This window comes from Gastrolobium bilobum, unplaced genomic scaffold (assembly GCF_033153095.1).
Source record: "Gastrolobium bilobum isolate Gb01-03AN ecotype WA unplaced genomic scaffold, APGP_CSIRO_Gbil_v1 utg5808, whole genome shotgun sequence".
Taxonomy (NCBI): domain Eukaryota; kingdom Viridiplantae; phylum Streptophyta; class Magnoliopsida; order Fabales; family Fabaceae; genus Gastrolobium; species Gastrolobium bilobum.
In genome coordinates this window covers 771-72859 of record NW_026899180.1, presented here as the reverse complement: position 1 = coordinate 72859, position 72089 = coordinate 771, and the positions used below count along the sequence as shown (strand labels likewise).

General features: G+C 34.6%; 5 protein-coding genes, 1 long non-coding RNA gene and 1 other non-coding gene across 11 annotated transcripts; 2 read left to right on the top strand and 5 right to left on the bottom strand.

Moving 5' to 3' along the window:
- Nucleotides 1–2711: 2711 nt before the first annotated feature.
- On the bottom strand, nucleotides 2712–4169 carry LOC133288000 (uncharacterized). The gene has a single exon (XM_061485696.1). It carries the CDS (start codon nucleotides 4167–4169, stop codon nucleotides 2712–2714), a length of 1458 nt encoding a protein of 485 aa, XP_061341680.1.
- An 11122-nt stretch (nucleotides 4170–15291) lies between these two features.
- On the bottom strand, nucleotides 15292–18157 carry LOC133287997 (probable WRKY transcription factor 25). Its single transcript, XM_061485692.1, has 5 exons — nucleotides 17954–18157; nucleotides 17493–17681; nucleotides 16789–17396; nucleotides 16444–16605; nucleotides 15292–15793 (listed from the first exon to the last, which is right to left on the bottom strand). The coding sequence occupies exons 1-5, from the start codon at nucleotides 18155–18157 to the stop codon at nucleotides 15379–15381; spliced, it is 1578 nt and encodes a 525-aa protein (XP_061341676.1). The 3' UTR covers nucleotides 15292–15378.
- A 6485-nt stretch (nucleotides 18158–24642) lies between these two features.
- Nucleotides 24643–28003, top strand: LOC133287999 (uncharacterized). The gene is made up of 10 exons (XM_061485695.1): nucleotides 24643–24679; nucleotides 24819–24940; nucleotides 25101–25137; nucleotides 25267–25572; nucleotides 25670–25911; nucleotides 25990–26157; nucleotides 26276–26368; nucleotides 26464–26550; nucleotides 26653–26937; nucleotides 27884–28003. The coding sequence occupies exons 1-10, from the start codon at nucleotides 24643–24645 to the stop codon at nucleotides 28001–28003; spliced, it is 1497 nt and encodes a 498-aa protein (XP_061341679.1).
- Nucleotides 28004–29085: 1082 nt separating this feature from the next.
- On the top strand, nucleotides 29086–35697 carry LOC133288002 (uncharacterized). 4 transcript variants are annotated; one of them, XR_009748317.1, is made up of 8 exons: nucleotides 29086–29273; nucleotides 29353–29398; nucleotides 29992–30078; nucleotides 30817–31018; nucleotides 31571–31655; nucleotides 32087–33882; nucleotides 34817–34868; nucleotides 35450–35697. It is a non-coding gene; the product is annotated as an uncharacterized LOC133288002 (long non-coding RNA). The 4 variants fall into 4 exon arrangements; XR_009748316.1 differs by having other exon boundaries at nucleotides 32075–33882; XR_009748318.1 differs by having other exon boundaries at nucleotides 29992–30012; nucleotides 31571–33882.
- A 10080-nt stretch (nucleotides 35698–45777) lies between these two features.
- On the bottom strand, nucleotides 45778–50036 carry LOC133288001 (uncharacterized). 2 transcript variants are annotated; one of them, XM_061485697.1, is made up of 2 exons: nucleotides 49900–50036; nucleotides 45778–46921 (listed from the first exon to the last, which is right to left on the bottom strand). In XM_061485697.1, exon 2 carries the CDS (start codon nucleotides 46911–46913, stop codon nucleotides 45795–45797), a length of 1119 nt encoding a protein of 372 aa, XP_061341681.1. In that variant the 5' UTR covers nucleotides 46914–46921; nucleotides 49900–50036; the 3' UTR covers nucleotides 45778–45794. The 2 variants fall into 2 exon arrangements, with proteins under 2 accessions (XP_061341681.1, XP_061341682.1); XM_061485698.1 differs by having other exon boundaries at nucleotides 45778–46917; nucleotides 49900–49929.
- Nucleotides 50037–57837: 7801 nt separating this feature from the next.
- LOC133287998 (cation/H(+) antiporter 14-like) lies at nucleotides 57838–60976 on the bottom strand. Its single transcript, XM_061485693.1, has 3 exons — nucleotides 60929–60976; nucleotides 59416–60414; nucleotides 57838–58962 (listed from the first exon to the last, which is right to left on the bottom strand). Exons 1-3 carry the CDS (start codon nucleotides 60974–60976, stop codon nucleotides 57838–57840), a joined length of 2172 nt encoding a protein of 723 aa, XP_061341677.1.
- A 2998-nt stretch (nucleotides 60977–63974) lies between these two features.
- LOC133288004 (small nucleolar RNA R71) lies at nucleotides 63975–64080 on the bottom strand. Its single transcript, XR_009748319.1, has one exon. It is a non-coding gene; the product is annotated as a small nucleolar RNA R71 (small nucleolar RNA).
- Nucleotides 64081–72089: the final 8009 nt, after the last annotated feature.

The following is a 72089-nucleotide window of genomic DNA, read 5'->3' as shown; positions in this document are numbered from 1 at the left end:
GATTTAGTATCAACTAAGTGGTACACAGGACATTGGTCATTTCACATTTAGTAAGCTCTTTCCTATGACTTTATATTATTAAATCATATAGAATTTGCCAATGGACATAGACTTTGCTCTTTATGTCACAAAATTCTCTTTTCAAATCTTTATTCATCATAGTAGCCAATAGAAGATTAACCAATAATAATCCAATACCAAATGGTATTTTAACATTAAAAAAAATCAAAAACAAGAAAGCATGCAAGCTTACAAGAATCTGAGAAACAAAAGAGGGTTGCCCCAAGGGCTTGAGAATAAAGTGAATTAAGCGGGTGAAGATGAACATGAGGAAAAGCTGGAGCAAGAAGAGAGGGACAGAAAAGTCCAATGGGTCATCTCCAAACCAGAAACCCTTGGAGTTGATGTGATTAATTGCATGGCATATGAAAGACCCTCCAAACTGTATTGCTTCGGTTCCAGCATGCCCAGCATTGTGAAGGAGCTTATCCTCCATGGATGGAGCAGCTGCATGAGAGTGGTTGAGAGACTTTGTTGGAAGCAAAAGAGTGAAAAGCAAAGGAATGAAGGGAATGTGAGAGAACCCATTTGGGAGAGAATTGTGATCATGGATGGACAAGAGAGAGAGAGAGAGAATCAAAGCAACAATTGAGGGAGCGCTAATGGTTCCTTCTTATACGTTTCTATGCTTTGACCATAGACAGTTATAAATTTAATTAATAAATATTTTTAAGGAATACAATAATGTAACAATCAATTAATATTATTACCAATGTTATTATCAATCAATTTTACCGTTAGATCGATTATGTTGATCCAACGGTTATATTTATTTTCATCTTTGTATGACTATAATTCTCTATATTTAATACTTTATATTTATTTCTACCTTTGTATGGTTATGATTCTTCTTTGTATGGTTATGATTCCACATATTTAATGTGAAAGCATTAAATATGGAGAATCATAACCATACAAAGATGAAAATAAATATAACCGTTGGATCAACAAAATCGATTTAATGGTGAAATTAATTGGTAATAACATGAATAATTGGTAGTAATACTAATGAGTTGTTACAATATTCTTCCCCTATTTTTACGGTCACATTCATGTTAAAAAAAAAAAAAAAAACAGAAAGTTATTTTTGATAGTTATAGCATTAGCATTATTTTTAATAGAAATAAAATTAATTTTCAAATAATAACACGTCATTGTGTGTTTTTTTTTTTTTAATACCAGAAAGAAACCATGTCATTATTTTTTTAGTCATTCACTTTTTTAGTTTATCTCTAGTTTTTTTGGAAAAGTTTGTCTCTTTCAATTATATCAAATTGGATATGCTAAATCAAAGCGATGCACAACAATAACGAGACTAGAAACTGATTCAAAAGATAATAAATAACAGCACGTTAGGATAGCACATCGGGAGCTATGGTATAAATTAGCTGATATGCTATAAGCGAATGATTTTACATCAAGGTTAATGTATATTTAAGAAATTTCATATTAATGCACTTATTTGGTGCGACCATCCACTTAATATTAAAGGAGTGTTTCTCCTTATACGATTACAGTTCTAACATCAAATTTTAACTAATGAAATAAGTGATATTTGTCAGGAACAAAGAAACTCATCATACAGAAAATGCTGATGTATTAACATTCTGTATATACACATTCAGATGTACATGAGTGGAATCTCACTAGCAACGATGATGTTGGCCCAGAATTTAAACTGGAGCATTAACTTCTTTAATCTATGAAAATACATGAGGCTGCAGCATGTGTGAGGTTGTATAATGCTTGCTGCAATTACTATATTTCCCTTCAGTATGCTTAGCTGCTTGGTTAATGTCATCAGAAAAGACACTTCTACATATTATGTAAAATAAGTGTATAATTAACACTGCTGTAAAAATATTAGAGTTTAAGTGTTATTTAATGACTTGAAGAAAAGAATATGTAACTATCCCACAAATAAAAAAACAATATTTGATTATATAGCCGGTTCTTTGCTTACTCGATTATCCTTTACTTATGGTAATATTCAAATGAAATGATAGTCATGACACACCTTAACAATTTTGCCTAGTTAAAAAAAATGTCTGCATCTGAATATGGAAATTGCTGTCAATTTGTACCTGCCCAGCAATATCTGAATGCAAGGTAGCTTTCCTAATGCAGATTCACTTGTCTATGACCACAATGGCATAGAGGTGTAGTTTAGTAACTATGCAGACACATAGGCACTGCCTACGTGTACAGAGGATAAACATATGGTATTTTTATGTTAAAATACAATAATCCAGCTCCAGAAGCTATGCTTTTCTTCAAACACCCGAGTTTCAATAACCATTACACACTCGAATGTAATATCTTTTAGCCTGTCACTTAAGCTGGCAACTCAGCAAAAACATTCATTCATAAGAAGCTTCATAGAGACAGAAATCACCAGCAACAAATGCTATAATTGAAGTAACAAAGTGAAATCAAGAAATGCAACAATTGAAGTAGTCAAGTGAAGATATTATGAATCTTTCATTCATTCAACTCTTTCATTTGCTGGTATGACCATTGACAAAAACAAAAAAAAAAATCTGGTAAAGAATCAATTTAATTGTATAAAATCCTAACGTATAATATCTATACCAAAAAAATGTAAGAAAGGCAGAGAAAAAAAGAATTACAGACAACTTTCTAATGGGTTGTCACCACCATTGATGTACAAGAACTCCATTACTTCTGAGTGAAGTAAACAAATCCAGGCATTCAGAATAGGTCTTCTGATACTTTGCACTTCTCTGACCCGGGCAACATCTCTGCCACCTATTGTAATGGCACTCAAGGAAAAGTTCATCAATCAAACACATAGCCCCAGTCTCAATCAATCTTGGGATCAGATGAAACTCAGTCCCTTCCACATCCATCTTCACAACCACAAAATCTCTAATTGAAACAGCACTCTTCAGCCACTCTGCAAAATCAAAACCTTGAATCTTATCCATGTCACCCATATGGCTAGAAGATGTCTGCACAGGGTTGATCCTCCCCATCCCTCTACCTTTAATCATGACTTTCTTACTTGGGTCTCTGGTAATCTCAAAGAACAAGGTCTCATTCCTCACCCATGCTGCATAGGGCAACAAAGTGACCCCTTTCTTTGTCCTATACTCTTCATGAAATGCTTTATCAGCCTCAATTGCATAAACCTCAAAGGTTCTGTTCTGTTTTGGATACTGTTTCCTGAACCAGCTTCCTATGCTGGAACCATAGCTCCTAGCTCCAACATCAACATACACATACCTATTCTTAAAGCTTATGTCAACCAAAGACGCTAAGTACTTTATGTTCTTAACATTCCTCTTCAACGTAATCCAAGGTTTCAATGGCTCTTCCAATATCAATGCCTCTGCATTTTTAACTATTTCACGTTTATGCCCCGGAACATTGCACTTATTTACGGAATTGCCATTTGCGGTTGAATCTAGGGCTTGAAATTCAGGCCTTTTCTTCCTCATCAAAATCTCAAGAACTGAAGATGACTCAACACCGTTGATCTCTCGTGTCCTGATCAATTCACAGCAATTGAACAATTCAAGGAAAGAATTGAAGCTGTAGGTGTCTCTCGCCGCCGTGTGAACCGCCACGAACCCGCCCGGTCTTAGCGTCCGGCCAATCTCGGCGGCAAACACTGCCAGCCTCGGGGACTGTTCCAGGCCGCCGTTTCCGGAGAACTCGAAGTCGAATGAGTCGACGGGAAAAGGTTGCCGGCGGCCTTCTCCTCCGACGATCAACGGCGGCGACGGTTTCTTGGAGATTCCGATGGAATCGACGACGCCAACTTCTTTCAAAGCCAAGACGTCCTCGCCGGAAGGCGTGTCGATGCAGAGGGCTCTGGAATTGGGGGAGAGGAACCCTTCGGCGATCAGATCCTGGAAAACGGCGGCGTAATACTCGACGGAGCGGCGCCAGTTCTTGCCGGAAGAGTGGGAGGGAGTGGTAAGGTTGAGGTTTTCGGAGAAGAAACAGAAATCGGCGGAGTCGCAGGATCCACCGTGGACGGTGACGATGATGGCGAATCGCACGGCGAAGACGAGGACGGCGAAGGAGAACAGACGCACCAGAACATTCCTCAAGAACCCGTGTTTTACTGCTAGTGGCTCCATGGATTGGTGCCAAGAAACCAGAGAGAAGAAAGAGTGTTCTCTGGGTGTGAGGGTAGGGTTTGAAAATTGAGTATGGCTTGGAGGGCAAAGCAGGAAACTCAAAGTTTCACTAAGCGGTGGTTCTAAGCAAACGACGCCGGAATGAGCGTGGAGCCGAAAAGCCGAGTGTTGTTCTGCCTAAGTGCCATTGAATTAATGTGGAATACCGAAACTGCCATTACAATACCGTTGGGCCTTTTTAGTGACGGGGGATACTGTGGGCCCATTATTGGTTATCCCAAATTAAGGAACAAACTTTCTTCTAATAGAAAGTGTGGAGGTGGATATTTTTATTAATTAGAAAAATTAACAGTTAAAATATAATTGTAAGAGAATATAAATAAAAATAAATTGTAAGAATAATTTTTTGTAAGAGAATATAAATAAAAATAGATTGTAAGAATAATATTTTTCTTTATTATTTCTGTCAATCAAATTAATTAATTAATTGTTAATTCATAATAAATGATAATTATTGATTAGATGAAATCAATAGTTATGATGTGGTTGTAAGAGGTTATAAACAAAAGTAGATTGTAATTAAAAAAATTGTAAGAATATCTTTCTCCTTAAAATAATAATTGCTTTACGTTAAACTTAATTTAAATCGTCAATTCTATTTTTATTGTAAAAATATTTTTTCTTTTTTATTATTAAAAAAAATTGTATATTTTTTTTTTGTATAACCTGGAGGGTATCCCCATTCAACCTCCTCTGATCACCTTGTCTTTAGAGTACGGCCCGAAGACTACATCTCATTGAAACAATTAGTGCATTAAATTTGTTTCCTCTATTTTGTTTATAATGGACTTTACTCATTTTATATGAGTGTAATAAAAAAAATATTTCTTGCAATAAAAGTAAAAATACTAAACCAAAATAAAAAATAATTAAAAATATAAAATAGTATTAACATTAATTATTTTGTGAGTAATGATAATTGTACAATTGAATTATATTATTTTTATACTTTGTTTATATATATATATATATATATATATATATATATATATATAAAGCGTATTATGTTATTTTCTTATTCATTGAAAAGTTTCTTTATCATTTGAGACTACTTTATAACATTAATGTCAATCCAATTTTTTTTTAATGAACATGAAATTAGAGGACATAAAGCTTAACATAGGGCATAGCATAATGTGGTTACTGTTTTTTTTTTACAATTGAATGATAATAAGTCAGAATTAATAAGTGTAAGGTGAAAAATTCACTTTAGATTATAATGATAATTTTTAGTACGACTCATGTAACAACCTGTGTGCACCACATGTATATTATCTCATTATGGTATTAAGCACAACACAATTAGTTAATAATATACAATGAATAATGACATTGTCTTACTTTGTTACTTATACTTGTAATTTAGTCAATTATTCACTTTATGAAATATGAGTAATCTTTTTTTTTATGATTAAAGACCTCAGAGTTAGCCTTACGCAGGTTCAAACCTCACTCATTTGGAGCTCTTTAACTCAAACAATTAGTCCAACTATTATCAATGTTATACGACAAACAATATAAGTAAAACTATGACAACCCGCCCACCAAAAAAACAACTATGACAGCCCATAGACTAATCTCAACTGCAAATTTGTCTTAGCTCTTTTGGTATTGGTATTTTAAAGCATAAATCTAGACATCTAGAATGACACCTTATTTGTTGTATTTGAGTAAGAATAGAAAGAGTTATGGTTCTTTCAGAATGTTGTTAGATTCTTGACAACCAACGAAACATGGTTTCTAGCAGCTTCGATTCTTCACCAAAATGGAAATAATGCTTCGTTGCCCAGAAAATTCTGAAATTTAGAGACAAGAAACTAGACTTCTAGGACTTTAATATTATATATATAATATGCCCTAATTGGATAAGGAACGAGAGAGATATGGCCTTTACTAAAATGGCCAAAACTTAGCAACAAGAATTTTGAACTTGAACAGCACTTACTCTCTCGAAAATTGGGAGTGACTCACTAATCAATAAATTCTAGAATTTTAGGAGGTGAACGTAGACATCATAAGCTTTAAGTTGAAAATTGAATAAGTTATGGACTTTCCAAGTCAATTATCATACAAGGCAAAATAATAAAAAAGAGAGAGTAAATTACCTTTTGGATCTTCAACAAATATCACGGGGCCCAATTTAATCCTTTAACAAAAAAGTTGACTCATGATTCCTCTGAATTCAAAATAGACCCATGTTGGTCCTTTTAGGGACTAACGTGAGTCTTCTTTGAATTTCAGAAGGACCACGATTTCAACTAACTTGGTCTATTTTGAATTTCAGACCACAAGTTGATTTTTTCTATGTGATTAAAATAGACCCCGTGATTTTTGTTGAGGACTCAAAATTTACTTTACTCTAAAAAAATTGATAGCACTTGGCTACATTTTGGTGGTTTGTGATGATTCCCAAGCTGAATAACACTTAATTGACCATTTCTCATATCTAATACATAGATTCAGCTATTCACAAGTTTACTACACATTATCCATCTTAATATTCATCAAAATCCAGTTTTGTACATAAATCACAATGTAAAACTCTCGTAAGTCTCATATACATCATATTAAGCACTTAGAATTATATATGTGATTCTTAAAACTCAAAAGGATTACAATATTATAATTACAAGCCTATATTCCAAATTATACAATTTTCTCCAACAACATAAGGCTATACAATATATATGTAAATATGCTAAAAGTCCTCTAGAATGCATCATGGCATAATCATGCTCCTAGGAACTAAGGGTGTTCCTTGCCACTACTAGCATTAGCTCCTCTGCCTCTGCGATCTTGAAATATATTCCCTATACAGGGTGAGATTTCATCTCATTAAACTAAGACTTCTTAGAGAATTCCTTCACGCTTAAGTTCACCTATGGTGCATAAGCATGAAAATAAATATAATACATCATATATCTCATACAAATGCATAATAATCAAATATGAGCCACCCCATTGGGCACTTGCCATCTATGGAATGCTCGTATGGAACTTCCGAGAAAGGTTCCTACAGGCTCCCCTTCTCACGTGTTAACCACAAGGAGTTGCTCCACTCACTGGCTCGAAGGAAAGTCCACACATACATACCTTGAGATAAGTCCTTACGGGCTCATCGTCCACAAAGAACTTTTGAAAAGAGTCCCTATGGGCTCCTCTTTACAAGAATTAATCAAACTCACATTCTCTTGACCAGGGAACCATCTCAAATATTTATCACACAAGACATATTCATATATTATGCATTATATCATATTTCAATGCGATTACACACACTAACCATAGAAACCACTACTCCCATGGAGTATAATGAATAAATAAGGGGACCAATCTCAAGGCCCAAAAGCTTATCTCTTGGAGACTTCCTCTCCTAAGCTTTCTTCATAACCAAGAAATCAAAGCTACCAATTTTCCACACAAGTTCAACCTATTTCAATGATGAGAATTTAATCAACATCAACATCACATTATACATACAAGACATCATGCTAGTAGTTAACTTGAAAAAGGGTATTCTGATATATTATAGAATTGTGTAAATACTTTGTACAATGGTTCTTTATTTATAGAGAATACAAGACCTAGAATACTTGACCTAATAGCCTAAGCCCAATACAACAAATAATAAATAAATAATATTAATATTTACAACACTCCCCCTCAAGCTGAGGAATAGATATTTATCATTCCCAGCTTGCTAGTAAGCTCTTGAAATCTATCTGAAGGAAGTCCCTTTGTCAATACATCAGCTAATTGACGCCCGGTGGGAATGTAGGGTGTGGTAATCAACACGCTATCACGTTTCTCTTTGATGAAATGGCGGTCGACCTCAATATGTCTAGTCCGATCATGTTGAACCGAATTATGAGCTATACAAATAGCTGACTTATTATCACATAGCAGCTTCATTGGTTCCTCACATTTTATTTTGAGATCATCAAGTATAATTTTCAACCATAGTAACTCACAAATGCCTTGAGCCATGGCTCGAAATTCAGCCTCTGCACTTGATCTGGCAACCACATCTTGTTTCTTACTTCTCCATGTCACCAAGTTACCACAAAGAAACATACAATAACCAGTGGTAGAACGACGGTCCATCACAGATCCAGCATAATCAGCATCAGTGTAGACTTCTAAAGAGAGATTGCTATCTCGCCGGAATAACAGTCCTTTACCAGGAGTAGCTTTAAGATACTGAAGAATTCTCTCCACTGCCTGCATGTGTTTCTCCTTTGGATCATGCATAAAGTGACTGACAACACTAAAAGCATAAGCTAAGTCTGGTCTAGTATGGGCCAAATATATCAATTTCCCAACTAGCCGTTGATATTGTCCTTTATCAACTGGAGGACTCTCCTATTCAAAGCATATCTTGTGATTCTGCTCAATAGGAGTATTAGAGGGTTTACACCCGAGCTTTCCTGCTTCTTTGAGAAGATCCAAAACATATTTCCTCTGACTGATAAAAATTCCTTTGCTTGAATGAGCTACTTCTATCCCTAAGAAATATCTCAGTTTCCCAAGGTCTTTGACTTCGAACTCAGAGACAAGCCGTGTCTGCAGAATCTGTCTCTCCACAAAATCATCACCTGTGATAATAATATCATCAACATATACAAGGAGCAGAGTAAGCTTCCCATTTTGGGAGTGCTTGAAGAAAAGAGTGTGATCTCCTTGACTCTGTCTGTATCCTAAGGTCATCATAACCTTAGTAAACCTTCTAAACCTAGCACGAGGTGACTGCTTCAATCCATACAAGGCCTTTTTTAATCTACAAACTTTATTTTCTCCCTTCACAGAATCAAAACCAGGCGGGATTTCCATGTAGACTTCTTCTTCTAACTCACCATTCAGGAAAGCATTTTTCACATCAAATTGATTTATATCCCAATTGTAATGGGCAGCAAGGGATAACAAGACTCTCACCGTATTCATCTTTGCAACTGGAGCAAAGGTTTCTTCATAATCAATGTCATAGGTTTGAGTGTAACCTTTGGCGACTAATCGAGCCTTGTATCTCTCCAGAGTGCCATCAGAATTATATTTCAGGGCATAAACCCATCTGCACCCTACTGCTTTCTTTCTGTTGGGTCTATCAATAACCTCCCATGTTTTATTTTTCTCCAACGCATTCATCTCCTCTTGCATGGCTTGAGCCCAATTCCCATCTTTCAAGGCTTCATGTACTGATTTTGGAATTGCAATAGAATCTAGTGCTGAAACAAAGCTTTTGTGCTTCACAAAAAGATTAGCAGAGGAAACAAAGTGGGAGATAGGGTATTGAGTACAAGAGGGACAGGAGGAACAAGTTTTCTTGTGACAAGATCTCTTTCCTTTTCTAAGAGCAATGAGCAAATCATCATAATCAACATTAATGGGTAACTCATCAGAAGTATTAACATCATGATTAGAAATATGAGATTCAGGAGAAACGGGAGACTCAGAAGAAACAGGAGATTCAGGACTTACCAGTGGTTCAGACGATTGAGGTTGCTGGTGAGACAGTATGGGTTGTTTCCTCCTCTGGTATACCAATTTAAGTGTCAAAATTTTCCGTATCTAAGGTGTATTTGAAGGTTCTGACACACCAGGAGCAGATACACTAGGTAGAGAGAAGACTGATCCAGGCTCAAAGAAGGAAGGGGACGAGTCTTCCGAAGAACTGTTCTCCCCCTGACGATGAGGACCTAGGAAATAAGATTCAGATTCTTGAAAGGTGACATCCATAGAAACAAAAAATCTTCGACTTGGTGGATGATAACATTTGTACCCTTTTTTATAAGGGGTATAACCAAGGAAGACACACTTAAGAGCCCTAGGATCCAACTTACTCCGATGTTGTTTATGAACATGGACAAAGGCAACACATCCAAACACTCTTGGTGGAAGGCTCTGCAATATGGGAACAGAAGGAAAGAATGAAGTCATGGAATGAATAGGACGGATATTGTTAAGGACCCGTGAAGGTAAACGGTTGATCAAAAAATATGCAGCTAACACTGCTTCTCCCCAATAAGAACTAGGAACAGATGTCTGGAAAAGTAGTGCTCTAGCAACTTCAAGAAGGTGACGATTTTTCCTTTCAGCAACCCCGTTTTGTTGAGGGGTATCAACATATGTGAGCTCATGAATCATACCTCTGTCTGAAATGAATTGTGACAGGCGTTGATTGACGTACTCAGTACTATTACCAGATCTGAGTCTTTTAATACCTTTACCAAACTGAGTCTCAACCATGTGATGAAACCGAATAAATATCTCTGGTACTTCAGACTTGTCTTTCATCAAGTATATCCATGTTACCCGAGTACAATCGTCAATAAAAGAAACAAACCACCTTGCACCTGAAACACTGTGCACTTTAGAAGGGCCCCAAACATCAGAATGGATAAGAGAAAAAAGTTCTTGCTTTTAATAGTGCTAGAAGGAAATGACATTCGATGGTGTTTTGCGAATTCACAAACATCATAATGAAAGGTCTCAACCGACTTATTGAGAAACAGAGAGGGGAACATAGACTTCAAAAGACTAAATGGTGGATGCCCCAGACGCTTGTGATGGAGCCAAATCATAGACTCTGCAGTAGAAGGATGACGTGTCATTAATAACTGATTTTTGCTAGCATGGTCTGGAAGGAGATGATACAACCCATCCTGTTCATTAGCAACTCCAATTGCCTTCTTCGTGGTAAGATCCTGAATAACACAATGAGAAGGAAAAAATGTGATAGAACAATTCAAATCAGTTGTAAGTTTTTGAGTGGAGATAAGATTAGTAGAAAGCTGAGGAACATAAAGAACATTTTTAAGAAACAAGGAAGGTTCAATTTGAATGTTACCAGAACCAATAACTGATTTATGGGATCCATCAGCTACAGATATAGTATGACTACAACAGTAGGATGATAAGAACAAAACAACTCAGTACGACAAGCTATATGATCAGTTGCACCAGAATCCAAAATCCATGAGGTTTTAAAATCAGTGCAAGAAGCAAGAAGAGATATAGAATGTGTGCTCTTACCAGATAAGATCAAAGAACTATCATGCTCGGCCATTCTTTAGTAAAAAAATTTAACAACCAGCGATAAAATCAACCAAACAGAATATCAAATGACCTCCGATCAGAAAAATAATCACAGATCCAGACAGAAGAGAAGGAGACGAGAAGAATGGTGGTGGTCCAGTCCAAAAACACGGCCGTACGCGCCTCCACGCGCCGGAGAAAGGAGCTGTGCGTGGGCTTAACTTGCCGGGAAAGGGGTGGCGCGTGAGAGCGCGTGGAGGGGCTTCTCCGGCTGAGATTTTTCTGGCGTGGTCGTCTGGTGAGCGCGCACCTGTCTGTGGGTGGTCGCGGTTGAAAAGTCGTCGGAAAGTGGTCAAAACGGTGAAGACAGATCTGATTGGAGGCGGTCGGAGGTGTTTGGGTCGTTTGTGGCGGAGGAACAGTGCGTAGAATGATAGAACGGAGAAAAATAAGGTCAACAATGGTCCCCTTGGTCCAAAAGGTCGGAAAAATTTTTCCGGTGGCGGCAAGAGGTAAAGAAATTAGGGTTTTGTTAAAAAAAAGACAATATGCGCGGAAGCAAAGCCCTCAGATCAAGAGCTCTGGTACCATGCAACTTGAAAAAGGGTATTCTGATATATTATAGAATTGTGTAAATACTTTGTACAAAGGTTCTCTATTTATAGAGAATACAAGACCTAAAATACCTGACCTAATGGGCTAAGCCCAATACAACAAATAATAAATAAATATATAATATTAATATTTACAACAAGTTATATTTTCACCAAGGAATTAAGCTCAATAACCCAATCCTTGAGAGGTTTAAGCGGCTATGTCTTGACTAATATGGTGCTCCAAAGGTTATTGATTCTCCAACAATATAGCACTAGGTTTAATTCTATATCATCAAATACATATAAAACCAGTATCAAAATCCATTTTCAAGCCTTTAATCATTAAAAAAACACCTTATTCATGAACCAAAAATACAAAGTGAGCTAAATGGTGATTTCAACACTTTTTCCTTATCAAAAACAACTCCCTAACATATCTTTCCAAGGAAACCATGTTCATTTCAACACCCATTCACCCAAACCACAAAAACCCTCTTTGAACACAGCCTAAATCATGAAATCTTCTTGAAATCAAAAGGAATTCATAGTCTTTTACCTTAAAGAAGGATTTTTCATCGAGCTATAAAGAAGGATTTTCCAAGCTTCAACACCTTCTTCCTTGACCATCCATGGAGGAGCACAAAAATAGGTCTCTGGTAAATGGATTTTTCTCTCAAATAAAAGCTTCAAAAGTGAGGATGATGAGTGAGCTTTGCTCTCTAGGTGAAGACTAGTGGAATAGATGAAGATTATCCACCCATTTTCCTTATTTGGTCGATGGGTCTTCAAGAGATTGGGGAGGGAAGTTTTTCTGCCAAAGAAAATGGGACAAAGAGAGAGTCATGAGGAAGAGGGAAGAAAATGAGGAGAGAGAGTGTAGTTTGAGATACTTGACTTCAGTCAAAAATATCTAAGTGAGAAAAGGCTCATCTGCCCTTTTTGGTTCACTCACTCACATCTAACCACTTAGGTGGCATTTGGTAGAAGAATTTTTTTAGGATTTTCAAAAACTGAGGGTGGTAATCTTATTTACCCACGTTTGTTACAAGATTTATAAAATTTTTCCGAAAATCTGACTTTCCTGGAATTTTATTTTGTGTAAAATTTTCTGAAAATACCATCCAAGTATACCACCCAGAGGGTGGTATTCTAGGATTTCCATGACAAGGAAAAATTTAACACAACCAAATATAACATTAAGAAAATTAAACCAACATTCCTGGGAATATTTTTGCCTACTAAACAACTTTTTGGTAACATTCTCGGAAAACTCATTTTTCCACCATATTCCTAGAAATCATGATTCTCGGGTAAAAGAAAATTTCTCATCTACCAAACGCCTCCTTAGGGTATTTAACTTGTGATTTTGGGCTTTTAAAATTTTGGGTAATTTCGTTTAATTGAATTTTTACCCCAAAACTTTCATTCTTTGTACTTTTTCTCCGAGAGGTGACTTAATTTAAATAATTCTATTTTTCATCTAATTAACCTCCTTTAGTCATTAAGTAATTTCTAATTATCTAATTTAATTATTCAGGTTATTATAACCCGCTAACACGACATAATAAATTTACATTCAAATCAATTTATTTTTAAATTTGTTGACAACTAAGACTTAAAAATTCGTATTATGTTGCTTGTTATTTCACATTAATCGTATTACAAGTTATCTGTGTCGTGTGAACATGATATTGATGCAAGCAACACTCAATATTCAAGTTATTTGTATTGTGTCGGTCAACTCGAATAATATATGCCATGCTTTGAAGTCAACAAATTATTCGTGTCGTATATTGACGATCCGCAAAATAAGCAGATCTTATTCTTGTTGGAAGTCTAGACATCAATCATTGTTCATGTTGTGTTCGTATTGAGTGTATTTATTGGAAGCTTGCACGGTATTATTATAATTTTTTTTTATTTCAGTACAATATATATTTTTTATTAAAATTAAAAATAAGTGATATATATATATAAGAGTTATATTTACAACTTTTTTGTTTATAAACTCTACTATGTATTTCGAGGAATATACACTTAGGTGTTTGTATTCTCCATAATACATAGTTGAATTTGTAAACCAAAAATTTGTAAACATAACATTTTCCATATATATAATAATTTTAAAAAGTGAATAAAATAAATAAGTATTTTTTTTAATCTTACTAATTGATGTAAGAAGAAATATTTTGTTAGTAGTTGCAAAAACTTAACCTCATAGGAATGAATAAATTTTGGGTGCAGTGGATGTAGGCACATCCTGCCCAAAAAAGGAAAAAATTAGGGACTTAGATGGAAGTATAAATTAAAAGCTGGATTTAAAGGGTAGAAAATTTTCATTTTTAGAAAGAAAAAAAAATATACTCAAGTGGATACATACCTAAGAAATTTTCCATATGAACACCTTTTCACAAGGAATCGAGACAAGGGGAAATCCTATAGGTCCATGTGGATCATATATGATCACTCCACATTAGTATTAAATATTCTTAAAAGGAAAAATAATTTTTCAGTACAAATAAAGATAATTAATTTAGTTCAATTCATATTAAGTACACTTAAAATAAAGAAATAACTAAAATTAAATCAGTCTTAATAATTAAAAAAATTATTAAAAGAACTAAACAATTAATCAAACTTAAAATACATCCCATTCCAAATATGATATCGTGACGCACTTGATTTGCATGTACACTGACCACAGAAAAATGAATATAAAATGAGTGTAATATATATGAGAATAATATAATATAATGCATAGCAAAAATATTTTAAAACAACACATTTTTGTTAGCTATGATAGTAATAGTATCATAAAACTAAAATAGAATTGAGAGACGTAAAAACTGAAAAGAAATTTAGAATGGAAACCCTCAAATGATAAGGAAAATATTAAAGGCAAGAATAGAAAATTTTCTATTAAATAGAAGAAATTATAATCTCTTTTTAAATACAAGAAGAAAGTAATAACATTCTCTCTTGAAATCGAAGAGTATAATTCACTCTTAAAAAACACTCAGACTCTAATATTGCTTCCATTTGAATAGTTCAGCCACCAAAAAATATTATAGCTTCCAAAGGAATTGTGACTTTACAACATAACTTTTGTACATGTGCATTCGTGAAATCCCTACTCGAGCCACATTTCTTGTAAAAAAGTGTCCTATTTTTTCTCTGGATCAATCACATGAGAACAAAGAAAAAGAGAAAAGAAAAAGAGAAAAGAATAAGATGAGGCTCTAGCTCCAAACTGAAGTCACTAAAAGTTCCAAAATAATAATAATAATAATAAATTTATAAACACCGTGTGTAACATACAATAATTATGAAAGATATACATACAATAATTATGAAAGATATAGTATACCAATCACGTGTCTGTAGAAATATACAATAAAACAAATTAAAAAATGCAATAAATGGAATGAACCTTATCTTATTAGTCAAATACAATCCTAAATCACTCCCTTCCAAAAATTCCAACCATCCAAAAAACTATGCAAAAAGGAAAAAGTATTCCTTTAACATAGCAAAGATTCAAAAAAGGAGTCATCTACAGGCTCCTCCTTGGCTCTGGAAGAAAAAACATTGTCATATTGGTGATTCATGATGTAAGACTCCATTGGATTCATCTCGAGGTTGAAGGGTGATTGTCGTTCTAGTGCTGCTGGTCTAATACTCTGAAGAGAATTGTTGATTGAATTGTTAGTGTACTGAGTCACATTCAAGGACCTTATAGCAGGTGCTGCACTGATGATGCTGTTTGTGGTATTTGGCAGTGATTTGTTAAAACAATTTTTACCACTGCCACGTGCTGCAGGGACATCATGATTGTGCTTTCCCTCATAGGTTGTGATCACTGCCCTTAGATCATTTGAGGCTCTCTCTACATGCTTCCTCACTGCACATCCTGGGCTTGTGCACTTGTAGTAACTCCTACCAGTCACAAATTACAGACAAAGTAAGACTAGGTTCTAAAGAATTAATTTAATTCAAAAGTTTAACTTAAATGAAGGTTCATAAATGATTTATATACTTCTCTAATATGCTTTTTTACACGAGAGTTTACTGGGCATAACGATAGATAATGTATAGGCTCATCTACCTATGTTAAGAGCGATGAGAATCGAACGCGTGACATCGAGGCTCTAATACTATGTAAAGAATCAATTCAACTCAAAAATTTAAGCTATCAAGTGAAGACCATCAATGGTTTATATTAGACAATCTAGGAATGTCATTTATTCTTACACATGACATGGCACAGAAGATTTGATTCCCATGAGAGAAACCAGGGTTGCTAAATTTGACCAAGAAAATTAAGACAATGCATAGCATACTGTAGATTTCCAATAAAGAGCCACTATTGCTAAGGTACCAAGAAAGATAGATAGTAGGATACTGTAACAGTAGGCATCATGCATTTATGATGTCTATGCCACATTTGATAAGTCAAGTAAGTGTTATGATTGTATACTATTACTAACATTAGAGAGTGAAAAACTACTATTCTCAATAGAACTTCAAAGCAGAACAACTTCAATAATGTAAATGTAAAAAAGTGAGTATATATATATTATTTTTACCTTGGATTTGTATTTCCCTTGACTACTTTCTGCCCGTATTTCCTCCATCTGTAACCATCATCTAGAATATCGATGTCAGTGGTTGTTTGAACTACAACTCTGGGTTCTCTCACTGTTCTGTTTCCTGCTGCTGATATACCCTCATTTTCACATTCTGTTCTCCTAAAATATTGATGGAAAAATTAATGGTTGATAAGCAACTATTCAACCTAACAGCTTACAGGGACTTTAATTATATCTCTAAAATAATTAACCACGCAAATGATTTGTGATATCCACTTAGTGTACTGGGGAAAAGCTATAATATTTTAAGGAAGTGATCAAATAAAAAATGTAAAAACTCACCATCTTTTGGCATCAGGTTCATCTTCATAAAATTCATCTCCTCCTGATTTACTCTTCTTGGAACTCTGCTCAAAATCATCATCTCCCATTGATATTGAAGAGTTATCCGGGGTCATAACCGAATCCATTGGTCCACTGACATGAGGGGCATCTTGTATTTCAGTGCTGACATGATTTGAATGAGGAATTCCGAGTGATGATGCAAACAATGAGTTCTTCTTGGTAGCCTGAGGCTTGGGATGGTTATGTGTACTTTTGTAAACTATCTCAGTAACTTGGCCATCTAAAGAACTCTCAACCTTTTTCTTTGTTGGGCAATTGGGGTATGTGCATTTGTAGTAGCTTCTTGGATTTTCACTTCCTTTCACTTGTTTTTGCCCATATTTCCTCCAATTGTAACCATCATCTGATCTTCTGCTTAAGGTCTGTACTTGTTGGTGGTAATTGTTATAATCCGATTGAAAACCACTTTTGTGGTTGTTTTGTACACTAGCAATGTTCTCAGGGGTGAAACTCTGCATCGAAGAAGAGTTTTCTGTTTTTGTCATACTCATACTCATTTCTGAAGAAAAACTATCTTGTTTAGAGGTTTCCTGAAAACTCCATCCCTATAAGGTTGAAACAAGTCAGAGAAATACCAACAAGAGAAAAAGCATATGTAGAATTTTCATGAATGAATCTGTGAATTGAAATTGGTCACGCACGGTTTGAACTGAGCAGGTTGAAGATTGAAACTCAGTTGTGGATGGAACAGGAGGCTGTGATTGATTTTGGAAGAAGTAAGTTGAGAAGCTTTTGTCTTCTTCTTTAACATTCTTTTGGTTTTCTTCATAACTACTCTTCCAATTGAAGCCCTGACCAGAAAATGCTCCATTTGTTGGAGATGGAAAAATCTGAATTAACAAAACCCGAAAGGACACATACCCATTAATCCAATAACATGACAAGTTAAGATATTAGATGCAACAAGAATCACAAAACATAAGCCAGATAAAAATACAAAAAAAAGGGTAAACTCCCAAAAACATGAATACAAAAGCACGTTCAAATTAGTAGTAGTGAACATGTTTGACATCTTAACCACCAAACCAATGAAGAATCCTCCAAACTAAACAAGATGAAACTATAAATAAAAAGTTGCAATATTATGTTCCATTCAACTTACGTTAGAAGAGTTAAGGAGAAGAGGGGAGTCAAGAAGCTCGGCAAGGCTCATCCCATGAGGGATAGCAAAGTAAGAAGAAGGAGAAAGAGGGAGAGATGGAGGCTGTGTACACTTCAATTCGGGCACACTACCCGACCCAGTTTCGGAGACTCCGAGGTTGTGGTCGGTTGGAGAAGCAAGGAGGTCAGAGAATGAGGTGGTCATGAATGGAGAAAGAGGGTGAAGTTTAGATATAAAATGTTGCTGTGGTGTTAAACTATTAAAAGAAAAGGCTTATAAGAGTCAGAGAGAAAAAAAGATATGGAAGTGCTTAATAATATATGAGAGAGAGGAGGGAGAGAGGAAGAGGGGTGAGGTGGTGAAGAAGGAGAAGAAGATAGTTAGGAATAGTCGCCAAATCTCACTTTTTGTTAAATTTTTTATACAAATTACACACCAAGAATATTTTTTAGCTTACTATCACCTGTTGCAAGTGAATTTTGTGGTCAATAATTTCGTGACGCGTAATCCTATTACTAACTAAATTCGTTATCATTGGTAGTGAATTATGACACGTTAATTTTTTCTTATAAAAGTGTATCACGTGTCATAAAATCGTTGACAAACTTAATTTGCTACTAGCTGTAGTAAATTACGTCCACGTGACATTATGATAAAAAATATTATTCGAGTGATATTTAGATAAAAAAAATTTGCCAAAAAAATGACATTTTAGTGTTCCTGTAGTTACGTGAGGATCAGAAGAGATTTCTGAGAAGGTAACTGGATAAAGTTTATATTTTTATTATTTTTTGGTATGTTGAATAAAGTGTATTTTTTAGTTGTTTATTATTATATTTTTTGTGTTTTTATTTTAGGTCAAAGCTCGTGGGTTTGACTGTGTGGCGGCTGAAACACATTAATGAGATATCTTTTTCTGTTGTACTTGCAATATCATGATACAGTTTTATATCAAAAAAATTGTGCTTAAAGTCAAACCTTGAAATTATTAATCTTTTACAAACATAGCATAAAATAATTGAATAAGCTAAAAAGATTAAGCACAAAAAGCTAAGCTAATAAGAATGAGAATGATATGTATGAATTTAGTCTCCATGAATCTCGTTCAATTTTATGAAAAATGGTCATTACAAATTACAATTGGTTAGTGCTATGCTATTCTCAATAAGGTTATCGTCTCTCGGCGTTTGCATTTTCAATTTCGAAACATGAATAGCGAAAGATAGTAAAAAGAAAGAAATGAAATTTATGAGATGATAATTGGAAAAGATTTTTTTTAAGTTAACTGTATTGGAATATTAAAATGTGATAGGCTTCACGTTAGCTAATAATAGGTTAAGTGCGGAGTGTATAAATGAAAGTATCCATAAATTCAAAGTTTTATGGGACGTTTGGTACATAATTTTTTTTTTATTCAGAAAATAATTATTATCGAAATGTAATGAAAAATATATTTTACTTGAATCTTACTAAAAAGCTGGTTGATATATTCATATTTTTCTGAAAAAATTAAATTAATTTCACTGAGTTTGTATTTAGTTAGTTATGAAATATTAGTGAAAATGTGAGATTATTTTGCCAAAATAACCGCACCATATCAAGATCAATTTTATCCACATTTTCGTGCTTTAATTTTTGATTTCCTAGTCTGTCAACATTTTCACCTATTTTATGGAACTCTCATTTCTACAAAAGTTATCACACAAAAGTATTTTTAAGGAAACAAATTTGACATGGGAAGTTTTGCGATTTTAGCTACCAAACATTGCACACTTTTTTTCCTACCATGGTTTCAGGAATAAGTTGCATACTAAACGCGCTTTTAAAGTTTTAAATTGAGATGTGGTGTCGGATTTACTTGATGTATTTGATCCACTTAGCTTTCTTCATTAACTCTTTAAACCAAGTTGGTTTCCTCTCGTATCCTCACAAAGGTGACATGTGAGAATCGAATCAAGATTATTTATTTTTCACTTATTCAGCTTTCTTGTTACAAACTGAACTATCACTATTTAATTAAAAATATACAAAATTGATTTATACAAGAAAGATGGCAATGGAGAGATATCCAAAATCTGTGCTGTCAATCTAGAAGATGAGATATGACTTGAGAAGGGTGCATGGCTCTTCTAGAAGAGGGCCTACATGGAGAAAGAGAGATCCACGCGTACATACACAAAGAAACTGTCCTTCAATACTTCTTTTTTTTCTCCCAAAATATCACAGCTTTTGCTTTATGAAACTTTGACATTTCCCGAGTCCAAGCACACGCACACCCACAATTTTAAGTTACCTTCATTCAACGCAAATTAGCAGATTATTTTGTAATAGGGTTTTGTATCAATTATGTTACAGAAATGCACAGTGCACAAACAAAAAAAATATGGCCCACAAACTTTTATTTCTCTCTCCTTATCTTACATTCTCTCTTCTTTTCTCTTTGTGCAGGAAATAAATTGTACGTCATGTAACGTAACCGATGTAAAACCCTTTGTAATATCAGATTAATACATTATATATGTGAAGTAACAAAATGACAAAAGTAGGAGGTTGAATTTTTAATTTCCTGTTGTACATTATCTTTTAGTATAGTACTTGTTGGCCGCATTGTATTCTTAATAGGTTTACGTCATTATATAAAGGATTTAATTTTTCTGTCGAAAATCTGCAACCGATACAAATAAGTTCTTTGTATCGGTTGTAGATTTTTGGTATCCACTATTTAAAAAACAGATAACACGTAAAATTATTTACATAAACTTTTTAATATTTTTATAATGAATATAAATAAATTATTTATATTTATTTTTAAAATAATATTATTTTAAATTGTTAGATTAAAAAATTATAAGAAAAAAATTTATTATAATCTTGAAATAAATAATTATAAAAATACTATAATTTTTGTTTCAAAATAACATTATTTTAGAATCAAAAAATGAACCTTTTACTTAATACAAAAATGATTTTCTTTAAGTAAAATGATGTGAGAGCAACTGCAAAAAGGTTTATGTAGTTAATGCAAAACAATTTTGTCTTTTATAAGTTATTTGCTTAAAAGATGTGCTGTGTTGCATTTTCTTTTAAAACAAAAGACTTTTAGATAACTAAAAGTTTATTTCACAAAATAATTAAATTAACATAAGGGTTAAATATTTCTTATGTTATACTAAAAAAAAAATATTTCTTATGTTATAGGAGATAAATTTATCTCCTACACATAAAATTAAAAGTATTTGAGACTCATATGAGAAAAAGAAAAAGAAAAAGAAAACATGAACCTTACATACACTATAAGAAAATGTGTGTTTTGCGACAGATAATTCGCGTCAGTCAGGGTCCAACCGTCGTTGAATAAATAACAACGACGGTTACTACGACGTCTTACTGAACCATAATTGAATATCACAATTCCACGACGGATTTCAGAGTCGGTTATAAAACGACGTAGAATACCATATTCAACGACGGTTAGAACCGACTCAGAATAAGATTTCAGAGGCGGTTATAAAATGACGCAGAATATTACTATTCAACGACGGTTAGAACCGACTCAGAATAAGATTTCAGAGGCGTTTGTCAAACGACGTAGAATACGATGGTTAGAACCGACTCAGATTAATGACGGTTACAAACCGACGCAGAATTGGAAATTAAAGGCGGTTATTAACCGTCGCAATATATAAATTCCATAATGGTAGATGTTTATTATGAACAACGACACTTAGAAATATTTGAACACAGTATACATTGGAGGAATCCAATGACAACAACCACTATGCCATTGAATTTATTGTTATATTTTATTACTATTATTAATATATTTATTACATACTTTTTTATAAATTTAAATCAACCTTTTCAACTAAGTCAATGATGGGTCTAGTATTCATAACATTGGTTCAACCATAACCTTGTGGCTTTAATGTCTCTCATGTTGAATTTATCTCCTATACACATATAAAACTGTGTTGGGCCCATCTTTTCATTTTCTTTTTTTTTTCACATGATCAGCCCCATATACTTTTATATGCGTAGTAGATAATTTTACCTGTGACAATATGAGAAACACCGAACCCTAATTTTGTTGAGTATCTCTCCCCCCCCCCCCCACCCCAAAAAAAATCTCCTTGATATAATTTGGACATAAAGCACTGAAATTAAATATTGGTTGTATAATTTCTATAGTAATTGTCATAATTAATATATGGTCGGGGAAATTAGAATGCTGAAAACTTAATTGCCCTGAGCAAAATCTAGAATGTCAATGATATATATAATATAAGGAGTGGTAAATATTGATCATGGATATCAATTTTGAGAGTTTGTTCATGTCATTGCATTTGTTGAGTATCTCTTTCGCCAAAATCGCATTGTTATAATTTGGACATAAAGCACTGAAATTGAATATTGGTTACATAATTTCTATAATACTTTCCCTATTAATTAATATATGGGCCGGGGCAATTAGAATGATGAATACTTAATTGCTAGGACAAAATCCAGAGAGGCAAGTGTAGGCACAAATAATTTTTTTGAACGGTGGATGGGGTTTTCACTTTCAGAAAGACAAGGAGAAGAAATGACAACATGAAGTGGCAGAGGTGGTGTCTTTTGAGGATTTTCCTCAAGATGTCACCAATGAGGGGAGTACCACATCAACACCTGTGACTAAAGATAAAAATCAAGCCATTGCCTTTGTAGCAGCAACTGCTAGAGTTGTGAGATTTAAATGTTATAGACGCCACTCCAGCAAAGAATGTGCATCAACACTCATTCAACCATACTACAAAAGGATACCTTGTAAAGACATCCTTTGTCTTTTTTCTTTCTCTAACTACAGTAATTATTGTTATCTTTTTTTCGTCAAGTTGTTGTTCATTATTTAATATCATATTGTGCTACATCAGAATTCATTTGTTCGGTATGGGGACATAAATTTATCGCAAATTGATTATTATTTTTTATGTTAAGACATAAATTTTCTTTTCTTTTGTTATTTATATTATTTTATTTTTAATACATTTAAAACTTTTTTTTAAAAGCGCATGTGGGTGTGCACATGTGCGTGCATGTGTAGGCATAAGTGTGTGTGCGCGCGTTGGGTATGACTCATACCTAGCATTCAAATGATGACTCTTCTTGGTAAGGTGCAGAGAAAGCCAACGGGAGTCTTACTTTCCAATAAGCAGGCGGGGTCTGGGGAGCCACGCTCAGGATCGAAAAGGATAAAAATAAGATGGTAGGAAATGTAATAATATTATTTAATAGAAATTTTAATTATCAAAAACTCAAATATTTAATAAAAAAGGGATAACTTCATCTTCACCAAAAAATAATAAAAATAATAGAAATATAAAGAATAAAAAGAAGAAGAAGAAAACTAGCACTATTTTTCCAATTGCTGCTGTTTTCTTTTCTTTTTATGTAATTTTGATTCTCTCTGTAAGATTTTATCTTGTTTTCTCGAGAAACTTTTGGATCCACTCACTCATCGCGCGGTTTTTCCTATACAATTAAGTTTATGTTCTTTTCTGTTTTGTAATTTCGATTTTTGTTTTGTTAGAGTTTTGATTTGATTATTCTAATGAGCGATCATTTAGTGCTCTTCGTTGACCGTCTCCTGCGCCCTGTTCCCATTGACCCTGTCGCACAGGAGGAAGACAACGCTTCCAATTCGGGGGAGAGTGACCATATTCCCGTTCTATGTACCTTACTTTGCTTATCTTTTTTTTTGTAAATTACTTTGCTTATCTTTAAAGTTCAGTTACAACTATGTTTTTCATTTTTGGTTCTGATGATACCTAACTGGTATGCATTACGTTTTTGGTTCAATATCAATGGGTCCTTTAACTTTTCGATGAGATATTTTTTTAAAGCCCAAGAATGATTTAATATTTTTAACATTTTGCTTCAAACCTTTGGCTTAGTCAACCAAAAGCAAAAGGCCTTTATTAGTTAGACAAATGAATTATACTTATCACGTGAACTTTTAGTAAAAGTGACACAAGTCAGTATACATATTTTAGTGAGCAAAACCTGTATACATATTTTAGTAAAAGTGACACACGTGAATTTTACTTATCATGAACCTTTTTTTTACAACACTATACAAATCAAACATTATACTGGCCATAACACTCCTAAATTTAAATACAGGAATTATTTTAAATTATTATTAATATTTTATCATTAAATTCAATTTATATAATACATATATTTATTATATTTTCATATGATATTTTTAATAAAAATTTCAATTAAAAATCGAGAAATGAAGAGAAAAAAATATAACTTGTATCCATTGGTACCTAACTTGTATCCATTGAGTTTATGGTTGCAATGGTACCTAACTTGTATCCATTGATTTTATGGTTCACCATCAATGGGTCCTTTAACTTTTCGATGATATGAATTTCTTAGTGTCTTTCTTTTTCATTTATATATTTTGGGAGCTTTATTAAGTTTATTTATGTATTGTGTTTTCTATATGGGAAAAAAGTGCATGGAAGAAAGGAAGAAAGGTGCCATGTCCAAGTGGTTTCTACCTCTCCTAATGAGAGGCACCAAAAAGTGCATGCCTTACTAAACAAATACATTAATATTTAAAAAAACCAGTAAAATATTTGACTATTTTGCATTGATTTTTGGCAGAAATTAACTACTCAAGCATATAAATTTTAGTAACAATGAAGGACATTCAATTAACGAAGCCTGAAGCTGCAAGTTGCTGAGAGTATCGAAGGCCAACTACTAGTTATTCTTTTAACATCCTGACTATTTTACCCCTTTAGCATCATAGCTAGCAAGATGGATGTTTAGGCTTTCAATTTTTTTTTTTACTGTTATGTTATTGGTGCATAAGGCATACCTCGCTTGAACCAAGAAGGTGCTCCTAAGGTGCCAAGATGTGCTAATCCTTTGCTAGCGCCTTTCCTCAATGCCTTAGGCACACCTTTTGATGCCTTTGACTGCAATGCTCAAATAGTCTAGTTTTATCGTATACTATTATTATTTTGTTGCTAAAGTGCCAAGAATATATGATCGTTATGTTGTTAAAGTTGTTAATGCTTAGCTTTCCCGTAATGGTTTTCATTTTGTTGTCTGTGTTTTCATGTTGTGTTGAGATTTTATTCTATTTTTGCAGGTTCTTTGTTCCAAGTTTAATTTTTCTGAAATTGAAGGTGCATAATCTTTACTTTATATATTGTTGACTAACTTCGGACAATCTGGCATATACTTCTAATTTATACAAGTCATGTATATGTGTCTTGTTGATTTGTTTAAATTTTCAGCTTATTACTAATTTATAGGAATGCCTCGAAAGCCACGATTTAGTATGAGGCCTCTATCTACACCGGGCAATATCCCTAGTGTTTCTATAGGGACTAATTCTGAAGGTGGAGGACCACATAGTGCTCCTATTTTGACCCCAGGTCCATCTAATTTAGGCAATGGGATACAACATTCTATTGGTGAGGATGTTGACAATATGCAACCAACATGTCCTTCTCCAATGCAAGATGCTGGACCATCCCAACCACAAGAACCTGCCAATGAACACCAACCAACAGCTGCTAAGAAAAAAAACCCAACCTACTGGATAGTGAATGTCATAGGTTTGCATCTTATCTCTTAAATTATTATCCCATTAATTTATTAATTAATATATTTTTTATTTTGATATCGAATTTATGAATTCTCTCCCATGCTTAGATGATCAAGGAGTAACACGGGAGCGGCGAGTGCGAGTTCAGGATGTATATGTCCTTCCTGACAACCATAGAGTTGTCATGGAGTGGAATGAGATAGGCCAACCAATTGGCAACTCTGGTGGCCTGTATGGTTTTTTTTCAGGTGCAATTGCAGCTGATTGTAAAAATTTCCCAATCAATTATAAAAAATGGCCCCTGGTTCCAGATTATCACAAGAATATTGTTTGGGAGAAAATCCTCAAAGTATTAATCTTTTTTTTAACTACTAAATATTCTACCTTGGTGTTTATTTTCTGACTTTTCATGTATTCATTTTTTTAGGTTAAGTTTGATGTCAGCGCTGATGAGCATAGAAAATGGATCATGATGGATATTGGGAAAAAATGGAAAGACAACCGAGCAAGGTTGTGGAGCATGTTTAGAAAGAGTGGCATGACCTTTGAACAAGGTGTTGAGCATTTTCCAAGTGGTATTCCAAGAGATCAATGGGCTTCTTTTTTGCAATACAAAATGGATCGGGAAACATAGGTAACATCATATAATTATAAAAATGAAAATATGAAATGTCATTACTATTATTTTTTTATTTTTTTTTTGAATAATGCAGAAAATTGCTGAAAAAAATATTGCAAATAGGGCTAAACAATCTATCCCACATACTTTAGGTACAAAATCAATCACTAGAAAGAGAGCTGAGATGGTACTATTCTAAATTACTATAATTCATGTGTTATATGTCATTGTTCTTTTTATAATCACATGATTTTTGCTACTTTTCTTGTTTTCATTTTTTAGGAAATCACATTAGGTCACCCTATATCAAGAGCTGAAATGTATGCTGAATCCCATAAAAAGAAGGATGGCACATTCACTAACAAAGAGGCTAGTCAAAAAAAATGTAAGTACAATATTTTTTTTTTACTTGGATTATAATTCATGATGTGTTAGTATGTAATTAAATGAGGAATGCCTTCTTTTTTGTAGGATCTATTATTAGCTGGTCAAAATGATGGAAATATGACTCACGAAGAAGCATATATTCATGTTTTTGGGAAGGAGCACCTAGGACGTGTACGGGGAATGGGATTTGGTGTCTGTCCTTCCCAAATTCTTAGTTCTAGTTCTATGGGTTCCAGCTCAACAGCCACACAAAATGAAATTAAGGAGTTGAAAAAACAAATTGAAACATTGCAGGAAACAGTCGCAAACTTGGTCCGAAGCTTTGGAGGTCGAATGTCGTCTAATCTTGCACCCAATGGACCTCATCAGGTATTTTATTTTAACTGGGTTTGTTTTACACATTTGCACTCACTCGCACAACATTGGTGTAGCATCTTGTTGAATGAGCATCATGTTCTTATTAGTTTTGCCTTTTGCAAAATGGTTTGTAACCAATTTTTTTGGAACTGTTTGTTTTACACAATTGCACTCACTCGCACTTGCACTCACTGTTAATATAACATTGTGAAGTTTTTTTGGAGGTGACAGAGTACTATGGTTTTTTTGGTGTACTGTTAACCTTGATATGACTACATATGTAAGAATTGTTTCACTGTGCCATTAATGTTTGCCATCTGTGTGTTCATTATATATACCTTCAAAGAGTATCTGATGAATATAAAATCTACCTATATTTTATTCTATCTGAAACACTCTAGTCATATTTATCTCCCTCAGTTTGTAATATGCGCAAATTAATATGTGATTATATATAGCAGCCGATCACAACAATGTATATAAAATATGAATACAATCCATGTTAAACTAACTAGCCTGTATTTTGCTGAAATGAAATAATGACTTAGAATTTGTGATACCTGTTTGGAATGTTTATAGCAGTGTATATGCGGAGATAACTCATTTGGCTGATAGATTTATTTGCTTGGTTCATGTTGGTAAGATATTAGCAGAATGAAGATATAACAGGGAAAAATTAACTTTTAGGAGTGGCACTGCAATTCTAGGTCCTCGGTTGTGGTTTGTGTAACTTGTGGGTACATCAATACCTGTAAAATGCTAACACAACACATTGTGATTACAAAGTTGTCTTCCTTCAATAATGACTCATGCTATTTATGTGTAGTTAATGAAATGCAGCTTGCAAGTTATATTTGCTTTTATGGAACTTATAATTCGTTTCAATTTAAATGTTGTCGATATTTATCATTTTAAAGGTCTTATTTGTCATTAAAACGTTTTTACTTGTCATTTGTAGACTCCAGATTTGGAATCCCCCATCGGTGTCAGAAGGTCTTCATCAGCCAGCTATGATCCAAATAATTGCAGACCAACCACACAAGAACGACAAAATGAAGGATTAGAAACAACCTCTTGATGACGAATTCATGGATGAAATTTGAATTCTGGATATTTTGAAAACTTTGGGATAACATTTTGTAAATGTCTTTTGTGATCTTTAGTTTCTGTAAAGGGAACAGTACTTTGGGATGATATTTTGGGATCTTTATTTTTTGTTTAGATTACATCACTATGGGGGTCACATCTTGTTGGACTTTAAATATGACCTTTACTTTTGGTTTAGATTACAGAACGTTGGGATGATCTTTTGTTAGACTATGAAAGTAATCTATATTTTTGTGTTTAGAAGATTGTACAAAACACCAGGTTCGGTGTTTTTGAATATTTACATCACTATTATTTAAATTAAATGTTAAAAAAAAATTAATTGCCCTATTATTTAATGAGTATGTCTTTTTACGAAATGTCCTTACTATAATTTAGACATAAAGATTTATCCCAGAAATTGATTGCACATGTAAATAAAATGTCCCAGTTACTTTTCTCAAGATTTAATTGCACATTTGTATGTCAACGTGTGCGTATATGCAGGTTGCTGTATGTGGGCATGCATCAAGCATGTGAGTGTCTATTTATTTTTTAAAAGCAGAAAAATAAAATGATAGGAAAATTTTGAGTTATTTATCAATACAGATTTTTAAATATAAAAAGGTTGGAATTTTTTTTAAATGGTGCAGAAATAAAATAAATTATGAAAAAATATTAATGGTTTATATATTAGAAATTTTTTATATAAATTTTTTTATATTAAATGAAAAAACTGCAATGATTGAAACCATTGTCCATATATTTGAGCATTTTTTATTGTACATTTTTTGTTGCAAGGATCCATTCTGTATTTTATTCAAGGAATTTTTTTTATTTTTTTAGCATCATATATAATTTATTTAAAAAAATTATTTTTTATTTAAAATTAAAATTTAAAAAAATCCTCTCAATTTTTCTTTTTTAATTTTTAAAATGATACATATTTAAATATTACATATCAAAAGATCTATTAAAATATATCACTACCTTCTTATCACTTTTCGTTTTACCCGCTCCCTATTCCCTCCAACTTTTTTCCCTTTACCCGCCCTAATACTTGTTCCCTTTTCACATTACCCTAATTTCTCATTTTCCTTTTCACACTGTCATCATTTCATCAAGCACAATGTTTACTCTTTTGATCCAAAAGATACAAAGAGCCTCTTTTGTTGTTTTATCGATTACTAAACCCTCCCTCAACTTTGACTAATCATGAAAGTGGTAGCTTTGTGTTAATAGGCTGTATGCAGTTTTTGAGGGTAGCGTTCGTTCCTTTACTTTCATCAACTTGCAGCTTCTTGGGTTCAAAAGTTTATATCTGCTTCTTTCCTTTTGCAGGAAGATCTTTCAAGGAAACTGTAGAAGGAGCATGATGGAAAATTGTGTAAGTAATCTATAGTCTTATTCGAATCGAAGCAAGAAAAATATCTAAAATACATGGCAGTCCTGTCAACTTAATTTATAGAGTCAAAGGGATTCGTTTGGAAGTTTAATTCTTAAAAATGTCATAGTGATCGAAACACAAATTATGGTTCAAGTACTTATACTGATATTTATACTTTTATGGTGTAATGATCGAAACACAAATTATTTTTAATCTATTATCCTATTAAAATCTGGTAATTTTTTAAGTTATTTGACATGTTATTCAGATTCCAAGTTTGAAAAGAGACTTTGCAAAATACTAACTATTGCAGGTGCTTTACATCCTCTTTTCTCTTTGAATCTCTGGTTACCAAATTTTACAACTTATAACAATTCCAAAGATCCTTTGAATCTCTCTTTGTAATGTATGCCTTTTTTTTCTCCCCGTGTATGATTTTGTTTTTCCATCTGTCGTTATGATATGGTTTTTTGCAAACAAATATTTTTTTGGGACCATTTATACACTTCTGGAAAAAGATGTAAATGTGATTATAATTTTTATCATATTTCTCTTATATTGGTTATATTCATATTTTATTTCAACCTTTGCAGATTATTTTTCAAAGCTTGAAGGTGAGCAATCCTATAGTTCTCGGCTGGCTTATTTTGAGCTGAAAGATATATACTTCAACCTGTGAAGTATGTTTTTCTTTTTCTTCTTGTGGTGTTATTTATTTATTTATTTTGGTGTTTGAATTCAATTCTATGATAATTCAGATCTATTTTATAGAAAGGAAGGACTTTTCTTTTCTTTTCTTTTCTTTTTTTAACCTTTTTTCTATGTTTTATTTATAGACTAAATCAACTATTCTAATTAAGCTTTTCCTTTTTTACACGCTCTGCAAGCATAAATCAGAAAAAACATGTAGGCATGCACATATTTTGCTTTATTTGGGTTTTCAATACAGAGTTTCTTTATTAAATATTACTGCACTACTTAGTTGATATGAAATTGGTATTTTAAGCTAAACTTGCTTTTTTTGTCATTTTATGAGAAGGAAGCTAATCCCTTTTATTTATCTTGTCTCTCAAAAAAAGCTTTAATCATATCAGGAATTACTGTAAGTTATAAAATTATGTTAAATTAACCTCAAATAAATGAAAATAATTAAGAGAAATTCAACCAGTAATTGTTGTTTCATTACGAGTGTATCAAATTGTGGGTTCAATAATACAACATTTCTTGTTGATAAAATAACATACAATGTTTATATGTTCTCTGAGGTCGTATGACTTTAATTTTGATTGCCTCGCAATGAATATTATTTATTGCTTCAAGCGCGCGTGCACACACACACACATATATATATATATATATCTATCATTATATATCTCAATTGCTTATTAAATAACTTTCATATTCTTGTCATATTTTAGAAGCAACTCCTTTCACTAGAATTTTGAGATTTTCAAAGTTATGGTGCACTGTCACTCAACCTAATGGGATAATAAAGGCAGATGCTATTGAACTGGTGTCGTGGCCGAAAACAGAGGTATAGAAGTAACGCGTGACTCCTAGTCTCTCCAAGCATTCAAAAGAAGAGAGAGAGGTACTTAACCTCTTAAAATGGTGGGCAAGGTACAGTTTACAGGAAGCTGCATAAGATCCTCTACTTTCCAGATAATCAGTTACTTATTTTGTTCATGCATAATGCATTATTTTATTTTTTTTAAATTTTCTCCTAATCGCCGTATGAGGTATATCATTTATTATTTGATAGACGAAACAATAAATTAAATTAATAAACTTTAGAAAAAAATAGCTTAGGAAATAAAGTCGTCCTATTTATTTTGTAGTTGTTTTACTGGCACACTCCCAAAATATCAATCTTACATATTCATTGTGAACTTTTCCTCAGGATTTATTCCGAGATACTTTTCTGTTACTGGAGCAATGAAACAAGTTGTTGTTCATCATAGGACTATTCCTTATAGAAAAATGAAACATATTTTTTGCTTATATATAATCCTAATTAATTGTAGTAGCCTAGTTTAGAGAAATAAAATTATATGGCTCTTACTATTCAATAAGACATTTATGTCCTGATATTTTTTTAAAGCTATAAACTATGGTACTGTTATATGAATACAATAACATTTTTTGCCATTCTTTTTTCTTTATTTTGTGCAGGAGCCTGCAGTACTAAGCAAGCAAAACATCCTCTCTCTCTTTTTTTTACTTAATCTTGTGACAGTGACTAGTCCGTGAGAGAAAGGTAAACTAAATGGATCAGAACATGATGCATTATAAGTTCACTATACTACAAATTTTTAATTTATTTTATATCTCATAATTGTTAATATTATTAATTATTGGTGTTATATGTTCTCATCCTTAACTGATAATTGCTTGGATGCAATACTAAGTTCATTTGAATTGGATATTTTATGCCATCAACTTTGCTTTTGGTCTTGGTCAATGAGTCTGTGTGATGAAAGATTGAACTCTCTGATTGCTAGGGAATGGAATTTAAATGAAAAAACTTTAAAGATATTATTAAGAAGGTCTATTCATGCTAGTATATAAATTTGTATCCAGATATGTCTTTTTTTATTTGGTAATCTTATCCAGATATGTCTTTACTTCTAGTGTTAATGGTTCTTCCGGAGTTATTAAAACTATGTTTGCGAAAAGTGTGTTTTTCAGAAAGAAGATTACAAAGCAATGGACAAATCTTGGATAACAATGCCACAAAATACATCTATGTATGTGGAGGGAGTTCGGGGATTTATTAACTTTGCATTCCAAAATTGTGGTGTTGAAGGTGAAATAATATGCCCTTGTCCGGTATGTGGATTTAGAAAGTGGCAGCCAAGAGATGTTGTCTATGATCATTTAATTTGCAAACAATTCCCCAGAGGATACACTTTTTGGTTCTACCATGGCGAGTCAAGGATGGAGGAAAATAGTAATATCAATGCCACACATTTTCCAGATGTGGAACAAAACAACTTGGTTGATGAAGATCCAATACAAAACATGATAAATGATGCATTTGGAGTTGATATCTTGCATGAGAATGAGCATAACTTTGACACAAATGAAGACATTGCACAAGATGGTGGAACCACATCAAATGAAGATAAATATTTCTTTGAACTAGCAAAAGATGGAGAACAACCTCTGTATGAAGGATGTAAGAAATATTCAAAGCTTTCTTTTATGTTGAAGTTATATCACATCAAATGCTATTGTGGGATGACTGACAAGGCTGTTACAATGATGTTGGAGCTACTACAAGATGCATTTGAAAATACCAATTTGCCAACTTCATTCTATGAGGCAAAGAAAACTATTTCAAAGTTGGGTTTAGACTATGAAAAGATACATGCTTGTCCAATTTGGTACATTTGGAACTAGAAGTTATTCAAGTAATAGTGATAGTCAAATGAGGTTTGGAGATGTCTTGTACTATGGCAAACTGATGGACATTATAGAGATCAATTATAATTGCTTATTCACAGTTACTTTGTTCAAGTGTCAATGGGCTAATACCATTAATCCTAAAGGCATCAAAAAAGACAATCTGGGATTTACTTCAATTAATTTCACAAGACTAATACATACAGATGAACATGAAGATGATGAGCCATACATCAAAGCATCTGAAGCTCAAATGGTTTATTTTGTGGATGATGAGAAAGAAAAAGGTTGGAGCATACCTATTCATTTGAAACCAAGAGATTTGTACGACATGGGTGAAGATGAAGAAGACATTATGCCATCCATTGAGTCATTTCCATCCCAAAACTTGGAACAAATATTGTCTGGTGATGCTATGCATATTCAGTTAACAAGACCTAATGTAGATGATGACAATCACACTTTGACCGTTAATGAACATGACAATGATTAAAGTGGTGTACTGAATGACATGAGCAATGCAGGCTAGATTGGATAATTTGTATTTTGAAACCTAATTTGTATTTTGAAACCAAATGTAATAGGATTATGCAATTTTGTCTCACATTTGATAAATTGTTGATTGATGCAATTTTTGTTTTTCTTAATTTATTCATGGTTAATTCATGCCTAATATTGCTCTCCCTTTGTAAGTTATCAACAATGTTTTATGAATTCATTATGTGCTTCAATTGATTAGTTGTTTTGAGTATTTGTACTTATTGTCATTGAGTATTTGGATTTATAGGGATGCCTCGGAAACCATGATTCATTATGAGGCCTCAATCTACACCAGGCAATATCCTTAATTGTTTCTCCAGGGACTAATACTGAAAGTGGAGCAGCACATAGTTCTCTTATTTTGACACTAAGTCCATCTAATTTAGGCAACGAATTACAACATTCAGCAAATAGATGCACACGTATGTAATTTTAACTGCTTTGTTTTCTCTTATTTTGTTTTTCAGATTAACCAGGTTCAATTTCAGCACAACGTTGAGAAAAAGAGCGCTTTCGCACTAGGACTTCTTGCCATCAAGGTAATTTGGTTTTTCTATTATTGCTATTTTAGAATCATTATGTATTTTATACCTTGTATTTTGCATTTTTTTTAATTTCTAAATGTTCCTTAGTGTTTTGCATGTTCTCAACTATATTTTGATGTTTAATATGATTTTGCAAACTGAGATTAAGATTATATTTCGATACCAATTATTTGTAATATTTTAGTGGAAGATTTCTTTTATGTTGAATTTGCTTCTTTAATGTTAATAAGTTTGTGTAATTTGTAATGTTATTAATTATTTGTTATTGGAGTATTTTTGTATCATTAAATCCATTGAACACTTTGTATCTGTGATTAGTAATCTTATGCTATTGTTCCTAATTAGAGGCTTAATGGTCTATTGGTGCTGACAATTCAATAATGAATATCTCATAGAACAGAGATGAAAATTGCCTTGTGATCCGAGCTTTAAACCCAGAGAAGTCTATTGCTATGTAAAATAATTGAAGCAATGCAAATAAAGTTGTTTCACCTAATATTGTATATTTTTTTGCTCTACTGATTCGTTGACCATGGTGTCTACATGACTCTTCCATGGCTAAAGTTTTTTTGCTCTACTGATTCTTTTCATGTTACTTGCTGGCACGACATGGCATAGAGCAAGAGATTTATAAATGTATGTGAATGTGACGTGTGTGATGGTGATTGCAGAGAAGAGAGTTGAGAGTAAAAAGTTGTAGTCTATCTCCTTCCTAGCCTTCTTGTTCGTAACCTTTGCCATGCCTGCAAACACATTTCTTTTATTTATTCTTTTGTCCATTGTCGAATTACCAACCATTTTTGTTTTTGTTTTTTGTCTTAAAGTTTGGCATTATTTATTTTATTATTGATAGTGTGTAACTAAAAAATTAACATGTTGGTTTTTGTTTTTTATGAAATGCTACTCATATGGCTTGTGGTTTCTACAGATTCATTTATTGAGGAGTCATTAGTGGACTTAATGGATGAGGAGAGTTTCAGGTAGGACATTCATAGAATTATGCATATTCCTCTTGATATTCCAAGATAGATTATAAATAGCAATAAAGCTGTTCAATAACATAGAAGCAACATTAGGGATATCCATTTTGCATTTAAGCATCACCGAACAACATAGGTGACTAAGTTTAGGTAACAGTACTAGTCATATGATATTCACAATTTTATATATGTGTGTGTGTGTGTGTGCGCGCGCGCGCGCTAGTTACATGTAGCTGTGGTCGCATTATTTTTAAAATAGTGTTTTAAGCTATTATATGTTTAGGTTGTTGATATTCAGACGTATTCAAATAAAATTATAACACATATCTATTATATGTATTATTTTATTATATTCTATCTTTTAGTTAAGTTTTGCTTTCCAAGTAGGTTCCATCTATTGGAAAATAATTGCTTTCATATTGAAGTGATAAAAACCACATGTCGTAGCTGTCAGCAACAATGTTGTCTTTGTGTGTGGATTGATTGATCTAAATCCCAAAAATATGAAAATCTTCTCAATAATAATTTTCCTTATATGTGCTCAATAATGATAATATTTTGTCTTTATTTGTAATTTGTAGGCTCTCATGTTTGGAATCCTCCATTGGTATCAGAAATTCTTCACCAAATATTAACATATCATCCACACAACAAGGTCAAAATGAAAGATTAGCATCTCCTCTTGATGACTTTTTTCATGGATGATATTTAAATTCTAGAAATTTTGAAAACTTCAGAATGACATTTTATTGGAAATTTTTTTTGTGATCTTTAATTTCTGTTTAGGTTACAGTATTTTGGGATCTTTATTTTCTGTTTAGATTATAGCACTATGAGAATACATTTTGTTGGACTCTTTTGATATTTGCTTTTGGTTTAGATTACAATACTTTGGGATGATATTTTGTTACACTCTTTTGTAATCTATACTTTTTGTTTAGATGATTGTACTCAAAACATCAAGTTTGATGTTTTTGAACATTATGAAAAATGATTTATGAAAAAAATAAAAAAATATTATGATAAATGACATTTTTATGAATATGTCATCGTGGTTTCATTGTTAGTAAATAAACTTAACATATATTTCAATAAATTATGTATGAAAATAATATTATATATTTGATTAAATTTATAAAATACAAAATATCTCAATAATAAAACAATAACAAATAACGATTATTCAAATTTAAAAAATTGGATTTTTGAAATATTTCATACACAAAAAATTGATTAATTTTTTTCGGAATTATCAAATAAAATCATAAAAAATAATTATATAATTTTTTTAATAAAATTAACAAAAATTTAAAATTAATTTTTATATTATTATTTAGAGGTGGTTATAAACCGCCTCCGAAAGTAAAATACAAAGACGGTTTTAAACCGACTCGAAATACCTCATCACTTAATTAAAGGCAGTGACAAACCGCCTCCAAAAGAAAACATAGAGGCGGTTCAGAACCAACTCAAAAACCATGTAACTTATTCCGAGGCGGTTAGGAACCGCCTCTAAAAGTAAGACATGATAAATTCGATGATCATTATGTGGCGGTCAAATCGCCTTCGTAACCGTCGTTATATTGCTCACGACGGTCGTTCCAGCAGTTCATTTTGACCGTCGTTGATTCCTGCCCGACGATTTATTTGGCGACGGTTGGTTAACCGCCGTACTTCGATTTTAGCGACGGTTGTAACTGCGCCAAATAGAATTGAACCGCCGCAAAATACTCCTTCTCTTGTAGTGATACTTTTTTTTTGGTGAAAGAAAGGGCTTAACAGCCCAAGAAACCACTAGACAATATAAACGTTCCTAGTACTAGTAACAGAACAAATATCAGCAAAAAATAAACAGCTAAGTCCAGGAGGGACATGACTAAACTCCTTATAGATAGAGTTCTGGCTGGGGTAAATCAAATGGTTGGCAAGCCAATCAGCACATTGATTTCCTTCACGGTGGATGTGTTGAGCCTTGAGATCCCAATCTTTGTTCATCCAAGTCCGAATGCGAGTAACAATATGCGACTCTCGGACATCATTACCTTTACTGGTAAGCAGCGTGATCACCGAAGTGGAGTCACTCTCAATAATAAGTTTTCGAAACCCTTTATTCCAAGCAAATTCCAAACCTTTCAAAATACCCCATAATTCTGCTGTAAAAGATGAAGCAATACCCACATGATAAGCAAAACCCCCTAGCCATTGGCCATCAAATCCTCTACATAATCCTCCGCATGCAGCTACTCCTGGAGAACCTTTGGCTGCACCATCTGTGTTTAATTTTATCCATCCATGATCTGGTGGCTGCCATGCAATATGTATCTGAGATAACATTCCTGCCTTCTTCGTGATACCTTTATCACCAAAAGCTTGCTCGATATCCATAGCCATGCATTGCACTTTACGCACAATAAGAGAATCAGTAGATCCTTCCTTCCCATGATAAACAACATTTCTATCATTCCACAGCTCCCAACAAGTTAAAATAAGTATAGTAACCCAATTCAGACTTATGGGTCCTGACCTGTCATTACATATGTTGGAAGACACCCAATCCAAATCATAGAAAGACGTTTGTCTCCTGGACAAAAGCAATTTATCCCACACTGTTTTTGCCACCACACAGTCTCTCAATACATGAAACTCCGTCTCATATGCGCTAAGACAACGAGAACAAACAGGATTCGCGTCTGACCACTTAGCATCCCAAGCACTAGTTGGCAGTCTACGATGCAGACATTTCCACATGAAGATCTTCACCCTCTCTGGACCCTTCCAATGCCAAAGGGCATTCCACACATGATCTGGAATAATTTGATTTACAATGGGAAAACGTTTCTGTAAAAGTACCTGATAGGCATCCTTAACTGTTATGGAACCATGACCACTAATACTCCATCTTTCTACGTCTGATCCGTCATTTACTGCAAGAGGGAGGAAACCAGTCACTATCTCTAAGATGTTATGCGGCAGACAAGATTGTAGCATATTCACATCCCAGCAGCCATTTATATCAAGAACTTCATTAGCTTTCTTAGCTAGATCATGCCCACTAAGCTCCTTCATGCAAACATTTACTAAGGGACCCACATTAGGAATCCAGGGATCTGTCCAAAAGTTGACTGAAGTTCCATCACCAAGTTCCCATACGACATAATCTTTTAAATCCAACCACACCTTACAAATACTCCCTCAAAGGAGCGAATCGCCGGTTCTACTGGTAAACATATCCAGCTGATTTCTTCTACCATTGTATTTAGCTTTTAGAACCCGCACCCAAAGCGCATCATGATCTGTTTTTATAAGCCAAGCTAGCTTACCCAAAAAAGCATCGTTCATGAGATCAAGACATTTAACTCCAAGACCTCTCTTATTCTTTGATTGCACTAAAGTACTCCACCCGATCAAAGCATTCCCTATTTTTTGATCAGATCCATTCCAAATAAACTGACGTTGTACCTTTTCCACCTCATAACAAATGGATTTAGGCAACTTAGTACTTTGTATTTGGAAGAAAGGTACAATTGAAACTGAAGCTTTGCTCAACGTAATCCTACCTGCCATAGAGAGGCACTGAGCTTGCCAACCTTGAATTTTTGACTTAACCTTATCAACAATATCATTGAATAAGGCTTTGGAGACTCTTCCATGTTGCATCATCGTTCCAAGGTAGCGACCCAGATTCCTGGTCCTTTTGAAACCACCCAAACTCGCAATCTTATCTGCTTTGAAATCATCAACATTCTTAGAGAAGTATATGCTGGTTTTGGCTAAGCTCACACGAAGACCAGACATTAAAGCAAACTCATTCAAAAGATGGACAATCACACCCATTTGAGCTTCACTAGCCTCCGCAAACAACATCAAGTCATCAGCAAAAATTAAATGAGAAATCTCAGGACCTCCTTTGCCAACCCTTATTGGATTCCACTCCCCTTTACCAACAGCATTTGCAATCATATGAGAGAGTTTTTCAATTCCAAGCACAAACAAAAAGGGAGATATGGGATCACCTTGCCGCACACCTCTAGATGGTTGAAACTCTGGCGTTAACTCACCATTCCACAGCAAGCTAATATTTGGCGTTGTAACAGCAGCCATGACAATATTTAAAAAATTACCTGGCAATTTTATTTCTGACAAAACCTCTCTAAGGAAGCCCCAGCTAATTCGGTCATAAGCCTTTTCTAGGTCCACTTTAATAGCCATGAAGCCTTTCCTACCTCTCATTCGATGCATAGTGTGAACGAGCTCTTGAGCAACAATAATATTATCCTGAATATGCCGTTTCGGAATGAAGCTAGCTTGGTATGGAGAAATGATCCTCTCCATTATTGGTTTCAGCTTATTAACAACAATTTTACTGAGCACTTTGTATAGAACTGAGCAGAGAGATATAGGGCGCATGTGATTCATTATAGTAGGCGCTGGAATTTTGGGGATCAGAACTAAGAGAGTTGAATTAATTCTCTTAATGTCCACTGGATTCTGCCACAAATAACAGATCTCTTGACAAACTTGCTCCTTGATTCTATCCCAATTATGCTGGAAAAAAGTTGCTTGAAATCCATCAGCTCCTGGAGCTTTAAAGGATCCCATATCAAAAACAGCACGACGAATATCTTTCATGGAAGGTGGCTTTTTAAGATCCTGCAAAGTATCATGTGCTATTACTGGCCACCACTCCTCAGTTGCAATCCATTTCCGATTGGAATCCTCCTCTTTGAAAAGTTTCAAATAGAAATTACGAGCCAAATCTTGAAGAGCCCTTAGATCTGAGATCCATGTTTGAGTATCATTCTTCAACCTCAGAATTTTGTTGGTGTTCCTACGGATGATTGTATTCAGATGATAGAACCTAGTATTCCTATCACCATCAACAATCCATTTTTCCCTAGACTTCTGGAACCACAACAACTCTTCTTGCTCTAGAATACTAGATAGCTCTTCTTGTAACTTGTTTTCCTTCATAGCCAGGTAATGAGATTCCTTTGTCATTCTTTGTTGCTGAACACGATCTATTGACTTAATGATACCCTTTTTTCTAAGCCAAATATTCCCAAAAACATTGGCGTTCCATTGTTTTAAAGGAGGGATCAACCTCTTGAGCATATTACTACACGTATCATTATACCGCCAATATTCATCAAGGAACAAGTTGATCATTGGATGTTGCTGCCATGCTGCTACAAATCTAAATGGTCTTGCCCCTAACTGAGCATGAGTAGCATGCAGCTCCACTAAAAGAGGATTGTGATCGGATTGAATCCTAGGAAGCACCCGAACATTTGCATCTGTGTATTTCAATCTCCAAGCTTCATTGGCACATACTCGATCAAGTCGCTTAAAAATACGATCCAAATGTCCCCACTTAGGACCTTGCCAAGTAAAGAAAGCACCAGCTCCACCCAAATCTATTACTTTACAATCATCTAAAACTTCAGCAAATTTTTGACATTTTGTTATATCTACAGTAGCCCCACCTTTCTTCTCTGATGAATGTGCAATCTCATTGAAATCACCACCCATAATCCAAGGATCCGCTACCTGAGAGCTCAGTCTTCTAAGATCTTGCCATAATGAATTTCTCTTCTCTTCACGGGGGCTGGCATAAATAGCTGTAAGAAAGGTGAATAGTTCCCCATTTTTAAGAATTTTAACATGGACAAACTGACTAGATTGCTCAATAGTCTCCACTCTGAAGAAATGAGAGCACCAAAATAACCAAATACCACCAGAAAATCCTTGGGCCTCTTCAACAACTATTTTATCATAACCTAGGTTTTTTGCTAATTTTGCAGCTCGTTCACCAGAAGCCCTATGTTCAAAAATTGCCACCAACTTGATATTATGTTTCTGCACAAGGACTTTAAGGGTACGAGAGCTAACTGCACCTCAACAATTCCATAGAAGGACTGACATTAAGACATGTGTTTTGAATCATTGATCACTGGAACCTCTAAACGCTCCATCATCTCATCTGTATTTAAGCTATTATTCTCTAATGAAACCATATCAATATCTGTCACATTTTGAATCTGCCCTTGATTAGAAATAGGGTCTGGCGGTCTTGGTGGATGAGCCAAAAGCATATTGATTGTAGTTGCATCATTATGATCGACTAACATATGGCTAGCCTCCAAGGTTCCCTTTCTACTAGTCTCACTTCGCACAGGGTTCTGCAGGATTTTTACCGATGATGCTTGCGTCATTTCTCTCCCAGTGGTTTGCTGCTGCCTTCGTTGATGAGTCGCAATTTGTTCCCTGATGACCGTTTTTTTTAATTGCTCATTATCAATTGGATCCTCAGCCATGTACAGCTGTCCATCATCAATTTTTTTCCATGCAAGTTTATACTGAGTTTCCGTTTTCCACAACGACCGTTTTCCCCTTATTATTGCTGTCATTATTGCTGCTATTAATCACCGGATTACTTGCCTGATTTTCATGCGCAGAAATATGATTTTCGTTTCCTTGAATTTCTCCAATCATAGATGTGGAGCCTCCTGATTGTAATCCGTTATTTGTCTGCATGGACGATAAATTAGAAATTTATCTCCTATAAAATGAAAAATATTAAACTCATTATTTTTTTGATGAAATTATTTATAATTATTTGTTTGTAGTCGGTAGAGTAGTGCACCCAATATATTTTCAGAAATTAGTTAATAATTTTATTCTGTATTAATAACTTCTAAGTAATAATAAATTTCTGTTTAAAATCCATTAGCTGAAAATGCAAATGAGAATGCAAATTTATGTTTAGCTGTTGCTATTTAAAAAAGATGCAATAAATGAGAATGGAAATATATAAAAGAAGAAGAGGAAAATATAAAAGAAATTTTGTTCGATTGGGTTTTCATCAGAACATACGTAGCTAGCTACGTGTTTAAGCTATTTTCGAAAGAGAAGAATAAAAAGTTTAAAAGATAATTGTTAATTTCTTATTTATTGTGTACTAAAGAAGAAAAAAATTAGACATACTCCATAAAGGTAATTCTTTAAACATTTAGCTCTCGATAAATTAAAAAGTTAACAAAAAAATAAGAGCGAAATAATTTAGAAAAACAATTGTTGGCTGCGTTGGAGAAAATGTGATCTAATTCGGTCAACAATCGTGATTTAATAATTTTAATGATAATTACATTAAGAAATAGTCATCATACTTTGTGGAAATACTATCATATTAATACTTTTGTTATTTTGGTTTTTCTCTGGCGTAAAATAAGTACACTTGTTTTATTTTTTTGGTAAACAAATAAGTACACTTTTTAATATTTGATGTATTGGGAATGATAATTATTTTTTTGGAAATATTTCAATCGGTTCATTGCTTCGCAACTAATCCGATTCGGAGCTGATCCAGAATTAAGACTTTAAACCTCTCCAAAAAGTGTTGGGGATGATAATTAATAAAAAGATATAAGGAGAAAAAAAATTGGTATATTAATCATCAAACTGAATTATGCGAAACTCATTTCATACCCTAATATTATTATTCAATATCAGTATCAATTATATTTAATTATGCATCACTATTATTGGGGTGTTTTCCCATTCTTAATGTCTTCAAATACGAAGCCAGTCTTCCTATATATAATAGTTCAACTTAACTCTTCCAATTTTTATGCATGTGCCCTGCTTAACATAACAACACTAAAATCCATGCTGGAGATCAATTAGAAACGTCGCTTCAGATAGTGATAGTCAAATTAATGGTTAGTTTAGTCTCGTGCTGGCGTAGCCCATAGAATAGAGCACAACTTCAATTACGTAAAATAGGTTAACACAAAATTTGAGGTGAAAGAAACAAAGTTAATTTTAATTAATATATATTTCGAACACAATAAATTAATAAAAGTAAGAATTTAAAGCAGAATGACCTGTGGGAAATTGAGAGAGCACTTAGATGGTGCCCTCTGTTTTGTTACATCCTAGTAGATTTTCGTTAGAATTTGATTTGAACAAAATGATATTTAATTCTATGAAATCCCAATCGGGTCAAGCGAGAGCGTTCCCTGTAATTTATGTCTCAATATTAATATCTGACCTAATCCATCTACTTAAAAAAAAAATCTAACCTATTCTTCTTCCAGAAACTGTATGGCGGACTGGCGGTCAAGATCAACCCAACCTCCAAATTAAATTACAAATAAATAAAATCAATAATTAAGATTTGATGTAAAACTTCTTATTCATACAAATTCAAAAAATATGTAAATAGGAGAAAAATGAAAACTTAGGCCTGCACCATATGAGAGAGGTCAACCATGCCTGCGAGATCATAAAAATTGGCCATGGCATTTTAACTTAGCTAGATGCTCTTTTGGGTTCGAGTGATTGAAAACAAAAATTACATAGGGAACAACTTTCTCTTTTGGATTACTTGTTTTCCATTTTCCATTTTCCAAAGTCTGTCTAGGAATTTATGTCCCACGAGCCCCTTTTAGCCTGAATTTTTCATTCTCATCCTTTGTTTTCACATGGATTTTGGGTCGTTGATAATTTGCTGCTCTATTTTTAATAATGTATACTATTGATGTATCTTATCAGTTTTGGGCTTCATTTGTTTTCTGGCTTCTTTTCATTCTTACCAAGTTTTGGGCTTTTATTTGTCTTAACCATTTTTCTTTTCCAGGAGCTCATATTTGAAAGCGGGCCTAGCCCCTTCTTCGAGAGCCTGCACCCCACAGTGTCAAATCGTTGAGATCGGACCAAATAATTATTTAGGATGAGTTTTATGGATATTGAAAATTAGTATAAATAAGCGGATTAAAGATAACATTAAAAATCAAATGTGGTAGTTCAGTTGGCGTATGTGAGCTAAGCAGATGGGGTGAGAGCATGTGTTCGAATCTCCCAGTACCACCTTTGGAAGGGGTTTAAAACCTTAATCCTGAACTCGTTCCGAATTGGAATATTTCCAAAAAAATAAGATAATATTAAAAGAAATGAAATTATCTTATATACATATATAAAAGTGTGTGAAATCTATATTTTTTGTTTCTTTTTCCTTCAAATGGTCCTACACGGGTCACACACATTTTTATGTGTGTGTAGAAAATAATTTTATTTTCTACAAGATGAATAATATTAATCCTATAAATAAATATATAGTATAATACAGTATAAGTGGTTGTTTTTAAAAAATAATTTTTTGTCTTATTGACTATTTGATAATATTGATCATCATGAACATCTCAAGCCATTATTATTTTACCACAATATTCCTTTATTAATTTTTTTTATAGGGCTATCACTGATTTCACCTATCTTTATTGACGTAAGATTTTTGGATCTCTAGCATGGTTTATTTTTTTTCCAATTTAATGACGTTAATTATCAATTTTTAGAAGAAGAAAAAAAAAACAAACATCTTTTCTAATGCTACCGAAACTAAAAAAATTAAGAGATTCAAAGTCCACTGTTATATATATTAGAGTAAATACCATTTTTGTCCTCAGCAAATTTTACGATGTCTGCTTTAGTTCCTAGCAAATAAAAAAGCTCATCGTGGTCCTTAAGAAATTCAAAATGAACCTATTTTAGTCCTTTTAGGACTAATATGGGTCTTTTTTAAATTTGTGAGGGACCACAATTTCAACTAAATGAGTCCATTTTGAATTTCTTAGAGACGACGATAGACCTTTTTATTTGCTAGGGACTAAAACGAGCATCGTGAAATTTGCTGAGAACAAAAAGAGTATTTACTCTGTATATTATAGAATCCTCAAAATAGCCACGTGCTACTAGTTTTGTCTTCTTTTTTTCTTTTGGAAATATACTAGCTTTGTCTTTGTTCGGTACTAGAAACACACTGTGCCACTCTTTGGCATATTTCTGAACTCATTACTATATACGCCTGCATTTCCATAATTTTAACAACTTTATTATTTTATACACAGTATCCCGACCCCGAATCTATATTGGAATGAAAATCTATGCCCAGTTATACTTTACACATTACACAAACTTCGAATTAGACCACCACAATCGTTGTAACATCACCAAAAGTCACCTTCTTCGCATTATTGTTTATACAAATTTATTATTATATACACAGTATCCAGTGCACGAAACTGTAGTAAATGAATTATTTCGCCTATGATATATCAAAGCTTACCTTTCATGCCCGGTCCCATCTCTCCAAATTCAAAACATCTCCATCATTTTTGCCCAAACCATGGGATTGCTCACATTATATTTTCAACATAAATTTTATATCATTTGAGTTCTTATATACTGAAATTTCAAAAAATTTGACGTGTCATATTTGACATTTTTCGACATTTTGACATTTTCCAACACTCCAACATGTGTTGCAGAGACTCAGAAATGATTCAAATGTTGCGTTGCGTTTTTAGTTCTAACTATTAGATTCGTTGCATTACAATTACCATTTTAGTGAGTTTAATATAAATATTTGTGATATTTTATGTTTCTTTATAAAATTGATGAGTATTATAAGTTTATCTTATTTTTTATTAAATTATTGAATATTGAATATAATATACACTATATAAATTAAAAACATTATTTAATATCAAAATGTGTCCTAATATGTCGAAATCTAATATTTTTTAAAATTTATATATCGAAGTATCATGTTATATTAGGGTTGGGAAAACGGGTCAACCTGGCTCAACCCAACCCAACCCGCGCTTAACCCGAAAAAAACGAGCCGGGTTAGAGTTGGCTCGAAAAATAAACGAGCCAGAAAACTCAACCCCACTCGACCCGAGTCGGGTTAGGGTTGGCTCGTAGGTTAGCTCGAAAAAATGAAAAAAAATAATAAAATTTCATTGATGCTATAACTTCTAAATTTTTTTCCTAAATTATTAATTCATTCACTACAAAGACATTATACAGATAAACCATAGAAAATTTTGCATTTGAACTTGGACTTATTGGCAGTTGGCACCACATTCACATTGTCACACATACTATAAAAAAGGTCACAATAACAGGCCAACAAGAATAATTCCTACCCGTCTGATTAAAAGGAGCAAACCCATCCGAACATAAACCAATACGCACATTACGTGGCTTCGCTGCAAACGAAGGATTCGCCTCATCAAAATGAACCCAAGCTTCGGCATCTGATGGATGCGTCACATATTTTTCATCCCTACAATGCTCACGGTGCCATCTCATGTGACAAGCTGTTTGTTCGGAAGCATACAATCTTTTAAGTCTAGGCACAATAGGAAAGTACCACATCTTGCTATAGGCTTCACATGTCGTTTTCCTTCCGTCCCTCACAACTTTGTACCTGTCATGCTTACAAAACTCACATTTGGTGCGGTCAATGTAATCACCGTAATATAGCATACATCCTTTGGGGCAGTAATGAATCTTTGTGCATCCGAGCCCAAGCTCTTTCACCTTTCTCTTTGCTTGGTAAAAATCCTTCGCCAAATTATTGTCTTTAGGAACAACCTGACGCATGAGCTGCATCCAGCCGTTGTAAGCAGACTCACTCATATGGTGATCACTCTTCAACTGTAGTGTTGCTAGGGTTGCTGATAGCGTTGTATGTTCAGTATGTTGAATATGTTCACAACCTTCCCATAATGGACGTTGAGCATCTTGAAGCATGTTGTAAAACCTTTCCGCTTCCGGATTAAGATCCTCTGCCATGAAGGATGGTTCGGCATGAGTATCGGGTTCAAAATTTTGCCCAATCGACGGTCCCGCAGCATCCATAACCAACTGTTCATATTCGTTGAGGTTGTTTCGCTGACTAGTTTCCCCATAATAACCTCCTGGAATAGCATATGCCTGCCGAATTTCCCCATGGATATGCCAACATTCATAGTCTGGCATGAAGCCCCATCTACACAGATGCTCCCTGACTTTGTCCGGCGTTTGAAATTTAAAACACTTACATTTCACACACGGACAACTGATAACATCACTTGATGTACCTATTTGCTCCAGAGCAAATTGGATGAACGTTTCCAAACCCTCCAAGAATGCTCGAGTTAGTTGTCTTCTATCAGTTAGACGATTGTACATCCAACTCCTATCATGATTGTCTTCCATACTCCTGACTTTGTAAATATTAGAAAACACAAGGCCAAATACATAAATATCACGACATCTGATTCCATAATAAGTGTGCAATTCAAATACCAGCAAACACCGAGCAATTGCCACATATATGATGCAACTTACTACAGTAAGTGGCAAACAAACACATGCATTCAACAATTCCAGCAAGCAACCAGAGAATGAGGGTAGTAAACCAGAAAATGGGGACATGCATTTAGGGGGAGCAAACAAAGAATGGGAAAGTACACAAGATAAAGGGGACATACTATGTAACATGGGGCATTACATATATACAGCTATGTCATCACAATACAAGCATGCAATTATTTTTCATTCAAAAATTTGTTACCTGAAAGACCTGAAGTAAAAAATCTCAGCGGACGGTCGATGCAAATGTGCACAAGATAATATAGTATGTATATGAATAAATATAATAATGATAATAGTTCAGCTGTCAAAAAGAAATTCGTATATTCTTTTTATAGATATTTATTTGGTGAATTTAATAGAAAGAAATCTAAGAATAGCACATCTGTGCCTGCCCGTTATGACGTAATGTTGTTGGCATCCTTAACAAAATTGGGAATTTTAAGAATATATTCTTTTCGTGTGCAAAAAATTTATTTAAAGAGTTTGGTTTTGATGTAGAGTATTAAATTTCTATAGCTGTTATCATATCATACTTAATATTGTGTAACAGTGCATAATTAAATTATGGGATTAAAGTGTCTGCTGTGACTTTAGACAAGAGTGTCTGCTGTGCAATTAACCGGTGTCGTTTTGGTCCTTTTTTAAAAATCAAATTGCTTACTGTGCAACTCTTCCGTATTCATCTCGTTCGCCTGCCTTCTCTGTTCTATTTTGTTTCTTCTTTTATTGTCGTCTTCGTATCTCTAGTACGTGAATTTATCCATGAATTTCAGTTCTTTCGCTACTATTATGGGCACTCCTCAGAATTGGTACCCGAGGAAGGTACTCATCTTTCTCCTTTTTTGCGTTTTTTCTGCTTCTGGGGTCTGCTCATAACAGCTTAAATGGAAGGGATGACTTTCAATGACTTCATTGTTAAGGCTTGGTATGTACTGTTTAGCATTATTTTAGGCTTTTCTTTTCTTATTTCTTGTTCCTGAAAATTTTTTATCCTTCCTTTGGCATGCTTAGGAATAGTGAGTGTTGACATTTGATACATGGTAGATAATAGGTTCTGTCTCAATAGCGTGGCACCACCAACTATTGTCTTATTGTCAATATTTCATAAAGTAAGCTTTACTCTTTCCTTGCTTAGTTGCATGTGGACATTTTAGCTTAGATTAGAATTCTGAGGTTGGTGGGAGACTTACTGTGAACTGAAATAACATTAAATGTTATTTTCCAAAAAAAAAAAAAATGTAAAGGGAAAAAGCATTCTATGATCACCACCGAACATATATTATAAGTAGAAGATATTGGATGGTCATGTCCCTTCTTTTTCCCAACGAACTTGATCCTGAACCTGTGTCATATTTGGTATTGAAGTAACCTCTTTTGAAGGTTCCATCTTCAGTCTTTGATGAAGCATGGCCAATTATAGCTCTACCTATTCTGGTCTGATTATGGTGAGTACGATTTCAACTCTTACGCTGTCAAATATGATTATGATGAAATTCCAGCCTTTATGGATTACAAGACTCATGAGTACGATCAACCATATTATGGGCATGATCCAAGTTTGTATTTTGCTCCCAATTAGCTTGCTCAGAGTTACCCAACCATGGCATACTCTGCCGCTACTTTTAGTAACCCAAAATCAATTGAGTATGATCCCAATTATGGTATGACTCATCTTGTGATATTAAGTAATGGCAGATGTGATTGTACTCGTTTATCTTTGATATTAAGTAATGGCAGGCTATATATCCCTACAATCCAGCCTTATATTTCTTTCTTTTTTCTATTTGGAAGGTAGATATCTTCCGAGGAATCACCCCTCCAGATGCTCCAAAATTTGGGAAGGTGTTTAGGGGACAGTTATAATTTGATTATGAAAGAAGACGACTATGAAAGAAGAAACAAAATAGAAGAAACAATGAAAGAAGAAACAAAATAGAACAGAGAAGGCAGGCAAACGAGATGAATACAGAAGATTTGATTTTTAAAAAAGGACTAAAACGACACCGTTAAATTGGACAGCAGACACTCTTGTCTAAAGTCACAGCAGACACTTTAATCCCTTAAATTATATTTACATCTTTTAATTTTGTTGACAAATTTAATCAAGAAAAATGCTCCATTTTAAAGTAAGGATACATTGGATTAGCATCTGGAAAGGCAACAAATAATACGTGGACATGTGGATTAAAGTAAGGTGCACTTGTCCTTTTGTGCTTTTGTTTTTGGGTTGCATGAAGTAGCCTCGCTCACATTACTATGTTTTTTACCAACTAGTCTCTCTCAAACAAACATTGCTTGCGAATAGTGGAAGGGAAGAACCATGGCTGGTGGTCACTTCCTCACTCTTCTCCATTCCACTTCACGATCTTCCTTGGTAAAGCCTAGTAGGCCATTCTTCTACAACCCCACTAAGGTATCATCTTTATTTATTTATCTTTTTTATCTCTGGATGTTTTCTTATTGTTCCTTTTAATTTGTGTACCTATAGTTCTATTTGATTCTTTGTTGTTGAGTTACTAATTTATGTTAGCTTTTTTTTCTTCTGTAAGAACGATCCCATTAGGATTTCAAAATTAGATAAACCAAAAGTGGAATTTTAATTGTTTTTAGTTTCAGATTTCATGTATTTAATGGAAGGTTTTCTGCATAATCCAGTCCTTGAAAAGTGGAAATTAACTCTGCTAAACCCGTAAAGGCTTGTTAAAACTTGAAGGCAAAATTATTAGTTTTATCTTATGTCTTCACTATATGAAATTGTTTACAGTGATCAGGAAGTAACGTAGGCTTTTTTGGTTATTTAATGAATGAGTGAATGAACCGTGCTTACCAGAATTATAGGGAAGCAAGCAATGGAAACCGTAGCAGTTTGATGCAGAGAGAGCACCTTCCACAGCTGAAGAATTCCAGAGAGTTGCAGAGGAGAAAGCCAGGGAAGCCAAGAAAGAGGGTACTTATATGTTATATGTTCATATGCAAGCAACAAAAAATCATTTCATCACATTGTTTCACCATACGACAATGACAAAGTCAGATCATATGCATTGTGTCAAACAGAAAAAGAGCTTGCACTTAAAATTTTCTAAAAATTATTTTAATCATGGGAACTTCAAAAAAACAAAAACTATGAAACAGGGCTTTCCATACATGGAATGATCACATGTAATTGACAGATAGTTGTTTCGTTACACCGTTTAATCACACAACAACAAAGTAGGGTTTAGCATATTCAGTCAAATCAGAAGACACTGCCCACTACAAAATTTATCTAAAAATCTTTAGATCATTAAAAATGCAAAACACCAATGGAATAATGCTCCTAACACACAATGGAATCATCGAAAACTTGCAGATTCATACCACATATAACCATCCTTTACGATAAAATTTAAAGTAGGCCGGCCCGTAACACTTTACAGCACCAAGTTTTCTAACAGTGGCATATTTACAAATATGTAGGATTCACTAACATAATAAGACACATGCAAGGCAACCCATTGGGACCTTTCCACATGCAATTCGCACACAATTTAGGACAGAGAAATACATACTATAGTTGAACCTAGAAGAGTGAAAATCATTAAGGATTGTTAAGCTTACCTTATCTTCGACGAGTTTTGGCTACTATTCTACGGTTAGAGCTTTGCCTCCTTCCTTAAAATAGGATGGTAGAGAGGAACTCGAGTGATGTTCAGCCAATTAGGTGAAAACTAAAAAGTAATAATCAAGTCTGGTTTTACGTTTTAGAACAAAAATTGAAAAGTACTTTGATAGAATTTGTACTTTGATAGGATATTCATACTACATTTTCAAAGGACCTGGAGAAATGGAACCTGCCTCGTGACCTTTGGAGAAGAATCTAGCACCAATCAGCTTCCGGTTGCAGTGTCTGGGTGAAAATCTGAACCCAGTTTCGCAAACCCCTTTCCAGCGGCGAGGAATGGGGCCGAGGTTCAAATCGGAAAAGCTCCGGCGCTCAGGCCAAATTCCGGTGTCGAAGACTCCGATGATGACGTCGGAGCCGTAGTCGGATTCTGACCAGAGACCTCGCTGGTTGCGAAGGCCAAGGAACTAAAGCGAGCGAGTGGTGTGAAGCTCACGGCGACGATCCTCGAAGACGGCGAGGACAGAAGGGTGCTGGCTTATGGAAGCAGCTTGTTGGCGCGTGAGAAACGCAGAGAAGCCATGGAAAACGGTGTCGTATGTGTGGAGGATGTTGGTTTGTTCGGGGAACTCAGAGGCGTACCAGTGGTAGTGGGTGGGGAAAATAGAGGGTTTGGATTCAGAATCAACACGAAAGATGAAGGTCTTGGAAACTTGATCCGCAGAAACAACCAAGTTTTGAAAGGAGCCAAATCGCTGGAGAGTGAAAGGAGGGAACTCTTTTCTCAAAGGAGGGAAATGTGAGTGGGAGGAAAAAATTGGAGGGACGCAGTAAAAATGAGAGTGAAAGAAAAATTAGAGTGACTTTTTAACCTAACTTACTACACAATATCCTAAAACGTAGAATAAAATATAAAAAAGAAAATTTTTGTATAGAATACGAAAACAAAAAACAAAAAATTAAAAAATATAATAGATAGGGTATAATATTAATAATAATCAAAAATAATACAAATAAAGACTATAAAAAAATAATATATATATATATATTCAATAGAATATAAATATCAAAAATCTAGAGAAAGAATATCAAAAATAGAAAATTAAACAATAAAAACTATTCTATTAATAAAATTCACTATTACAGTGAAATAGAAAAATATTAATATAATTAAATAAAAATGGACAATCATAATATTTTGTAGCATAAATCAAAGAAAATATATATGTGTGTGTGAGGTTAATATTTTTCATATTGCACAAGATAATTTGATCACGTATATTGCTATAAAAATATGTGAGTCCCATGCGGGGCCATATAAAGAGAAAATAAAAATTAAGAATATATACATGTGTTTGCTGTTTCTGTATCCTCCTTAGTCCTCACCGTATAAAGTAGTTGCAGGAATCCCTCTTGAGAGGTCAAATCGAAAAAATAACCGTTAGATATAAAGTATAATAAGCGCAACCCTTACTTAAAGTATTTTAGCACGATCCAACGGTGGACTTAAGAAAAAAAACTCCCTCTCAAGATCGCTGCCTAAAACAGAATCCTACACACAAACCACTTCGGTTTGGAATTTCTCGTGATGCTACATGCCTCCAACCAGAAATGCCACCGTTGGATATGAATAATGATGAGTCAGGAATATGCCAACAAAATCTCAGCTCGATCGGACGGTAGATGAGGACATATCGAAAAATGATAAAGGACTGTTCATTCTTGTTCTTAAATTAGCTTATTTTCTGAAGGTTTCTTCTCTCTTTTCTCTTATTGTGATTGATTTCGCTTGTATTATTGTCAGTAAAATGCTACTCGCACACATTCAAAGTTATATGTGTGTGTGTGTGTGTGAGAGAGAGAGAGAGAGCTCCAATCGACAAACTGACCGTTAGATATGAAGTATAATAAGTGTAACTCTTGCTTAAAGTATTTCAGCACGATCCAACAGTGAACTTAAGAAAAAAAAACATTCTCTCCAGATTGTTGCCTGCAGTAGAATCGCACACACATAGTAGTGTTCGTTTCGAATTTCTGGTGATGCTACTAACAGAATCTCAGCTGGACCGAACGGTAGATGAAAGATATATCGTAGAATGATCAAAGATTACTCCTTCTTCAATTCTTCTGTGAAGTTTCTGAAATGGCTCTCTCTATTTTCTCTTATAGTGACTGATTTTCATATTCACTTGTCTTCAAAACGCTATTCATGCACGTTCAAAAGGCTGCTGAACATCTTGAATTGGGAACCCTAGCTTTCTTTATTTGGCTGGAGTTGACTTTTAATTAAGTGGTTAAAGCCCAACTACAAAGAACAATGCCTTTTTTGGTGGCATCGGAAGCATGTGTCACTTTTCATTTAATTTGTACAGTGATGACGAAGAGGGTGGTTGGAACAGGAATCTTTCAGACATTTTTCTCTGCTTCTCATTATTGAACAATTTTTACAAACACCTTAAATATCAACAGAGTCTTATATTTCCTATGACTAGCTCACATAGGCACTACTATCACTACATGCACTCAATGTCTACCATAAAGGATGCGACGACATATTTAATGATTTTTTCTCATACGCATGATGCGGCGACCAATTTATGCCCTTATCCCTTTTAAATTTGATTTATATATTATTTTTGAATTTTGTGAGGGAATATATTTCACAAATTCCCTCGCAAATTGCGAGGGAATATGATCCCTCGCAATATGCGAGGGAATATATTTCCTCTCAATTTGCAAGGGAATTTGTGAGGGAAATTGTGAAATTTCAGTTGCAATTTTCTGATCCTAAATTATGCGAGGGAACTTCCGTCGCCAATTTTTTCCCTCGCTGTTTCCGTCACAGACTTATGATTGTTGCGAGGGATTCAATTTCCCTTGCAAATTGCGACGAAATTACGACCGAACTGCAAGGGATTCTGCGACGGCAATGTAGTAACGAAAATCTTGTCTGTTTTCCCTAGCAATTGTTTTTCCCTTGCAAATTCCGTCGCAGTTTGCAAGGGAATTTTTCCCTCGCAAATTTCCCTCGCTATTCGTGACTTTTCCAGTAGTGGGAGTGAGTAACATTGAGTTTTGCATGGCATTTGGTTCGGACAAAGCAGATCAAGACGCTAAGTTCACGGTTTTTTTTTTTTTTTTTAATGAAGTTCACGGGTTTTAGTTTCCAAATCCCGAAGGGCAACTTTGTTGAATCTATCAATCGTGGAGGTGTAGACACCTGATTATTCTGGTTCACTCACGAGTTCGTTTCCGGAGTACTGAGTTACATCTCAGTATAATCTTTGAATATTAAGTTTATTTTTTATAGGCTTTTATAGTGACGTAAAATGGGGAACTTTTTATTGAATTGATTTAAATTTTGAATTAGTAATGTATGTAAGGGGGTTGTGTGTGTTTAAATCGTATATGGAAGGAATGCGCGACTTATGCATAGGCAAAGATAAGTTTGCCACATCACACATGTAATATTGTGCAACTTGTAGCATGATAGATAAGTATTTGTTATGTGCGATTTGAATATATATATTTCATATGCATCTCGTTGTATTATTTAGATAAAATATTTAATTTTGAATTAATCCGATAAAAACTTGTTCATTTTACATCAAATGTGTGAAAAGGGCTAATAAGTTTAAATTTCATTCCATTAATCTTTTTATAATATTATCCAACATAATGTATTAGTACAATATTATTCTGAAAAAGTTAGATTTCTTAATTAATAATTGCGATGATGTTTTTTTATATATAATTTGTTTATAAATGATTAAATTATATTTAATTTTTTTTTTACACAGATAGTAAATTAAAATTAAATACATAATTAATAACATGTTGGGCAATATGCTTGAAAAGAAAGTTTTAAGATAGTCCACATGAAGTTCAAACTTCAATACCATCAATGTTGAATCAGACGAAGTGATTCCTTATGGTTAAGAAATGAAGAAAAATATTTATTTGGAGAAGTACAAAATTTATGCCTTTTATGTAGTAGCAAGTTCACAATCTTGATTTTTTTTTTCCTTTTGACTATTTAATTTAAATTTGGCTAAGCTGTGTTTTAGGATTTGGATTAAGTCGATAAGTTGAAATTAATATTTACGGATCCATTGTCAAATGTCTGTTTAGTTGATATGTAATAATGTATCTCTTTGTCTGAATGATAGAGATGTTCAATCAGAGATTGATATATTAATATTGGATGTATTTGCTCTTTTTTAAGTATCTACAGAGAAGGTACTTTAGAGATCAGCGAATTACTGTACATTATAATATAAATGACAAAATTAAGGTGTGAAGTGTGTGCATAATGACAACTAAAAGAGAGAAGATTTAGAATATATGTATCTCCTTGACTAGGGGTGAAACTGGGCCGGGCCGGCCTACAGGGGGCTACGACTCGGCTTACGTGAAGTCAGACCTGACCTAGTATATTTCATAAAATAGGCCGAGCTTGGGTTTTGAAAAACTTGTTTAATAAAAAGGCCGTAGCCCCACTTTCACAAGGCCTGACCTATAAGCCTACAGGCCGACCTATATTGTACTATTTATTTTAAATAAAATAAAATAGAACCTTGAAGAAAAAACAAAATATATAAATTTAATCAATTGCAATTATTTATAACTTAATTATATTCGATTATATTTTAATAGAAATCTGACTTTATTTCTTATAGAAGAGGAACCAAGATCTTTGCATGTTAGATTGTGTATATGAATATATTAAAAGATTTTTCGAAGAGGTTATACTTACTACAAGCATCATGATGTGTTTGTTGGATTCATGTATTTATTTCAATTTACATAGTATGATTTATTTGTTGGATCTGATGAAATATATGTTATTTAGTTTGAGTATTTTGCTTTTGAAAGTGACTTAAATGTAAATTGTATGAATTTTGTTTTGATTTATGATTCTATTTGGACATTGAAATTATGATTTTTGGTTTAGTAACAGAATTTGAGTATTTTGTAAAGTTGATTTATGATTATACTTGGAAGTCAAAAAGTTATCAGGCTAACGTGCTAAGCCAGATCATTTATTTTTTATAAACAGGTCAAGCCAGACTAATAACTAGACTCGTATCAGACTTGGAACAGGCGAAATTAAATTTTGTTGAGGTTCACTGAATCGTTGATCCTTGTTAACTATTAGCACTTCTTGAAGCTAGTATGTTGTAAACGTTTGTCAAATCCGTAACAGTACCAAAATTAATGTTGGGTTTAGGAATTTTTCAATTCATCCATCCAACCTAGTTTCGGAATGTAAAGTTTAAATTGTACTTGTTCGAGCAAAAACAACAACAACAACAAAAATTGTCAAAAAATGCGATATATATATATATATATATATATATATATATATATATATATATAAAGAATGGGAAAAATTATTTTTATATAACATAAGAATAGTTTTATCTTCAATAAATTCATCAAAAATCATGATATTTTTTTTTTTTCTTTTAAATAGCAAATCCCATCACATGTGTATTTACAATATAAAAAATCTTTTTTCATATAACGTGAAATTAGATAAAACCTTTGAGAATTCATAAATGTGATGCTTAAAAGCTTAATACATGGCCACACATACTCGATCCGATTTGAATTAGTAAAGTGTCAAAAAAGCGGTGGACGGCAAAGACGAGGAGCATAAGTGCCATCCCTCAAACCGTACTATGAGTACTGCTAGTTGTTGAATCCAATTAATATATAGTTGTCCTCATTATTGATCTGTACTTATTTTTCGTGCATCATCGTAAAAGCCAATTCAAGATGCTTGTCTTTTATTTATAATCAACCACCCTCATGCATTTTTCATCACTGTAATCCCTCTTATCCTTTTGTTTGTTTTGGGTCTGTGGTTTAAGCAAATCCAGCTTAATTAAAGGTAGATTTATGTCTTCAGTTAGGTTAGCCAACACCAAGACTAATTCGTTGACAACGGGTCATGCTCCCTCCATTTTAATTAATTATTTTTATCAACCACTCACAATTATCCTATTAAAAAAAAAACACATCCCTTAAAAAGTATTTCAAAATGGCTCAATTAATCTCACTCATTTAGACATCTAGTTGCATGTTTCTATTCCACTAATCCCTAGACAACTATGTTGATTGACAAAGTATTTAACAAACTACTTGTGAATAATCGAGGCATGTAATCCTAAACCATATGTATAATCTAAAACTATCCTCTTGATTAATTTGTCCTATAGTCTAAGCAACAAACTATAACTAGGTTTGGTATCATCTAAACCCAAAATCATAATGCAATTAAGATTTATGAGTCTATTCATGTATATGATTCTTATATAGTTCTTTTTTAACCAATATAAAATTTCATTCACACTTAGAATTCTCAATCTATCTCGACACGACATCATTTAGTATATCAAACTAATACAATAAAAATGTATGTGTTAGAGAAATTATATATAAAATTATTGAAGTGACATTTATCTAACAACTTGAGTTTTTAGGTGGAAAAATTATTTGTCATATAGTATTAGAGCCTTTATATCTTCAATATTTTGATTAGGAAAATGCTTATGTCCACCGACGGTTTTTTTACAAAATGTTTTAATAATTACATGGATTAATTAAATGAGAGAAATTATCTCTTGTGGGTCCCATGAAAGAGGTTGAAAATGATTGTTGTTGACCTCATAGAAAAAGTTGAGACTAAATTAAAAAAAGGGAATGTATCGGTCCTGTTGCAGAAAAATAAAAGATGGTCCTGTAGACACAACATTCCATGAGAGAGAAAATAATTCAAGCAGAGAGAAAAATTAATCGATGGGGCCCACGAAAAACTGTGTCTGTGTCTGCTGGAAAAAACTTCTTTTTCTTGTAATAGTAGCTATGTATTACCCATCAAAAAATAATGCAGCCTTATTTACAAGTTTTCTTAAAAATAGTTCCCATGTGAAATAACACTATTCTTTTTTGGTTTTATTTGTATTGATTTAACTTTCTTAATTAACACAATGATTATTTAACTCTTCCAATTCGATGGTGCAGTGTGAATGCAGGTAAATTGAGTCCACAAAAGTTTTCAACATTCCAACTTATATTAATTCTATAACAAAGATCTTCTAAAGTAATTAAATATCAAAGAATTTTTGTTTATACTTTATATACACATTTTCTTGAGATTCATCTCATACACCGGAAGTTATAAAAGCTTTGTTGTTGCACCACCAAAACTGAAAATGTAAAATCTGATGTAGCTAGGAGGTTCCCAATTGGTCCAAGCTCAGGGAGTTCACACCATTCTGTCAAGCCTAGTGTACATGGAGAATCTGGCATATGATGTCTACCTACTATGACCATACTAAAATTTCCCTCCATTTTTCTGATAACTTGTGTTGTTCCTGCTCCATCTTCCACACTCTCCTCCTTGAAGGTTACTTGTTGGTTATTATGCTTATTACTATACCTTATATGCTCCATCAAATCAATGTAAGGGTTCTTCGTATTCCTTTGTTTACCTTGCATTTTAACCCTTAACCAAAACACTGTAAGTCTTACGTTTGGATGTTGAGCTATGCGTAGACTATAAGCTAATGCTTCTTGATCATCACCACCACCTACAAAGATCATTGCAATGTCACAATATAATTTCTCATAGATAACTAATAGTTTGCCACTCATTTCGCTTCTGTCAATAAAAACTCCAACTGAGCAAGGAGCTTTCCTTAGAACTTTCTGGTTTAGTGTCCTAACTGAAGCAATGGGAACCTCAAAATTTCCATGTATAGACCATTGCTTATGGAATGGAACAATCACCATATCAGATTTCGTGTCCATTGCCATGTAGCATATGTCATCATGCATGCTTGCATATGGTGCAATTACAGTGAAGAACTGCAACTTGACACCCTCTTTGTTATGCAGCTGAAATTGATCAAAGGCATTGCTTATGTGTTGAGAGGAACTCTCCTTATAAGAATGTGATTTGTTAGTGTCCTCATTTTTGGTAAGGATGGAAAATGCCCTGCCTGAAAGCTCCATGAGATGTAGAACAAAGACTGAGAGTGGTGTAGCCTTAATGGGGTTGGAGGCTTGAAGAAGGTTGATGATTGGATATACATTTTCTTCATTGTGGACACAGACAAGTACTTTGAGATCAAGGTCTTGATCGGAGTGCCTAATTGATCTTCTAATATAGGCTCTGTACCTCCTTGAAGGATCATAAATGTAATAAACAACTAGAGAGGCAAAACCAGTTACTGCCACCATAGTATATATAGTAAGGGAGAAACTCACCTCGCCTATGTCCTGTTCATATACATTAAATAGATGCAAATTAGCATAATATATACAAAGGACTAATGTTTTTTATGTTGTAGGAGATAAAATTATCTCCTACACACAGATAAAAGTGTATGTGTACCGGGCTCATGTGAAGAGAAGCGACTTTGTTTTTTCATAATCACACATAAAACTTGTTTCATGACTTTGTTTTTTAAAGAATTTGTGGGATCAACAAATTGGGGTTATATGCAAACACAAGTGCGCTAGACATAAAAGGGCAAATCCCAGTGCTCTTGTGAAGGTCGACGTCAGGTTGAACCTGTAACCTTTTGGTCATAAGAAACAACCTTACCGTTGCTTCAAGGCTCGCTCTCACAAGTGCACTAGACATGCTAAATGAAAAATGATGTGTATACCAATCTTTGTGCATTTTTTTTTTTTTTGCTTTTTAATATTCCATATTTCACACTCCCGTACCTTAGAGTTAAATAATATGTTGAACACACTGATATCTACAAGGCCTTTGCAACACATGATTAGAGCCAATGCCAAAGAATCCCAGAAGTCAATCTGAAAGTGAAGTGAGGGTAAAAGGATGCCTAAAAACTTGCCCATATACCCTGCAATCAAAATAATCTCTAAGCTTGCTGTCTTTGATCCTGTTAATGGAGGAACATTTGTCCTGGTCCCAATAATAGTACAGAAAGCTGGAACAATCAAAGTAGAACCAACAGTATCAAGCTTTTCTGCCAGAACAGAACCTAAAGGGGGACCATCCGGCAAGATCAAGCCAAACCAAAAAGCAACAAGGAAAGCAGGTTGGCCACAAACTTGTGCAGAGGATGCAATAAACAGAAGTATCGAAATAATTGACACGAAATGGCTTTCTGTTATGGGCTTTCCCTTTGGATTTCGGTTGGAGATCCATATAACAAGTGGCCTTAGCAGGAAGAATAAGATGGATATATAGCAAAGTGACAAAGTCAATTCCAAAATAGGTCTACATGACCCTTGTTGCAATGCTTTAGTAGTATTGACGATAACAAAATAATTTACCCACATACATGCATCACTAATAATGGAAGTGGATAAAGCCACACGTCCAATCTCTGAATTGAGAATGTTCATCTCATTGAGGAAGCCACTTGTAACAGGAAATGCTGTTAGAGCACTACACACAACCAAACCATATATACCTTCCTTTTCAGACCCCAGTGGGTACATTTTGTCTACAATATTTAAAACTGCAGTTCCTATTGCTATGGCAGACAAATGACCACCTAGACCAATTACCATTGCCTTTTTTTCTATCTTCAAGATCTGTATGGGATTGATCTGTACCCCCATCTTAAAAAAGTGAATTACCATTCCAAATTCAGCAAATGTTGTAAGTGTCAATCTGCTTGCTGATGGAAATATCATCTCAAAACATGCATCATGTCGACCTAGAAATAAAGGACCCAATATGACACCAGCCTGATGAGAGCAAGAAAAAAAGAAAGAACAAGAGATGATGTATCGTCAGATAATTTCCAATAGGAGTGTTATGTCAAAGAAGCTTTGATTCTATATCAAACTCTAATCACCCCAAATGCTTAAGCTGAAATGCATGCCCATGAATGTTTTTATATCTTTGACATTTGTGCTCTCCCTAGCTAGCTATTTTCAAGGTGTTGGGTTAGTAGTACAAAACCAAATAGAAAATGAATGATATCAAAAGTTTCATCTTTCTCTTAGATTTCTCCATTTCCTAATTCAAAATTAACACTCAAATAAAGGGCAAATTCTTGGGCATAAAGTTTCCCGACTTGCAAGAATAAGGGTGAGGGTCGATTGTACGCAATCTTACTCTTTCATTTTTGCAAAGATGCTGATTTCCAAGCTCAAACCCGAAGGTTACAAGGAACAACCTTACTACTATTCCAGGACTCGCTCTCATAATTGCCACTCAAATGGTAGCTATTAATTATGATGGAAGAAATAAGCTTACCACAATCTGTGCAATGATCTGAGTTTGATGACAATGTGATAAGTCCATTATTTGTGACTTAGAACATGTGATTTGATATTAAAATGGGAGTGAAAAGAATATCTTTGTTAATAAAAAAACCCCAAAGATTGCATTGAAGTGAATTTTTCTGATTTTGATATTAATGGGCTGATTTTATATGTTCAGGCCCAATTGGTGTTAATTCTCCATGCAGAAAAAGAGTGAAGAAAAATTGGGCAAATGCTTTGATCAGAAGCCCAAAATGAGAAAGAAAATCAGAAAAGAAGAGAATGGGCCAGAGGAATTAAAACCCAATCAGTGGCCCAAAAGAAAAGAAAAGAAGGGGAGAGAAAGAAGTCAGAATCGTGCGTCTTCTGAAAGAGAAAAAAACCCTAGCATAGACCGTCTAAGTGAACCTACTCCATCTCAAGCTCTCTATCACGGTTCCTTCTTTGAATCGAGCAAGTAAACCAAAAACATCCTCTGATTTTCAACCTAGATATAGAACCATCACCTTCCACCACGGTTCAGTTTTTGAATCGGACCAACCTACACAAACCCTAACGCCTTTTCTCTCTAACCGAACCCTAACCCTCATACAACCCATCTCTATCGTTTGCACCCTTTCTACCCGATTGACGCACCAAACCGCACAATTTCGCAAACAACTAGAACCTAGCCACTATTTTGAGTTAGAAAAAGGACAAAGGAAAACCGTTACTGAGTGGTGAGCTAGATACTTTTCGAGAGTGAGGCTGAGCGATTTTTGGGCACAAGGTTACGTACGGGTTGAAGGAGCAACAATCCATTCAGATTGTCTGAGGAGGGAGCTGCTGGGGACCACCTGCCTGTAACGCACAAGGAGCGCGTGGGTACCTGCTGAGCTGGAGAGGAAAATCGTGCAAAGAAGAAAAGGAGACCTATAAAAAGGGACTGAGGAGTGAGTCATGGTGGGACTCCTGATTCTGATTTATCGTTTTTTTTAGTTCTTGCTTTTTGAACAATTTTTATTTTCTTTTAATTTCTATTTTGTAATGAGATTCTGGTTCATCTGATGAACTCGATACATGTATTTACAGCACTGAAATTGCTGGTTGTTAGGCTAGTGCTGTAAATTATTTTCTAGCATTTCTCTTTTGTAATTTCTTTAGTTCTGTTACTGTGTGTAAGCCTCATCCTTATGGATAGTGGCTAACTTTTTAGAGGTTGGGTTTAGGTGATACCCAAACCTCAGTGCTTGTTAAATGTTTGATTTTATGGTTTTAATTTTTATATCTCAGTTGTTTAATGCTTTTTTTCTAATGTTTAAAATTACCTGCATTTTGGCCGAATGTCAGAGGTTTGGTTTGGATTTAGTTGTTGAGAAACAACTAATTCTGGATTCTGCATTAGACACATGGACTTAGATGAGAAATCATCTAAGGGATCTCAATTCAGAAATGAATGAGTCCTCATGTAATATTGGACCTGAGTCTCAAAAGTCCTAATCCCACTTGGCATAGAGATATGGAAGTGGGCAACTTTGGGATAAAATAATTTTTAAGAGATTAAAATTAACAATACAGTTCTGTCAACTGAGAATCTTAGGATGAGCTTTTTGTTAATCAAATTATTTTTCAAGCACTGTGGGGAAGGAGAGCCAAAACTCAACCCACCTTTTTAAACCTCTTTATCAATTCAGATTTTCCAATTTCTTTTGTTATTTCATATTTCAATCTCTATTCTGTTTTCAAAAATTTTGTCACATCTTTCATTTAAGTTGCTTCATTCTTCATTCTTATTTTATAACTTAGGAAAGTAATTCAGAAAATTTTAAAAGAAAAGTGAACAGTAGTGTTTTAGGTCCATTCTAGATTATTTTTTACTTTACAATTTTATTTCTTCTATTTTCAAATAGTAACTCAGTTTTAAGCAATTACAAATTTTAGTCATTTCAAAACGCCAACGATCCTTGTGGGAACGATAACTGGGACTTATAACAGCCCTATATTACTTGTTGTCGCGTATACTTGCGCGCATTACTTGCACAACTGTTAGCAAGGCAACAAGTTTTTGGCGCCGTTGCCGGGGATCGAGGCGTATATGATCAGATTTCTGTGTGATTGCTATTTTTGAACTGCTTCTTTTTGCTGTTTTTAGTGTAGCTCATTTGAATTCTGTTTCAGTTTTGTTTAGTTATTAGTTCTATAGTATCTTGAATATTGGTAGTTTAAAATCTGTTCTGTTCATATTCTGTTTATTTTATGTCATTTAATTTTTTTTAGTTTCATTTTTATTTTAATTATTGGTTCCACCCTGTGTGAGGGTGAGTTGTTACTACCTTATAAAGCCGTCAGGCTGTGAACTGTCTTGGGACTTTTCTGCTTGCAGGTTCTTGTGTGTTTATTTTTTTCTTGCTTGTTCTGCATAAAAGTTGGTTATTAATCTAGGTGTTTTAGCTAAGTCAGGTTTACCTGTTTTAGTTAAAAGGGGTGCATGAGTGCAACTCCACACCCGTTCATATATTCAATTGACCCTGAACCTGAGAGGACATTTAGAGTTAGGAGAAGAGCCCAGAAAGCACATAGGCAAATTCCACTTCTAGAAATTGAAGAAATGGAGGATTTAGGAAGTGTAAATGGGAATGATGGGGTAGGAGGACCTGCAAGGATAAGGGAACCACCTGTTATAAATGATAATGATAGGTCCATGATGGACTTCATCATACCTGTGTTGGATGAGTTAGATCCAAGCATAGCCCAACCTGTGAATGGAGTGCCCTTCAAATTAGAACCGGTGATGTTCACCATGCTTCAAAACATGGGGCAGTTTCATGGGTTGTTGATGGAAGACCCACACAAGCACCTTAGAAATTTCATAGAAGTGGCCAACACTTTTAGGAATCCTAACATCTCGGATGATGTGTTAAGATTGAAGCTCTTCCCTCATTCACTGGCTGACAAAGCCAAAGAATGGTTGAACTCCCTTCCATCCAACTCTATAACCAATTGGCACACCCTTGCTGAGAAATTCATTATGAAATTTTTCCCCTCTAATAAGATAGTGCAAACTAGAGGTGATATTGCTAACTTCATGCAGAGGGATGGAGAGACACTAGTGGATGTGTGGGAGAGGTACAAGAACCTTCTTAAGCAATGCCCAAATCATGGTTTGCCCTCTTGGGCAGTGTTACAAACCCTGTACAATGGCCTAAATACTCAAAACAGGGCCTTGGCAGATTCTGCTGCTAATGGCATGTTTATGACTATGTCCTTTAACCAAGCCCATGAGTTGTTAGAACAAATGACTCAAAATTATGCCCAATGGCCTGAAGAGAGAAATCAGCCAAGGAGAGTGGCTGGTTTACATGAGATAGACCCTGTAACAGCTCTTTCAGCCAAGTTTGATGCACTGTCCAATTTAGTGAGAACCCAAGGACAAACCATTGAGGCAAGATTATCCCAATCCCAAGTTCCTGCACCTCAAATACCTGTGACCCAACCTCAAGTTAATGCAATAAACACAAGTGTAACTTGTGTTTGCTGTGGTGGGCCCCATTTGTATGATAGCTGCCCATCCAACCCAGAATCTGTGTTTTATGTGGGAAACCAAAATAGAAACCAAAATATTTTTCCCAATAACTTTAACCAGGGATGGAGGCAGAACCAACAGCCTCAATATTTTCAAGGGCAGGGGCAGCAAGCTGGTCCTTCTAATGCCCAAACAAAAATACCTTTTCCTACCCAGAATTACCAACAAACTTCAAGGCAGCAAGCTGTTGTTCAACCTAGTGAGATGCCTATTGCTCCATCCTCTTCTTTAGAAGCTTTGTTAAGGGAATATTTGGTTAAGAATGAGACCAAGCAAAACAGCTTGGAAGCTGTTGTGCAAAGTATTCCAGCATCCCTAAGGAACATAGAATCCCAACTAGGCCATTTAGCAAACACTATGAATACCAGACCTCCTGGTACCTTGCCTAGTAACACTGAAGAGCCTAGGAGAAATAAAGAGCAATGCAATATGATAGAGCTTAGAAATGGCAGATCTGTAAATCAGCCAGAAGCTGTGGTTAGACCTTCCACATTAAAAAAAAAGAAGGGGAGAACATGCAGAAAGAAAAGGATGCAAATTCTGAACCTGTTCAGAATTCTGTTGTTCATAATAGCCCCCAAGGGGTTGTGCACAATAACTCTTCACCCACTTTGGTCGAATCAGACACTCAGCCCTCTATAGATGAGCCTTTAGGGAATAATTCCATTGAAAAACCTACTCAAAAGGGTTTGACCCCTAAGCCAAATAGTGAGACACCTGCTGCTTCAAAAAGACCTCCACCACCCTTTCCTCAAAGGTTGCAAAAGCAGAAGCAAGATAATCAGTTTAGGAAATTTCTAGACCTCCTAAAACAGTTGCATGTCAACATTCCATTTGTTGATGCATTGGAACAAATGCCCTCTTATGTAAAGTTCATGAAAGAAATTCTTTCAAGAAAAAGGAGGCTAGAAGAGTTTGAGACTGTTGCTCTTACACAAGAGAGCAGTCAATATCTTCTTAGTAAGATACCTCCTAAACTAGGAGACCCAGGAAGTTTTACAATCCCTTGTACCATAGGAGACCACTACATAGGCAGAGCATTGTGTGATTTAGGTGCTAGTATCAACTTAATGCCTTTGAGTGTGTACAAAAAGCTGAAAGTAGGAGAACCTAATCCCACCACTGTCACATTACAGTTGGCTGATAGGTCTCTAGTTTATCCGGAAGGGAAAGTAGAGAATGTTTTGGTGAAAGTAGATAAATTCATTCTACCTGCTGATTTTATAATTTTAGACTATGAGGAAGACAGAGAGGTTCCAATTATTTTGGGAAGGGCTTTCTTAGCCACTGGTGGGGCTGTCATAGATGTTAAGGAGGGTGAGTTGGTCATGAATGTGAATGGGGAACAAGTAAAATTTAATATTTTAAAAGCCATGAAATACCCAAGAGACATTGAGGAATGTTCTAGACTAGATATCATTGACTGTGTAGTCAAAGATAAACTTTTGCATGAGTCCTCATTAGACCCTTTACAAAATTCTGGTTTTGAGGGTCTAGAAATCAATCAAACTGATTCTGAGGAAGTAGTTAAGTGGCTGAATTCTAAAACTGATGTCGTTTGGAAAAATAAAAATTTTGAGTCATTAGAATTGGCCAAGAGAGGATTAAAAATTCCCAAATCTTCAATTGAAGAACCCCCTGTGTTAGAACTTAAGCCTCTGCCTAACCATCTTAGATATGCTTACCTAGGAGAAAAAGATACCTTGCCTGTCATAGTGTCCAATCTGCTCACTGTGCTAGAGGAAGAACAGTTGCTGACTGTTTTAAAAAAATTTAAGAGGGCTATAGGTTGGTCTTTAGCAGACATAAAAGGTATTAGCCCTTCTTATTGCACACATAAAATTCTGTTGACTGACCCAACCAGCAGCTCTAGGGAGCAGCAAAGGAGATTGAACCCAATCATGAAAGAGGTAGTCAAAAAGGAAATAATTAAGTGGTTGGATGCTGGGGTAATATATCCTGTTTCTGACAGTAACTGGGTCAGCCCAGTACAGTGTGTCCCTAAGAAAGGTGGGATCACTGTTGTGGAGAATGAAAAAAAAGAATTAATATCCACAAGGACTGTCACTGGTTGGAGAATCTGTATGGACTACAGAAAACTCAATAAGGCCACTAGGAAGGATCATTTTCCTTTGCCTTTTATTGATCAGATGTTAGATAGATTGGCTGGTAAGGAATACTATTGTTTTCTAGATGGTTATTCAGGGTACAATCAAATAGCCTTAGCTCCTGAAGACCAACCAAAGACCACTTTCACTTGTCCCTATGGCATCTTTGCCTTTAGGAGAATGCCCTTTGGATTGTGCAATGCACCAGCCACTTTTCAAAGGTGCATGATGGCAATTTTTACTGACATGATAGAACAATTTGTGGAAGTCTTCATGGATGACTTCAGTGTCTTTGGGGATTCTTATGAAGAATGCCTAAGAAATTTGGAAAAAGTTCTTGAGAGGTGTGAAGAGACAAATCTGGTCCTAAATTGGGAGAAATGCCATTTTATGGTGAGGGAAGGCATAGTTCTAGGACACAGGATCTCTAAGGCTGGTTTAGAGGTTGATAAGGCCAAGATAGACCAAATTGAAAAATTGCCACCCCCTGTTAACATAAAGGGGATAAGGTCTTTCCTTGGGCATGCTGGCTTTTATAGGAGGTTTATAAAAGACTTTTCCAAAACCTCAAAGCCTCTTAGTCATTTGCTGGAAATTAACACCCCATTCCATTTTGATGAGGCTTGTCACAAAGCCTTTAAGGAGCTAAAACAGAAATTAATTTCTGCTCCCATCATAATAGCTCCTGACTGGTCACTGCCCTTTGAATTAATGTGTGATGCAAGTGATTGGGCAGTGGGGGCTGTTTTAGGACAAAGAAAAAATAGAGTTTTTCACTCTATTTACTATGCTAGCCGAACCTTAAATGGAGCCCAACTGAATTATACAGTTACTGAAAAAGAACTGTTGGCTGTTGTATTTGCCTTTGACAAGTTTAGATCTTATTTGGTAGGTACCAAAGTCACTGTATATACTGACCATTCTGCCATAAAATATTTGGTGGAAAAGAAGGATTCTAAGCCTAGATTGATTAGATGGGTTCTTCTCCTTCAAGAGTTTGATATGGAGATTAAAGATAGGAAAGGAACCGAGAATCAAGTGGCTGACCACTTGTCTAGGCTTAATGAAGGGCAGAAAAATGATGTGGGAGTTGAGCAAGCCATTAGGGAAACTTTCCCGGATGAGCAGCTATTTTTAATTACCTCCAACACAACCCCATGGTATGCTGATTTTGCTAACTATTTAGTTAGTGGGGAACTTCCTAAAGAGTTGAGTTACCAACAGAGGAGGAAGTTGGTGCATGACAGTAGGTTTTATTTGTGGGATGAACCCTACATGTTTAAGAAATGTGCTGATCAGATAATTAGGAGATGTGTGTTGGAGGAAGAGAAAGAGGCAATTTTACAGCAATGTCATGACTCACCATATGGTGGTCATTTTGGTGGTCTAAGGACAGCAGCAAAGGTGTTGCAATCTGGTTTTTATTGGCCTACTTTATTCAAGGATGCCAATGTTTATGTCCATAAATGTGATAGGTGTCAAAGGACTGGTAATGTGTCTCGAAGGCAAGAAATGCCTTTGAAGCCAATTTTGGAAATAGAACTTTTTGATGTTTGGGGCATAGATTTTATGGGACCATTTCCCCCTTCCTTCGGGAATCAGTATATATTGGTGGCTGTGGACTATGTTTCCAAATGGGTAGAGGCTGCTGCCCTACCCACAAATGATTCAAAAGTGGTAATTAAATTCTTGAAAAAGAATATTTTTACCCGATTTGGAACTCCAAGGGCCATTATAAGTGATGGAGGTAAGCACTTTGCTAGTAGACAATTTGAAGCCCTTTTGGCTAAATATGGAGTTAAGCATAAAGTCTCTACTGCTTACCACCCACAAACCAGTGGGCAAGTAGAAGTCACAAATAGGGAAGTGAAAAGAATTCTGGAAAAAGTTGTGAATCCTTCAAGAAAGGATTGGTCCTTGAAATTAGATGATTCCTTGTGGGCTTATAGGACAGCCTATAGAACACCTTTAGGTTGCTCACCTTACAAATTGATTTTTGGTAAAAATTGTCATTTACCCTTAGAGTTGGAATATAAAGCATACTGGGCTACTACTCAATTGAATGTTGATGCCACTGCCTCAGGAGAAAAGAGAATTCTCCAACTGAATGAAATGGATGAATTTAGATTAAATGCTTATGAAAATGCCAAGCTGTATAAAGAACAAATGAAGAGATGGCATGATAAGCAAATTTCAGATAGGCAGTTCTTTGAGGGACAACAGGTCCTGCTCTTTAATTCTAGGCTAAAATTCTTTCCGGGAAAGTTAAAGTCTAGGTGGTCTGGTCCATTTAAGGTAACAAAAGTCCATTTACATGGTGCAGTGGACATTTTAAATGAGAAAGATGGGACCAAGTTCACTGTCAATGGTCAAAGGCTTAAAAATTATTTGGGGGAGGGAATTGAGAAAGCTCAAATCTCAATATCTCTTGCTGACCCTCCCACCATTTAAACACAAACGAACAGTGAAGAGTCTAGCTTGAGACTCTAATCAGAAATTAAGCTTTATTATTGTTGTGTTTTGTATATATTTCAGTTACTGTTTTTCAGTTGTTAAAAAAAAAAAAAAAAAAAAAAAAAAAAAAAAACTTTTGTAGATAGAATATCTGAGTCCTGACACTCTCATTCTGTTTGTTTACAGGTGTTAAGCGAATTCTGTTTGCTGATTTCTGGAAGCAAATTCAGTATAAAGTTTGGGGGAGTGGTCTGAGTATCAACTCAGTTTTATTTTTGCTATTTTTCTGTTTTTGGTAATTTCAATTTGCTGTTTTAATATTTTTAGGCATCATGGTTAGAAAACATATCTTGCGTAGTGGAGGACCTCACAGTCCAAAACTTACACCTCACACACCTGATCCTGAGAGTTTTTCCCTCTCCTCCTTCACATGTGAAAAAGCAATAGAGAGGTTTGAAAAGACTATGCTTGCTAGGGACCCTACCCCTGACAAGGGATTTGAGGAAAATGCCTCTTATCCTGAATATGTGCATGAAGTAGTAAAAATTCAACATTGGGAACAGTTTTACCTGCATCCTAAGGATGCGGCTAATGTCAATGTGGTAAGAGAATTTTATGCAGAAATTTTAAATGACAGTCAAACTGAGGTTAGTGTCAGGGGCATTAAAGTTTCCTTTGAACCCAAGGTTATTAGGGAATTCTTTTCCCTACCGAAGGCCTCTAAAGATGAGTTTTCCAAGCATGTCAAGAAGCATGACCCTGCTTTCATGGCAGCAATATTAGAGGTCATAGCAGTCCCTGGGGCTGAATGGGAGATAAAGGAAAAGAACTATACTCTGCAAAAACACTTTCTAAATGAAAAAGCTCAAACGTGGTACCACTTCATTAGAGCTAGATTGCTCCCTACCACTCATGTAAATATAGTGACTAAGGATAGAGCTGTGTTGTTGTGGTGTTTATTGGTTGGGAAACCAGTAGATGCTGCCAAATTAGTTTTTAGAGGAATTGGAGCTTGTGCTGGGGGTAGGAAAGGCAAGCTACGGTTCCCTAGCTTCATATCACAATTATGCAAGAAAAAGGGTGTCACAGCAAACCAAGCTGATGTGTTCTTTAAAGTTAGTGAGGCTATAACTCTGCGAATCATTACTAAATTAAAAAAGGGCATTGCTGCACCCTCTGTTGAGAAAGAAAAGTTGGAAATAGAAGGAAAAGAAAAGTTGAAGGGGGTAGTTGAAGAGGAGAAGACTCAGTCTTCTCCCCCAGAAAAGAAAGGGAAATTTGTCCCTGATGTTGCTAGTTCTCAGCAACAGGAGGCTGAAAATATTGCAAATCACTTGGAGACTATGGTCCCTCCCACTGAAGACCAGCCTTTCCCAGGCGGGTTACATAATAATCTGGTTCATATACATAAAGTGCTCATGCAAATGCAAGATCATAACAAAAAAATGGACTTGCTGTTTGAGAAAACATATGATCAATTTTACACTTTTATGTATAATAGAGCCAGATTTCATGATTACATTGTAGGGAGGGACAGAGTCTTGAATGATTTTTTGAAAAATACCTTTGCAAATTTTCCTGGTTTACCTTCACTTCCTGATGATTTAACATGGCCACCTTCTTCAGTATTTGTTGATCCACAGGTAAAAGAAGCCATGGCAAAAGCTGCTGGCAATCCTCCTTCTCCCCAACCTACAAGGCAAGAGACAACTCCTCTACCTACAAAGGAACATGGCCACCCATTTAGCTCAAGGAAGAGGGGAAGGCCAAGAACAAAAGCTGCCATAGAGGAAGTGAGTGACAATGAAGAAGAAGAAATGCAGTCTTCTGAATCAGAATCTGAAGATGTGGATAAATCTGAGTCAGGGGACTCAGATTATCAGGAGAAATAGGCCAGAACTTCTTCTGGCCTCAGGTTACACTGATCCTATTTGTAAAATTTTCATTTGTGTAACTTGTTTGAGGCACAACAGTGAGGACACTGTTGAAATTAAGTTTGGGGGAGAGTATTTGTTGGTGCACCATAAACCATGATTGCTCTTTAGAATTTTCTATTTTTTAGTTTGAATTAATTTCTTATGTTTCAGTTGCTGTTTTGATTGGATTTGTTGTTTTTAGAGTTGTATGAAGTTTTCTGTTGGTGTGGTTGTTTTGAGTTAGGAAGAGATTTTGTGCTGTTTTGGTGAAAGGGAATTTTGGATATGAGAATGGATTTGAGGAGTGTGATGTTTAGCAATGAGTGGTCAGTATCACAACTAAGCAGCTGAGAATTTGAATAAAGGAAAAGAACTCAGGGTAGTTTTGTGGATGAAGAGTGAAATGAGTGTTTTAAATGATTGATGGGTAAAAGGCAGTGAGAGGTTGAGAAATTTAGTTGATTAATGCATCTTGTGAATTTTAACAATAAGCATGCGAGATGGTGACTTTACCAACACTGTGAGATATTGAGCCTACACAGCAAATTTTTTCCATGAGGGGTTCACACTGGGGTAGTGAGGCAGAACTTGCTTTGGTGCTTAGTTGAAGAAGTGTAGCGTTGGCTTGAGTTTAAAATGATGAGGGCAATTTGTTGTTTTGCTTAACCATTTTAAAACCAAAAAGCCATCCATAGATCATCATCCATTGAAAACCCATTTTGAGCCTTTGACCTTTTCTTTTCACATACCCACATTTTATCTTATCCCACAATCTATTACACCTCTTAGTTATGATGGAAACAGAAAAAGAAGCAAGATTTTTTGTTATTTTTATTTTGTTGGTTGTTAAAAAAAAAAAAAAAAAAAAAAAAAAAAAAAAAAAAAAAAAAAAAAAAAAAAAAAAAAAAATAAAAAAAAAAAAAAAAAAAAAAAGAGATTTTCAATAAGAGAAAAATAGCAGTCAAAGTAGCAGCCACTGAATTAGTTGATTATGCTTCATAATTGTGTTTCCTTTCCATCATAGCTAAGTTAGCCAATCCCCCACAAATTTTCCACCTTCACCTTAGCCAAGTTACAACCTATTCAAGTCCCTTTGATTAAGTTCAGGTCTGT

What these genes read in the sequence shown, in the direction of transcription:
- LOC133288000 (XM_061485696.1), bottom strand. Translation starts at nt 4,169, where the DNA reads ATGGAGCCACTAGCAGTAAAACACGGGTTCTTGAGGAATGTTCTGGTG.
- LOC133287997 (XM_061485692.1), bottom strand. Translation starts at nt 18,157, where the DNA reads ATGACCACCTCATTCTCTGACCTCCTTGCTTCTCCAACCGACCACAAC. An exon ending in TTCTCCTTAACTCTTCTAAC is followed by an intron (nt 17,682 to 17,953) that starts GTAAGTTGAATG and finishes TTGTTAATTCAG; the next exon opens with ATTTTTCCATCTCCAACAAA. An exon ending in CAACCTGCTCAGTTCAAACC is followed by an intron (nt 17,397 to 17,492) that starts GTGCGTGACCAA and finishes TCAACCTTATAG; the next exon opens with GGATGGAGTTTTCAGGAAAC.
- LOC133287999 (XM_061485695.1), top strand. Translation starts at nt 24,643, where the DNA reads ATGAAGGACATTCAATTAACGAAGCCTGAAGCTGCAA. An exon ending in AACGAAGCCTGAAGCTGCAA is followed by an intron (nt 24,680 to 24,818) that starts GTTGCTGAGAGT and finishes TTGGTGCATAAG; the next exon opens with GCATACCTCGCTTGAACCAA. An exon ending in CACCCAATGGACCTCATCAG is followed by an intron (nt 26,938 to 27,883) that starts GTATTTTATTTT and finishes TGTCATTTGTAG; the next exon opens with ACTCCAGATTTGGAATCCCC.
- LOC133288001 (XM_061485697.1), bottom strand. Translation starts at nt 46,913, where the DNA reads ATGGAAGACAATCATGATAGGAGTTGGATGTACAATCGTCTAACTGAT.
- LOC133287998 (XM_061485693.1), bottom strand. Translation starts at nt 60,976, where the DNA reads ATGGACTTATCACATTGTCATCAAACTCAGATCATTGCACAGATTGTG. An exon ending in AGATCATTGCACAGATTGTG is followed by an intron (nt 60,415 to 60,928) that starts GTAAGCTTATTT and finishes TGCTCTCATCAG; the next exon opens with GCTGGTGTCATATTGGGTCC. An exon ending in ACATATTATTTAACTCTAAG is followed by an intron (nt 58,963 to 59,415) that starts GTACGGGAGTGT and finishes GTATATGAACAG; the next exon opens with GACATAGGCGAGGTGAGTTT.